The sequence below is a fragment of the Hesperophylax consimilis genome, chromosome 18 (assembly GCF_061612785.1).
Source record: "Hesperophylax consimilis isolate HC1 chromosome 18, BYU_Hcon_1.0, whole genome shotgun sequence".
Lineage (NCBI taxonomy): Eukaryota > Metazoa > Arthropoda > Insecta > Trichoptera > Limnephilidae > Hesperophylax > Hesperophylax consimilis.
The window spans coordinates 4,500,916-4,573,004 of NC_142853.1; the positions used below are offsets into that span (position 1 = coordinate 4,500,916).

A 72,089-nucleotide genomic window follows, 5' to 3' on the forward strand; every position below is an offset into this window, starting at 1 on the left:
ATTTTGTTATTAGTGTAAAATGCCAGTTGAATAGTACCAGGATTGTTTTTATATATAATTTTAGAAGTATCGTTATCCACAAACAGAATTCTACGCCATTGTTTATTTCTATCTTTAGAAAGACCGTTTGAAGAGAATATGTTTAATTTTTTTATTTAGTATTTGAACTATCAATTTATTAGAATAACCGTTGTTAAATGCTATTTGTCTTATGAATATATTGTTTTATGGTTATATGCTATTTGTTTTTTTCAGGTCGTAAAATACTTCACTATAAATAATTTTGAAATTTTAGAAATGAGGAAACATGTTAATATAAAAGCAGATATAATTAACAAGAATTTTTTTATAAACTCTCTTTTAAATATTTTCCCACTTAACTGGTCTTTCCCGTCTAACGATATTGTATTTCCTAATTATTATAAACCCAGCCTACTCTTACTCTCCCCCCTCCTTCCACTTCTTCTTTCCCAATTGCAATCTATATTTAATTTTTGACATCGGTGTATACACAATAAAATGTAAACATTATATTTATTTATTTATTGGACAATTTGCATAGCGCCGCTTTTGTGAGATATCACCTCAGGGGCGCTATATTGTAATAATATACCTTTATATATAGATTTTTACTCTCCTGATGAAGGTGTATATATAATCTAACTTTAAACTTTATTAGATACAGTAACAGTCTTAGGTAAAGAATTACCACCAGTTGGAGGAAAATTAACACCTTTTGATTAAACCGACTGCTAATCTCATCGCACAATTACTCTCATTTTATTCATAAATACGGGTAAAATTAATCAATATGTAATAATCTATTATTTAAATCAACTTTGTTATAACTATCTTTAATTGTGACAAACTAAACGATATTGATTTAACTTATAGACATTGATGGTTGTAACAAATATTTAAGCACTGCAAGTCTCCTATGAGCTAATTATATTATTAGGTACCTAAGATAACAGTTAATATCAGTTGTAGACATGTAGTCAATAATAGTGTTTCATTTGAAATAATCCATCACAAATACGTAAAATTTCATTTATTCAAACAACTGTCATTCTTATTATGCGTAAATTTAGCATGTTATTATTAATTAACTCCTTCCTGTTCCGTGTTTTAACAATGTATATACTCACCCTCTCTCTGTGAATGTCCTAATATCTATCTATTAAATGTAACTGTTGTTAATATCACTTAAAATGGGCGAAGCCCAACCAAGAGCCGCCCGCAGGGCCTAGCAGAAAAAAACCCGCGGAGCGGGTTTTTAACTGCTAGTTTACAATAATTATCGGATAAACTGTACATTTGATTGTATTTCACTGTACAGACAGACTCTTGAGAGATGTCACATTTCAAAAAATGCAAATCTATAGAAAAACATATGCGTAAACGTGTTTGAGGCAACAGGGGACAAACAAAGAAACATTAATTTTGTATATATTTAGATTTTTTTGTATGATTATGTTGTTAAAGTGGTCCGTGAAAGTTTATAAATAATCATTATTATGTATTATGTTCAATTTGAGAATATCGAATAATGAAGTTTCCCGTCTTACGCGCATGGGATAAAGGCGTCGCTGCTGCGGCGCACATAGGGTCGGCTAAAGGAAATCACTGTGCCAACAATAGGTAGAAGCATTGTATTCTAATCAATTTTAAATACCTTTGAGACATAAGTCAGTTAAAAATTAACCTCAAGAATTTATTTTGTAAACGTAAACCAATATTATGTTATTTTTCGCTAGGCCAATATTACTTAGCTGCGCTTGATTCATGATTGGGTAACTACGCTCATCATATTTTCCCTATTTAAAGAAATAAATATATAGATATAGTATTTTAATCTACAAATATTTTTAACATAATAGTTTTCACGTTATATGAATACAAAATATGTTTTATAAATTACTATTTTAGCAAAAAATATATATTTAAAGGCTTACTTTAATTAGAGTTTTAAAAAAAATCCTTCTAGTTCTACAACACTTTCCTACTAGTTCTAAAAAATATCTTAAAGTAAGTATCTAAGAAATATAGCATCGTTAAAATAATTTCCCTCTTTTCCCTCCTTTTCCCGCCTCCCCAGCCCTGTTCACCCCTTTCCCGTAACTATTCCCCCCTTTCCCTCCCTTCCTCCCACCCCTTCCACCCCATCATCACCCCCTGTTCCCCTCTTTCCCCCCTTTCCAATTCCCTCCCCCCCCCTTTCAGCACTTTTTCAGGTAGCCTTGGCGACCACGCTCTACAGGAAATGAAGATTAAGAAAAAGAAGTACATATTTATAACGTTAAAAAAAAGTTTTCCAAGTTATCGCCATTTAAAAATTTGAATACTACGAGCACCTGAAACTAAACGTAATCATATATTTTCTGAAATATTTTCTTAAGTACTCTCCTCATAAGCATTTCTGATGAGAATATCAAATAAAAATATTTTTGTCGTCGTAAAATGACAATTCGGCCTTCTGTGCGGCGAGCGGATAGTCACCGAATTGAGTTTCAGAAACTTAGAAACTTTTGTGTTTGTTCTTGAAAAGTTTCGAATAACCTTTCCGAACCAACTGTCCTTCATAATGTTGGTGGGTGTGAACTGTTTATATTTCAATATAATTGACAAAGGACATCGATTACCCTAGTTTAAAAGGATATCTATAACGTCTGTAACGAATTATAAAATCAAATTAGTGGTATAACTAATTAAAGACAGGATATTCGAAGGCTTTGAAAATGCTGGGATTTATACTTAGAGTATGTTCAGTTTTCAAAAATCCACAAACATTTAAGATTCTCTACATATCTTACGTCCGAAGCCACCTAGAGTATGCATCAACAGTGTGGAACCCTCATAATTCTACATATAAATCAAACATAGAAAGAGTTCAGAAAAAGTTTTTGAAATATGTCTCTTATCGCATGCGAAATGATGAAAACAATGTGTCCATGAACTTTAAAACTCTTGATCAACGCCGAGATATCAGAGACCTAGTAATGCTATATAAGATAATCCACTATTTTATTGATAGCCCATACCTTTTACAAAATATTCATTTCAGATGTCCATTAAGAGTAACTCGATCTCCGGACACATTTTATATTCCTAAGAGCAATACTAATTATGTTGAAAATGTATTTATAAGAAGAAGCTGTAGCACCTTTAATAGATTATGCACAAATATCGATGTGTTTAACACGAGCCTCGCAGGATTCATAGCATTCCTAAGAGAGTAGCGTTCGATCGTTGCGGGAAACTTAGTAGTGTTAGTGTGTGTATTGTTTTTGTATGGGTTGAATCTGTAGTCTTTTTATTTTTTTGGAGATTTTCCTTTTCTACTAGTTAGTATTTATATTGAATGTATTATTTATATTCATATGTTTTTCTACCAATGAATCTTCTGTGGAAACTTTACTGGTTTATGCAACTTGGTAAAAATGATTTGTATTAAAATATATTTGTATAACTGTTTGTTTCCCAAATAAAATAAAATAAAATAAAAAATAAAATAAAATAAAATAAAATAAGAATAAAATTCCTCGTTACGACTACACCTCACATACTAGATGTTAAAAACTAGCCAGAATAAATATTACAGACAAGATATAACAGTAAGTATAACATAACAATCTATCTATCTTCTATTTATACAGGGTGTCCGGGGTAAGGTGTCCGTGCTTTGGGAGATGATTCTCCATGACAGTAGAAGTGATACATAATTTTTCTCGAAATTCTTTTTCCCATGTAATTTTTTTTCCATAGTGATTTTAAAAGGTTATAATTACGAAAATTCATTTTCCTTTTTTACTTGTACTTGTACATGCAAAATCACGTCCCAAAGTTTGTTCACTTTACCCTCGGACACTTAGTAAAAAATCGGGTCTGTGCCCTGTGGCGGGCGGGCAAAGACTTCAATCGCCGTGGATTTGATTTCTTTTACAAATGTACAGTTTTATTACGAGACCGGTGCAATTTTGCACATTCGACCTTCAAAACACTATTCACGGTCTACTTGAAATTTCTCAAAACTCTTCGTAATGTCCGGGCGACGCCGGGGACTTCCGCCAGTAAATTATAATAAAAACAGTTAGTTTTTTTTTCCCACTTCTTCACTGTAAGTAAGCAAAATAATTTGAACTTATATTTAGCACAATATATTACCGGTAATTCCAGAGGGAAGACATCCAGTGGGATATAAGCGAAACCGATCTGAATTATAAAGTAACTGCTTATATATTGATTGATTTTGGTTTCAAAACAAATATTATCATTAACGCTTTTCGGCTTTTGCATAATATAACATATAGTATGCAAGGCAAGCGGCATGCACAAGCACATAGATAATTTTAAATGCCGATTTCCATTCTCTTCTAATGTTTTTATTTTGGTGTGAGAATTGGATTTTGATTTCTAATCTTTATTTTTGATGTAAATTTATCTTTATTTTAATGTTGTTTTTTGTTTAAATGTATAAATTCGCATATTTTAAAATGGGGGCCTCAGCACGGGTGAACAACCCAGTGAGGCCAACGTTGCTGAATTGAAATGTAAAGTACTGTAGAGTAATGTATCAATAAATAAAATAAATAAAGTATAAGACATAAATTACTCTATAAAATGAAATTAGAATCGCGTAAATAATAAATGGCGCTTATGGCGAAAGGAAGTTAAGGACATTATGTGTAGAAAAAGAAAGCAAAATGAGATCCTGTTTAATTAATACAATAATGAAATACCAAAAAAATAATATTGGCACCTAGGTGTAAAAAAAATATATGTAACTAACTTAAGATATGGATGAGGTACATGGTAAATGTTTATGGATAAATAAAGTATATTTAACGTCGGAAAGATGTCTAAATGTAAGTAATTAACAGCCCTGTCAGCGTGTACAACAGTATAAAACATATGTTACTTAAGAAAATGAGTAAATAACAGAGCAAACAACGAGATTCTGAAATTAATGCAATATTGCAAATGATAAAACAATAACATATTTAGATAATGTAATATGTAACTTACTTAACCCCTGAATTAAACACAAAAACTTGTAATCTTTCCTACATAGGCCCAATAAGAACTAAATGGTTGATTGGACTGGGTAGAAGAGAATCTGAAAAAATGTTAAAAAACGTCACATAATAAATAGACATAGACCAAAGATATTAGAAGAACGAGATATGCTATGTTGGCCGCCGGACCGTAGCCGGAGTACTACCTAATTAGGGTACTTTGAACGGTATCGGGACGTGTACGCACAGAAATCTGTTCTATGTATTAGTGCGGATACCTTAGCGCAAGCGAAAGTGTGCAGTAGTATTGGTGAACAAAACCGGCGACACTCGGCAAAACAATTCCACTCAGTACGAACTGCTCATAGCACATCTCGTTCTTCTAATATCTTTGACATAGACTAATCACACACTATATATATCCTCCATTATTCTAATTATTGCTTCTACACAATTGGAACATACACAACACCTCAAGTTCGACTCTATCATAAGATTGTAACGATTAAACATCACAAATTAAAACATTAATGAGATATATTATAGACATAGACAAATCACACACTTTCTTTCACATATTTTTGGTTCCTTGGAAAGGGCAATTTGCCTAGTTAGGAACAAATAATTTCGACCTGATAAGGTACAATAATCTATAATCACTAAAAATATTTTAATTATATCTTGTAACATATTGTACTGGGTGTAAATCTAAAGGAATAAAATAAATAAATAAATTTTACATATTAAGTAGTAGCTTACTCAATATGTATACATAGAATTGTAAACAATAACATCGACTGTACCCAACTCCTTTTCCTAATTAAATTTAACATTGAGAGGTACTTAATTATAAAATAAATGCAGCATCTAATTTGCCAATTAACCGAACTCTTCATAATCTAAATGATATTTTTCTAAACACAAACATTGACATTTTTCGGATTTCATGGATTCCACGCCTAAATTCAAACGTGGCATCATGTCAATAATATTAACTTTTCAATGTGCATACATACAGACACACACACACAAACACTCCCACATGCATTACACACACACACCTATAAACAACACACGTCACCCGGTAATTAAGGAATAAACATACCACTTGGCAGACATTACAAGCTAACATATCATAGGTACCCAACATGAAGTATCTAATTCCTATTGTTTCATCATTTTAAATCATGTACTGTTTGTTTCTATAATATAATATATAAAAAAATAAAGATGAGGTACACAGAAAGTGCTTAAGAGTAAGTATATAATAGGACACATATATTTCAAATGGAGAAGATGTCTACATTTAAAAGATAAAAACCTTATTTCCAAAGAAACAATTATGAAAATTTTTGATATTTGTTTTTGGGGTGTTATGCCGTGTTGCGCTAACTCCTTCTTTAGCCAACGTTTCGGACAGCATTGCAGTGTCCATCATCAGGGCAGATGTGTTATTTCAGGTTGTGGTGAAATGTGAGTTTAATAACAAAAATACTTTTGGCCGTGAAAATCTTACATCATATTTGAATTATGAAAATGTTTTATCGATTTTTTTTATTTTATGTTTTTTTTAAAGAAAGACAAACATTCCAGGGTTACGAATAACCTGACAATATTTGAAAATCTCCTACTACCACCACAGTAAGCTGAAAATGTTGCTTGTGTTGTGATGGAGGACTTAGCCAGCCGAGGAATTGGGCCTGGGTGGGACTCAAACGCGATGTCAAATCGGCTACTGACCGAAATTTACCAGACCAGATCAGACATTACTTTTATCGTACTAAGAAGTTTTCCTTTAAAAAAATAGATAAAATCAAACCATTTAATTTGTAAACGACATGCTTCGAAACAAATTTCCTAGCCATCTTTAATATTGACTTAAAAAGCCATGTCGCATACAAAAAGCACGCATCCTGCCACTGATGTGAATAAAAGGATACACAGCCTTCGACCTGCCGTATTCAAAAAGGACTTCCAAGACAGCCTTAATTATCCTCGCCTCTTCTCGACAAACTCCTTCTCTCGACAAACTGGCGTTTATCCTTTTGTAGTTTCCCAGCGGGCCCGGATCGCAGAAGCCGCGAGGAGAAAACGCCACAAAAACTACAACTTTTAAGTTGGTGGTGGCATAAGCCGAGTTTCACACAAATGGGAATATAATGGCCGATATTATTTGTCCATTACGAATATCCAACGCTCTGTATTCGTATTTTTCTGGATGCAGGGTTGCTGTAGAAACGGTGCAGTAATATTGATTTATTATTAATATAATTATTTTCAGCGGATTATCTCTACAAATTCTATAAAACTGTGTTATTGTTATTCGAATTCATATATATTTTTTTATTTTTTGGTTGGTAAAGAATTAAAGATAATCATTATCAATTGTAATAAGTTAAGTCAGTACGTCTTTGATGCGATTGACAATTGCTATTTTTTGTTTTTTACTGAGGCGATTGAAGCGATTGACAAAATTGAGACTTCTCATTAACGGGGGAATGATGCATATTTAGACTGAGCGCTTATACGCTATAAACTGGCGCCATTGACGCTGCGGAATGATTGTTTCGCTGTGCGATTGACAATAAATTGTTCATTCAATTGATTGTTAATGATTTTCAATTGCTTTATCTGTCGAGCATCTTGGAATTCAGTTTCATAGGGGAAGGAAAATTCTTTTTTAATTATTTTTTTATTAATAATTTGACGTAAATACCAGTATATTTTGTATCGTTATAGTTAGTTTTAATAGTTAATTAAAAATTATTTTATTGTATTTAATAGCTTCACCAGTTTCGGGCATTGAGATCTCTTGTACGGAATCAAACAATAAGATGATGAAAACATCAGACATGAGAATGACGAAATAAACATACATGAAGATGAGGTCGACAAACATGAAGAAGAAGAAATGAACATACACGAAGACGAGTTGACAGACATGAAGATGAAAAAATCATAAAGGAACATCAACACAATAACCTGCAGTCTGATATAGAAGGTCAGTAAATAGAAGGTTTTCACCTAAACAGTCAGTAAATAGAAAGTTTTCTCATAAATAGTATTTTTTTCTCTTTTAACGAATCGTTAATAAGAAAAAATCTAAGAAAAGGTTTATTTTTAAGACGAAACCATCACTATACGGGGTGTATCGGCACGTACCCGACAAATTTTAACCAGCGATTCCTGAGCATATATGGAGTAAAATATGTTAAAGCCACTTTGCTGTTCGGTAATGTTTATTTTTATTTAAAAAATAAACTATTCATATTTTCACCACATGTCACCACTGTTTTATCCTTTGTCAAAGTTTGAAAACCCATCTGGCAATATTTTATTCGAATTCCGTTGAATAATGCACGTATGTACCTACATTGCCGCGCTTTTACAATCACAAAGAAATGGCACGGCACCATTCGTCTCATTTTTAACTATTATTATTTAGTGTGTACGAAAGAGCGAAGACGCTTTTCGACATACTTGCTAATAACAGCTGTTGAACACGAAAAGCAATGCCAATGACAGTGATGTAGTGTGGAATTTTTTTTTTTGTTTATAATTGAAAAAAAATGTTACCGGACAGCAAAGTGCTCATAACATTTTTTACTTCAAATGTGCTAAGGAATAGCTGGTTAAAGTTTGTCGGGTTAGTGCCGATACACTCTGTATACAGAGCAACGAACCCATATTTGGTCGGTTAAGTGTAAGCTGGTCGAGTTGTGCAAAGCGTCGAATTCCCACCCAGGCGTCGCGGGTTCACTCCTCTTCCTAAGATTATGATGGTGGTAGAAGGCATTAAAATATTTTCTAGTTTTAGAACCCGGAAATGTTTGACGATCATTAAAAAATAAATAAAATGGTACTGCCACTGAAAACTCTATTGTAATGATAATATGGGAAATCATCAGCAACAATGGTTCCATGCTAACTCAACACAGTGACTATTCAACACACCTTTAAATAGTGATATTAAGTCATTAAAAATGATGAAAAAAAAATTTACCTAACCTAACCTACACTCAATTAAAAAGTTTTTGTTTCATCATTTTCCATGACTTTATACAACTTTTTAAAGATGTGATGAATTATCATTTTGATGATTTATCCGGTCACCATTTATAATACATGCATAATATATTTGGAGAAAGTACTCCAAATCATTCACAACCCCAAGCAACGCCGGGTTCACGTCAGCTAGTAAATAATAAAATGCAACGTGTTTAAAAGTGAAAAAAAGCTAGCATTAACTTAAAGAAACATTGAAAAAAATTTCATACCTATAAAAGGTTAAATAATGTGTAACCAGATGTGTTCTTTGTAAATTTTCAGAATATACTTTGGGATTATTTTCTTTTTAAGGAATTTCTTAACACTGAATAGAGATTATCTTAAAAAATAACACATATATTTGTTAAGAGTTAAAAAACGTAAAGCATTAAAGGAAAATATGTCATTTTTGTACTGTTTTGCATGTGAAACTTATAATTTTGATATCAAAATACCAATGTCAAATTGTTCCTATTAACTCCCACTCATGTATTGTAAGTTCCTCTCGTCCTACAATGAGTTTTGTAACTCATCGGGATTGCTCTAGCAAGAAATAAAAATAAATAAATAATACGCCAGTAGAGTCGAAATAGGCGGGGACTTAGGGTTGTATGGAACATTTTTTACTGTAATTTTTTTTAGAATAATATCTGTAAGAACGGCAACAAAACTGCAAGAAAATTCTTTACGATTTAAACATTTGAAAAATAGTGAAATATTAGATTCCAATTGACTTTTTCATTTTGAATCCTGAATTGAATAATATCTTTATCAGTGGACATGTTATTTAACAGCAGAATCATTTTTCCGAGTGGCATTACCAGTGATGGGTTAGTTTTGCATTTCCAAAAAAACAAAATCCTGTGCCTGCGCACTTTTGTGAAGTTGTCGGGAAGATTGTGTACTGTTATCAGCAAAACTGTTTTCCTTCCGTCGGCGAGGCTATTTATACCTACAATAAATAGGCTAAATGATAGAAAGGCTGATGAATATACCCAGCATACCGGACAGAAAGGCTGGTGGATATAACCAGAGATATACCCAACACACCGGACATTGGAGGGGACCCACCCTTTCCCGACGGCTGTGTGAGGAAACTGATTGTTTAACCTCCTTAGCCGCACACGTCAGGACTCTATTTTTTTTTTTGTAAAAAGAAGCTACATTTATTTTAAAACGAATCTAGACCCTCCAATGTCCCTGCATGCATGATTGTTAGTACGAAATAATGTATGCATACTTACATTAATAGTAACACAAAATAAGAACACATATGAAATGTGTTCGCCTGGTGGTTTGGCATCTAAAATTAAATAATAAATAAGGAGCACAAATTTTATAAGTGGAAGTATGATTGAAACATAAAAATATACAAGCCGCGTATCGAGGGCAGTTTACCCCACTATCAACACACCGGACAGAAAGACAGTTAGATATAACCAGACATATACCCAGCACACCGGGCAGAAAGAATGATGGATATAACCAACGCACCGGAAAGAAAGGCTGACGGATATACCCAGCACACTGGACAGAAAGGCTGATGTATATAACCAGGGATATACCCAGCACGCCGGACAGAAAGACTGATGGATATAACCAGAGATATAACCAGCGCACCGGACAGAAAGGCTGATGGATATACCTAGCACACTGGATAAAAAAGCTGATATATTTAACCAGGGATATACCCAACACACCGGACAGAAAGGCTGATGGATAAAATCAGGAATAAAACCCGAAGTCTCTAAAATATAAATATCTCAGAAACTTTTTTGTGCTTTCTCTACCAAATGAGTAAATAAAATCCACTAATTCCCATATTTTTGAGTCTTTTTCCAAAATATTGTAATCTTGTTGGAAGGTATTGAAAAAAGTCTTAAATTGACTTAAGTACTTGATAAGTTATACATAATTATTGAATTTAAAAAAATCAACTATGTTAGAGTTTTCTTTCACTTAAATCATGAAAAAAAACTTTTGGTTCCTGTATCTGTTCGTGTAAACAGGGCAATTTATTTTAACCACCCAGAACCTCCAGCCAACACCTAAATACATGCTATTTATCATTACGACCGTTTCACAGCCCTGAGCCCGCAGTTTATATCCCCTGCTTGCAGTTTACGCCTCCAAGATACACTTGTCCACGCCAGGCAGGGAACATTAACTTACCATATATTATTTTATATGGGTTACATTTTTTCATTCAGCACTATGTAAGTTTTGCCGTTACTGCCGCGGAGGCTCTATTGTATCTGAAGGTTTTACTGCCACAGTTAACCTTTTGCTTATATAAAAATAACATATAGCTCCTTGAAGGAATAAATGAGATTTTTTAAACGTATAGGTCTTTTGGAATGTTCATGGAAAGGCAAATGATTCGTCTGTGACATATGTGTGTATATTTTTGATTTACGAAATTAGAATTACAGTTAGGGTTTTGCAGTAAGGTTTCAATTTGGTACTCAAACCTATGAGTAGTAGGGCGATTTTTTTAGTGTTTCAAAATTCCTATAGGTTTAGTAAATAACTCTATACTACATAAAAACAAAAAAAATACTGACTATATGACATTTTCAGGTGGTGCAGTTAAACTTAAATTTACAAAATCGATGCACGGGAGTAATTTTGAGTCTCTTGCGATTCGCATCTAAGTAAATTTGCAACTGTTTGTTAGAAAGAGTTGGCAAGAGTGAAAAACAGTAGTTCAACGCATGCCACAAAAATGAATAATCATAATCTCGAATTGCGCTGTTTGAGGAGCTCTAGTTACATGTAAAAAATAGGTTTTTTTGTAGATTTAAGGTTAACCACGCCACCTGAAGATGTCGATTTTCTCATTTAAAATATGGTAATTCACTAAACATATAAGGATTTTGTAGATTTAAGGTAAACCACGCCACCTGAAGATGTCTATTTTCTCATTTAAAATAGGGTCATTCACTAAACATATAAGGATTTTGTAGATTTAAGGTTAATCACGCCACCTGAAGATGTCGATTTTCTCATTTAAAATAGGGTCATTCACTAAACATATAAGGATTTTGTCGATTTAAGGTTAATCACGCCACCTGAAGATGTCGATTTTCTCATTTAAAATAGGGTCATTCACTAAACATATAGGAATTTTGGAAATTATAAAAATAAAAAATCTCTCCGTCACCATTGGGCCTATTAATAGTGACTACTTATCCGATATGGTAATCTCAAGTGACCTACCAGGTAAGAATGGTACTTTTCTGCCGTATACCTAATAATTATAGGGTGTATAATAAATAATAAGACATTTTTACATTCTAGCATCACGTTCATCAATCAAACAAATTGTACATATAGCTTTGTATTGGTGAGCGACGAACCGGTGGATGCAATCTGTTAGCCATAAATTAACTTGTCTATAGTTAGTAATAAGACGGATAATTGTAGAAATCTATCATATATACAGCGCCCTCGAGGTGATTTTACACAAAAGTGGCGCTATGAAAATCTATTATTATTAATTATTATTATCAAGTTAGCTAATTTTTCCATCGCGAGTATTTTTTTATTAAATAATAGCTCTACCCCGTCACGCGTTGCTGTGGTTCAGTCTGTTTGTGTAGATTGCGCGTGTTGCTTTTACGTCCAACAGATGGCGCTCTAAAAAAAACACACGTATTCGAATGCAACGCTGTTCAAAGCAATCGTTGAAGAACTTTCGGAGATTTAAGATTTTGAACAAACGAACATTTACATTTTTATTTATATAGATGTTATCCTATGGATAAACTATTCAGAAGATGGCGAAATACACCCTAAATCTTTTAGATACTATAAAAGCTAATAACTACGTTTCTTAAAGTTGGTAAAATCTATTTACGCAGATGTTGCTCATACAGTTAACTATGGGGCATGTAGGTTACAAGAAGGTTATAAGTTGTTTGTACCGAACAACTACCGTCAGGGCCGACGCCACGACTTGCTCTGTATTCCACACGGAAGAACGGACGTTATGGCCCAGCATAGCATGACAAGAGGTATGGTGCTGCTAAATGATACCTTTAGGTCTCTTGACATTTTCAATATTGGCCTTGAAGATTTCAAAAGTCGTTTTAGGCAAGAAATCTAAAATATCGGTTATTGTAAAATATTTAATTTAAAGCTTTGTATATTTCATGTATATTGTAATAGGATTGAATCAATCTGTAATGCACAAGAAAAAAAAGGTCATATTTATTTACGATTGGTTAGTGATTAACAGTTACAATATAGACAATAGACGAGCAAATGGCACTGATAAAGCAAATATTTTTTACGAATTTTTTCTTTAAAATTCTTTAAATTTATTTTTCAATTTAATTATGAAGTGGGCATGCTTTTTATTTAATTATAAATAGTATCCAATTTTCCAAGGATGGTTGTGTATGTATTAGCTAATATAAACATAAATAAAACAAAGTCACGAACCACAGCATTTAATTTACCAGAACACAAAAATTAAAAAAAAAATACGCATCGTATTTCGTTAGGTACTTACTTGTTTTTAAAATTTTAACTATTTTCTTCTTATTTTTATTTAATTCGGTATTTCTTAAAAGATTTTCATCGCTCTATTTAACAGCAGATAAATAAATAAATCTAAATTAATTATTAATAAATTATGGGACTCATTTTCAGATATAAATAAATCAATTAAAACTATATAAAAACTTTTAATTTTTTTGTGGTTAGTTTTGTTTAGAATTCTACATTCATTTCATAATTTTATAGTTTTCCATAATGCTTTTGATTGTGACAGATGTGCAAATGAATCACAGTACCAATAGAAAAGCCGCACGGAGAAAAAAATTAATTGAATATCGCAAATTTCTTAAGAATCTCTCCAAATTTGTTAAGAATTATTCGTAATACATTGATAATTTATTAAGAACCTAAAAAGAAAAATCCGGTCAAAAACGGGACGGAAGCCCTTAACGAAAAAAAGTGACAAGTTTCCTTTTAAACTTTTATTAAAAAAGGAACACGTGTTAATAAAAAATCTAATATTTTCGCATTTCGTCATTATATATTATCAGAACAAACGTAGGTGCATGAACACGTGTTCTGATGTATTACGAAAGTAATAAAAGTTTAATAGGAAACGGAATTAAATAAATCCGCAATACTCATTTTTCTCTATGTATAATGACATATCGACGTGCAAGACTAGATGGTAGACCTATCAGACCATACATAAAGTCTATAACTACCAACAGCCCAGTCAAACATCGGCAGCAAACTTAATTATGTTGAGTGTCGCCAAGTGTCGCCCAGCGTCGCCAAGTGCATCGACCAACCGCAACCGCCTCCGAAGTTCGCCGCCCGAGCGTGGGCGGCGGTAATTACCGGTGGTAATTCGCCGGGCGGAGGCGGGCGACAGATGGTCTGGGGGGCAAAAAATAATGCCGCCACAAAAGTGGTAAAAACGGCAATTTGTCGCCTGGGCGGATATGTGCCGCACACTTTGTCTGATCCTTATGAAGCTGTGGATATGAAAGCAAAAACTGAGATTGCACAAATATGTTATCCGCCGACCACCCACCGTCTCACAATATATAGGTAAATATTAAAATTATATTCACTATACCTACGCCTGTTTCGTCTTTAGCTAAGGCTGACTAAAGTATTGACTTAGGCGCGCGACAAATAAAACCAAATTACATGTCGCTAAATTAACTCCACCGATTTTTTTTTTTTTTTTTTTTTTTATTGGTTTTCAAGTTACAATCCCGTTAAACTTCAATAAAGCAGTTTGTCAACAGGATGTTAATGATCAATTACATACATACACACATAATATTATTACTATAACCATACAATTAACACAACTAAATTAATATAAACTATCTCTATTTAGTAACCATTGTTTCAGCATATATCTCAATCTATTTGTGGAATCGCAATTTTTTATTAATGGGTAACATGTTAAGCATTTTTGGCACGTTAAATTCTAGGGTTCGCCGTCCGTATTTATTATTATATTTTGGAACAAGCATTCCGTCATTCTTTGTAAACCTTGTATTATATTCATGTTGCACTTTCCTTTTATAATCAGACTCAGATATATGTTGGATCAATATTTTGTACCATAATAAGGCCTGCACCGGTAATATTGTTAAATTTCGATACAACAATGAAATGTTTCGTCTCTGTGAAAAAATATGTTTTTGAGCTAATAACTTCACCATAGAATTTTGTACTGATTGCAGGTGGTTTAAATTAGTTTTACAAGAGTGACCCCAAGTAGTTAAACCATACCGTAAAGTTGATTCTGCGAGTGATAGGTAAATAATTTTTAAAATATTCACCGGAACGAAACATTTTAGTTTGTATATCCTACCCACTATCGCTCTCAGCCGCTTGCAAGTTTTGTTTATTTGTGAATCCCACTTGAAATGACAATCAACAGTCACCCCCAAATAAACGTATTCATTTACCAGTTCAATACTTTCACACATACATGGCTGTAGAATGTTTTGATGAATACATATAAAGTTATGTGAAATTATTTTAGGCATGATCTGAAATGAAGCATGTGGAGACCGTATGTGCATCAATTTAGTTTTCTTGGTATTAATGATTAGACCTGCGTCATGTGACCATTTTATCAGGGACGTAAAGTCATGTTGCATATATTTAATCGCAATGGATAATTGTTCATCAGATATGACAAGAGCAGTGTCGTCAGCATATACAAAGTGTCTTACATATTTAAATATTTTTTTCATTATTGATACAAATATAATATAAAGGGTTGGACCCAAAATCGACCCCTGCGGGACTCCAGCACAGATTTTTTTTCTCCCACTCATTTTTTCTAATATTTTTACACATATATGTCTATTAGATAAATAATTTTTAAACAAATTAAGTAGGTTACCTCTAATTCCAATTGCTTCTAAGATTTTTAATAATTTTTGTGGGTCAATTGTATCAAACGCTTTGGAGTTATCTATAAATAGTACTAAAACATGTCTTTTATGGTTTAATTCATTATTAATATAATTTGAAAAATCCTGTAATAAATGCTCTGTGCTTTTTTTCTTTTGAAAGCCATATTGTTTTTGGTCTATAATGTCAAATTTTTCTAGGTATTTATTTAATTTTAAGGAAATGTATTTTTCAAAAATTTTTTCAAGTGCAGGCATTATACTGATAGGTCGATAGTTTCCTATTTCTGAGTGCTTTCCTCCTTTGTATATAGGTCTAATAATAGCACATTTAAGATCATTTGGCAATTCAGCTTCTATAATAAGTCTATTAACTAAGTGCGTTATAATAGGTCCTAAAATATCTATATGTCTTTTTATGTCGTACATTCTTATGTTGTCCATTCCCAAGGATTTTGAATTTTTCATTTTCTTAACAATATTTTTTATCTCAGTGAGAGTTGCCTTTGGTAAATACATACTGTGAGGTAATTCTATTTGATTAACATTGGATGCCTTAAAATCACATCTGTGTAACATTTGGCTTATACTATCTGAGAAATAATTTACATATTGGTTTGTTACATTTTCCACCGTCTGTTCCTTTAACACATATCGTGAGATGACTTCATCACAATTACTTTTAGTTTTTCTTCCCAACAATTTATTTATTTCATCCCATGTTTGCTTAGTATTATTGAAACTACGTTTGAATTTATCTTTAAAATAACAATTTTTTCTTTTAGTAATTAATTTGTTGACATTATTTCGCATGTACCTGTATTCATTTTCATAAGTTTTATTACAAGGAGAATTTTTCCATCTTCGAAACAATAAATCCCTTTTTTTTATTAACTCTAAAATATCTGTAGTTATCCATTTTTTGATCGCATGTGGTCTTTTGGTTGGTTTTTCAAAAAATGACACAGTGCTTTTTTCATATAAATTAATGAAATTATTTTTAATTTGATGATACAAAAAGGTACTTTCTTGTTCATTGAGTAAAGAATTCCAATGTATTTCTCGGATGTGATTATCAATATGTTTTTGGGACAAAATTGTTATCTTTTTCATGTTTTTTAATGGTTCTTTTTGCACATCATATTTAATATTAACGGCTGTCATATAGTGATCTGCTATGGAAATCTCGCATACACACGCTGATAGCGAGTCCATTTGTTTAAGCCCGTTACTGTACCTAACGTATATATGATCTATGCATGATTGTGTTATGCGCCCGCTAACAATTGCTTCACGCGTCACACCGTCTATGCATTTGATCAAATAATTGCTTGCAAGAATATTTTCATATGAGTTTACTACAGGATCATTAAAATTCATCAAGTTTATATTAGTGTCCCCAAAGAACAAAACATTGTCTCGAAGGCCTATGAAATCCGTCAGAATAGATTCAATTTCCCTGATAAAAGATAGTTTGTTAAGATTCGGTGGTCGATATATCGCTAATATACTCAAACTTTGTTTATTTGGAAGAGTAATTACACCAAAAACATTTTCAAAATAATTTGATTCTAGTGGTGATTGTTTAAATACCATACTGTTTCTTATATATAGCGATATGCCCCCACCTGATTTATTATTACGACAATAGTTGTAATTTGAATAGCCCGGAATCTCATACATATTAATTTGGTCAGCTTGTATATTTGTTTCGCTAATCATTAAAATATCTATACGCTCCCAACAATTTCTTAAATAAACATGCAAAACATCCCAATTCTTACATAATGATCTGATATTTACATGAATACAAATTAATTCCCCTACATCACTTTTTTTAATATTTATCCACTGTTGTAGATCGTTAGTTCTTAAAAAATCTACTTCATTATCTTCTTCTAGATAATTACTTAAAGCAATGTTTTATAAAATAATTAGTTCAAATTCTGTGCTATTAATATGATAATTTATTACAACCTCTCTGGTTACTATACCTAAGTATTTATTTGAGTAATGATTGAAAGGTAGGTTTACATATGTCATTTTTATATTTATTTCAATTTGAATGCAGTTTGTAAGAAATATTGGGTAATCTAAAATATTAACAATAATGAATTTCTTCAGAATGAGTACTGCAACACCTCTATTATTATTTTTGTTTATTGTCGTCTGAATATATTTAAAATAAGAGTGCTGCCGCTGATAAGCAATCGGCAGTGACTCATGATTTGTAAATGGCTTGTTTAACACTATGCCGTCAGGCTGAATATTTAAATTATTGATTTTAATTAAAATAGTTAATTTATTCTGCATTGTAATCAATTTTTTGTTTGGCAACTTTTAACATATAATTTCTAAACTTACATGCTATACTATTTGGTAGGTGATCCGTAGGGAAATTTTTTTGTTTCTTTTGATTAGAATCCCAGCAGTTGGCACATTTGGGGGGGCAGTCCAGAGATTTGCATTCCCGGTATTGGTGAGCTCCGGCGCAGTGCATACATCTTGGATCCTTTATTTTATCTAGGCATTTATGTGCAGTATGGCCAAATCTTAGACAATGGTAGCATTGCGTTAAAGGGTAGCAGTCTTCAACATATATCCTCAAAAATCCTAAGTTGACACGTTTTTTTCTTATAAGGTAATCTCTCATGTTTCCATTTGTTTCGACAATTATATTGTGGGACTTATTTCTTTTGTTGTCGGTGATAGCTTTCACCTGAAATATATCAGGATTTTGATCTGTCATTATTTTAATGTCATCATTTTGGAGACTTAAGTCTGTTAAAAATTCTTCTTTTGTGTAATTTGTTTGTATTCCTTTGAATATTACACACGTTTTTTTTCTTTGTATTTCTTCTGCCGTAATGTCTTTTTTTGATATTTTGTTTATTTCATTTTTCAGTTTGGTTGCATCTTCTTTTTTAGGGCAAGTTATAATTAATCTGTTGTTAGTTATTTTTTTCATGCTGTTTACTCCGATGCCCAGAGCAGATATTTTAATTTTATTTTGTATTGTTTCCTTAAGTTGGTCTTGATTTTGGTTCGTATTTAATGATGTTATTATAATTGGAAAGTTTTTTTCTTCAATCTCTTCTTGGTGATAGTTGGTTTTTACTGCTGACGCGTACGTTACTCTTTCATTTTTCGTTTTTAGCATTTCCTTCAGCATTGTATTTTTTTCTTTCAGTTTTGCTAGGTCTATCGCCATATGCGAAATATTTTCCATAATAGAGCTAATTTTTTTCGAGATTTCTATTTTTGTTTCTTTTGTGATTCTTGATTCATCGAATAATGCGGTCATTTCAGCAATTTCTTTCTTAGCTTTGGATATGTAGTCATGCGGATCACCTTCTTCCTCCATCGCAACGTTTTATTTATCCTGTTTTGTATTCGGGTCTCAACGTGTTAGTGCGACTAACGTACAGTTACACGCGTCCGTTGCCTGCCAGGTTGCAGACTGTACATTGTGGGCGTGTTTCGTGATGCAATTACAGGCTTAAACGGAACCTGTGTTTCACCATGATTACGAAATTCAAATGAGATGGCGATATACGATTCCAGGCAAGTGTAAAAGAAACAGACAGCGTGCTAAATAGTCCAGAACCAAGAAGTACTAAAGTTAAAGTATAAATATTTATTTAATAATATTAAATTTTTATTTAATGTGCTGCAGTAAAATAACACTCAAATCAGCAAAAACAACGAGTATCAATAACAACCGCCGCCATTTTCAAACAGTTGTTGTGCGAAGCCACTGACTTAATCACATCTTCACTTGACACCTCAAAATCCGTCACGCGCCTTGACCTGTACTCGAGTCAGCCTTGATTTAGCCAAATGACGTCATTTTAAGAGTTTTAGTTCATCATCGTCATAGCGCGAAAGGTCATATTTAAAATGGCGTATATTTTCTACAAAATCGGTATTATGTGAATAAAGATCACACTTTTATTAACAAAACAAAAGTGGAGGGACAATTCGTTGAGAGGGAGAATATGGTTGAGATATGTAGAGAAATAGAGCGGATAGACTGAGAAAGCATTGAAAAGAAAGTACCTACTTACAAGACGTGCATAAAACTTAAATACTTACGTCAGATTAATAGATGGATAGGAATAATAATAAGAATAATCTTTTAAGTTATTTTTATTATTATCTCATGTATGATTCAAACTTGCACACTTATTTTTCTATAAAATAGTATTTTTTAGTTCTTTTATGTTATTTTTATTATTATTTCATGTATGATTCATAGTTGCATACTTATGTTTCTATAAAATAGTATTTTTTAGTTCTTTTATGTTATCTTTATTATTATTTCATGTATAACTACCACAACACGGGCATTAGTCTAGTATGGTAGTTAAAAAAATGTCAAAAAATGTAACATGTAAACATTAACAAAACAAAAAAATGTTTGAATCCGATCAAAGAAAGGAATTTATACTTAGACTGAGTTATGTTGCGTTCAATCCTCTCGATCTATTCCTGCGGAGAATTCTTTTAGTATTGGTTATTTTCCGTTTTTAACATAGTATCTTTATAAAATAAAAGCTGTTAAGAAAAATTGTAATCGCTTAGTAATAAAAAAAAACAAAAAAATTGGGCTCGTCCGGGATTTGAACCCGGGACCTCCCGCACCCTAAGCGGAAATCATACCCCTAGACCAACGAGCCAGATATCCGAAATGCCCAAAAAATCGAACTGCTTCAAAGCGCGTTGAAAAAAGTATGCCGAATGTGAAAGGCTATCACAGTTACGTAATAGGCGCATGGATTATCATAATCTCTGTTTGTATTGGTGAGCGAGCAAAACGTGTAGTACTGATAATTATGTGTGTGTGCATAGCAGTATTTATGTGTGTGTGTGAAATGAAGACACGGCGGCGTATAAAAAAATATTATCGGCTGTTAGATAATTTTCAATGATAAAGTGACATCTAGCGGTTTATTGCGGAAGTTATTTTAAAGATAAGAACATAAATTAGAAGTGTGATAATATTATCATTATGTTCTATTTACTACGATTTTAAGAAGATTTAGCGTTTTCTTATTTTATTTTTTATTGTAGTGATGACAATAATAAGTAATCGTAACATTCATTTCATTTCCTTGGTAGGTTTCATATATTTTTATGCCCAAGCTAAGGTTTATTCAGAATGTTGATTGTAGGTAGTAAAATTCAAATAGTCTTACTTCAAAAGATTCCCTGATATTCCTTTGTTGGTATACCTATACGAGGAAGTGGGCGTATATATCTTGGGTAAAAATCGTTACTAATAATAATATTCATGCAAGATTTTTTTAAACTTGCATCCGGACCTCAAAAACACGGTCATTTTCGCAGTTCGCGTTTTGTTGCTAAATTCAGGTTTATTCAGATGACATTTGAAATGTTATTGACAACAATTTTCAGCTCGAAAGGCAATTGCCGTATGTTTCATGTTATTCATTCAGTGGGAATTTTTTCTAAATAGTATTGAACCTCGGGTGAATCCAGGTCAAACCAGGTATTGACAACATAGAATAAAGAATAACACAATAAGTGCATTGTGGGCGTGTTTCGTGATGCAATTACAGGCTTAAACGGAACCTGTGTTTCACCATGATTACGAAATTCAAATGAGATGGCGATATACGATTCCAGGCAAGTGTAAGAGAAACAGACCGCGTGCTAAATGGTCTTGAACCAAGAAGTACTAAAGTTAAAGTGTAATATTTTGTAAAAAAGGAATACAATTTAATGTTAATGAAGCATGTGTTAAGCGAAACCAAATTAAATAAATTCTTGGTAATAAACAAAGTTATTATTATTTTATAAGCAATAATTATTAGCCTGAAACACTCATCCACATTGAAAAATCTCCTGATAAGTCCCGTTGGCGTCATGTATCTTTTATCAGGAGATTTTTCAATGTGGATGAGTGTTTCAGGCTAATAATTATTGCTTATAAAATAATTGTTACCCTTTGTGCTATGCATAAAAAATCTTGTCTTAAACATTAGTTTACCAAAACAATAATAAAAGTTATTATTGTTTAATTTTCATTAAATAAAATGCTTAGGAATATGGATGAGGAGGAATATGAATATACACGTCCCTTCTCACTAATGGTTCCTGCTCCAAGGCAGACTGTAGGTGTGTTGGTGTTACATAATATTTTTTTATGATTTTCCCATTTTCATGCTTTTAGATCTCATCTTCATGTTTGTAGACCTCATCTTCATGTTTATGGACCGAATTAAATGTTTGTTGATTTCTTCATTTTCATGTTTGTGTATCTCATTTTCATATTCATGGACCTAATTTCCATGTTTGTTGATTTCTTTACCTTCATGTTTATAGACCGTATTTTCATGTTTGTTGACCATTGGTTGTTGTGTTGGTTCTACTACGTATTTATATGGTCATCATCTTCATGTTTACTTAGCCATATGATGTTTTTGATAAACCTGTCTATCAAAAAATCATTTAATTTGAAGCCTAGAAATTATAGTTTTCTGACCAAAGAAGATATACAGAGTGTACGGAGATAAAGTTCCTTCACTTTGGGGGGTGATTTTACAAGTTTTAAAAGTAAAAAAGATTCAATTACTTTATTTGAAATTACAACCTTTTAGGGTAGTTTTTAGACAAAAAGTTGGTTTGAAATTTCGAAAATAGTTATCTATCTCTTTTACGTCTACCGTCATGAAGAATCATCTCCCGAAGTTAGAGCACTTTACCCCCGGACACCTTGTATTTAAATTTGGAACGTTAAGTAGATTTTAGATAGTTTAGGTGTATTCATCAGTAAAATACTAATTTTTAATTCATTCTTCCCCAAATGGGATTAATAAATTAGAAATCCTTTCGGTGCCATCTACCCAATATTGGTATGTGTGCCGAGTGCTTGTAAAATGGCAAAAACTTCATGAAAGTCACATTGAGTTCTTGGGCGATTCGCGGGAGGTTTATTCCCAGGGGGTGGGGGGTTGGGTGGTTTGGGAGGGGGAGGGTTTGTTGTCCGCATACAAAGTGGGATCCCGACACCCCCTAAACTAATATGTGCTCCTGTTACCGATCTGGACCGTTCGCAGACTCCTAAACAGTGAAGCCTCCGTAGAAAGTCCGCTGACTTATTTTGTATCTCTGACTGAATTTCTTAATACTATTAGGTAAAACATTAAGATTAAAAAATATATCGTACAAGCTATCCACTAATTACCATGAGTGATCCATTAGGTATATTTTAAAACAATTTAGTTTCTATTTCTATCTTAACGTATTTTATTTCTGGCCGACTAGTTTCATTACTAATTTGCATCATAACATATAATATACGCTCTCGGTATTGCCCTGGTGAAAGACACAATTTCAAATCAAAACGTTTCTTGAAACAGCTTTGAAAATATTTGGCGACCACATCTCAATACCCAGTACTTCCTTTCCTTCCACCCTCCCTACAGCATCACAACATACCTTGATTGGGGATGCCATAGTCCCACTGGCTCCGGTAAGTTGGGACTCTTTTGCGGTATTCACATAAAAGAACCTTAACATTCACCTAACTCGATCTGTTAAGATGTTGTTCATTCTACGTTTATACAATATATCGCGAAGATAAATTTATCATAAATTAAAACATGGACACATTATATATAGGTATGTAAATACTATACAAAATGCTTTTTATGTCAAGATTAACAGAGCTGCATTAAAGATTTTTTGTTAGATGTATCTTCGATTGCGCAATCCCTTTATGAAAACTCGGTCGCTATTGTGGAGGTCCTTTAAGTGTAAGTGTGTGAAATTCATTAAACAATTAAAAATATCTACAGGTTTCTACTTATTATTTTAAGAATCAAAGTCATTTATGTACAGTACCTACTGGCGTCATTACGAATTCTAACGAGCAACTTCTTGCATTTGCCCTCATCCGGGAAAAAGCAATAAACATTTCAGAAACAGATGCTTCAAGGAGAGAATGCTGAAGGAAAATTGCCCTGGCCCCCTTTCACCCACTTTACCTTCCCATTGTGTCTGCAACAACAAACTGTTACACTAAAATGTAATTTATCTCACCTAATATCGTTTGTCCGACTTCACCCCATCTTCTCTCGGACGTTCAATGGTACGGTGATATATTGTTGCACTTAATTTGGTATGGAATGATAAAAATAATATCATTATCTGCATCCATTATTCCAGAAATTGTACGCGGCGTCGTTATAGTTATTATTTAAATAACAGGCGGCTTTCTGCTGATGCGCTCATATTAAATTATTTCACAATAAATCGAATTTATTTTCAACCATTCAATTCTTCAAATCTTCACTTTGGATATTCATGTTTTAGACGTTTCAAGCAAACTTAAATATTAGATATAATTTTTTCTTACTCCATTAGATTCTTTTGTGCAATAATTAATTCATTTTAAGAGTGTACATGGCTTCATAAAACCGAAGTCCAAACGTAAAACAAATTACCGGATAAACTGAAAAGTGACCAAACAAACCGCCATAAAAGAATGGGATAAAAATAGGTTAGGTTAGAATAAACATCAGTTACATAGATTAGAATTGACAAAAGCATAAAACGCAACACGATGTCGCCTGAATTATTAGTCGATCGAGAAATCTTTAAAAGTCTTCATTCAATGCTCAGTCCTTTACGTTAAAATAGTGAATGATGAATTCAACACATGTATGATTATTAGAAACCTAGGAAAAATACTTTTTTTCAGCAAATACGAATTAATTATGACGATTTCTGATACAAAAGCATTTTCTTTGCGATCACTCACGGAATCGAAACAAAGACTAATGAAAAAAATGCAAGTTTCCTTCATCTCCAACAAGTAGTAATTAGACGAAGGTTTGAGATGTTGCTGAAAAATTTACTAATACAAAGTATTGAAAAAAGGGTACTGCAATTTTCTTGACCCAAGAAGAAATAATTATGTCCGATAATGTCACAACCTGATAATCTGGAGATGAAGGAATTAAATGATGATAAAAGGGAGATCTCAAAAAAACTATTTTGTGACATGGTGCTTGGTCAGTCTGTTTGCAATCCAAATAGCCAGGTATTTCCCAACCTTCATCTCCCTATACCATTACCTTCTGTATTCTCTACAGCATTACAACAGCAGTTTAGACTCCCATACGGTACTCACCTTTAAAAACAGATTATGGACCCATTTTCAATCTGAGACTCTTAAAAATCCAAAATAAACAAATAACATACAATATACAGCACTACAGTAAATATATTTCACATTTAATGTTGTGTGGGTTTTTACTGTATTATCTGTAGCTAAGATCCCATCTAATCTATTCCAAGATCTATTTTATAGAATCGTTTGAAAATGGAAAAGATTTGTAGCGCGTTCACACTCTATTGCTCTATTGTATTTAATTCAAACTTGCTCAATTCTAAGGTTGATTATATATATATATATATATATATATATATATATATATATATATATATATATATATTTATCCCCTCTCGTACTATGTTGATCTCGCGCGACGGTACGCCAGGTATTTGTTGATCCGTTTGCATTTGTTGATCCACCCCGGATATGTTGATCCATTACCCAAGCTGGCATACATATGTAAATCCCTACAGATCAACTTGTGTCATCGAGATTTTGCTGTAAGCCACGCCCATTTTTCGGTCGCATATACATTTTACACGATTTATTTTGTTGATCTATATATTTCTGACAAACTTGACCGCTTGCATGTGTTGTAACTTGTAACCGCCAATTTCGCGCGCGTTGTGGTACTTTTTAGATTCCGTTAGAACATCCATATTCTATGAAAATGACTCTGTACTTAAAGAGGATAGACTGCCTCACGCGTATTTATATTGAAATGGAACTTTCAAAAACGTCAAATCCATGCTTAAAAAATCTTTTGAACTTGATTAAACAAAAATGTAATTTTAATGCATCATTTACTACGTTTCGTGACTTAGCAGGGGTGCCCGGGTTCATGGGGTGAGATTTGTCCAAGTCATTTTATAAGAGAAATTTTGAACATTGATTGAATAAAATTTTATTTTAATGTATCTTTTACCATCTCTCCCGACGTAAGTTTCTTGTAATGATTAAGTTGAAACAAAGCGTAATATCCATAATATGTGCCTATTACAATTGCGGTGATTAGATTGGTGAGAATTTAATTTTTCAAATTTTAAATTGAAATTGCTGAAAAATTTATTCCAATTTGTTTTTTACTAAACATGGCTAAAGTCATTTCAAGCACCGATTCCAACCAACGATGTTTTAGTATATGTTCGTCAATCAACAGGAGCCATAATGTCTGTACATCAGAGCCCTCGAGAATTATTACAATTATGTGTACCGCCGCCCCGGGAGCCAATATATTAGATAACCAATACACCTACCATTAGTCACCGCCAACGTTTTAGCGAGATAGTTGTTTATTTTTTGTATTTTTTTACATCGTCTCCACACAGGAGGCCCTAAGGAAAATCGTAACCCTCAAGGCCTATGTCATCTTTGTGAATGCTGTGTTGGGGGTATTTTGAAAGAAAGGAAGGTCAGTGAGTTCTGGGAAGGAAATAGGTATGGATGGGTGGGTAGTATTCTGGGGGTCAGTGTGTTCGAGTGATAAACATAAGATTCCAACTCTCCTACTGCGTTGCAAGGCGATGCGTTGAAAGAGGATTAATCGATCCGGCCCACCACGCATTTGGTAGGCAAGCGCATCCGCCGCCAAGAACCGAACAAACCTCACCCCATAAACCCGGGCACTCCTGCTAAGTCACCAAACATATCAAACTACTTGAGGTGGCTCTCGACTAGCAATCCGTAGGTCGCGGGTCCAAATAAATTTTATTAAAATTAATTTGCACTATTTTACAATTAGTGTTTGGTTATATCTGAATAGCCAGGTACTCTCCCACCTTCCTCCTCGTCATCTCCTTTGAGGTCTCCTTTGAGGATGCCATAGTCTCACTGGCTCCAGACGGAAGTTTTTGTAAGTCTCCATATTCAAATTCGGCGGTATGATTTTTTTATGTGACACCTCTCACTAGAGCGCCCCTGTCTTTACACGTTAAAAACATAGAAACTATGTCGCCAACCGGTTGGGCAGCGTTATGAGGCGGGTTAAGGTAAGGGCTGTAGGAATGAATTTATTAATGCGGGTCTTAAAAGGCCCGGATTATATTGATAACTCGTTCCACATGCGAGCCGACTTACGATAAAACGAGTCGGAGAAACGACCCGTTCATATATGTATAGATAACATCAACTTAACTGTGAACGTGTATTCCGCTCGGTCCGTCGAGTATCAAGCACGTGCACGGTGCACCGGGGATCAATGCTGCTAGCTCCTTTTAACAGGCTCTAATAAAATATCTGTAGAATAGACACAGCATACGCACATTTCGTCATACATAATTTTATCGCATATATGCCTCAGGGATTTCATTTCTACAGTATTCTGTCTACTTTCAGCCTTCTTCTGCCAATTCCATGCCTCATTTCCATATATTAGGGTAGGTACCAGCACTCCATTGTGGACTGCTAGCTTCGCTTCTTTGGACAGTTTTTAGTTAGCTCCAACCGCGTCCAATCATCCATTAATTACCCATTATAACCAAGAACCCGGCCTCCCCTACTAAGTCACGAAGCGTAATCAGGAGAGATGGTAAAAGATACAAGTTCAAAATTTTTCTACATAACATTATTCCTTTTGCCGCCATTTTGGATTTTTATGGTCGAAAGGTATCCCTCAACCAGTTTCTTTCGATCCGGCCCGCCACGCAGTAGATGGGCAAACGCATCCGCCGCCAGGACTTAGACAAACCTCACCCTATGAACCCGTGTACCCCTGCTAAGTTATGATTTTTTTATGGATTTGTTTTTGCGAAATTTTCGTTTCAATCTAAATACGCATACATTTCTTATAAACAATTCAAGAAACACACGTCATTTTGATTTGAAACGGTACCATCTCACAGTCATTTCATGCGAAATTCGACTCTAGAGACTAATACTTTGAGTTCAATATCACAAAAGATTACGGAATCACATAAAACCTTGTGATGAACAGTCCACCGATTGCCCCCTTGATTGGTTCATTTAGTAAAACCATATATAGGGACACAGATCAACTTTGTCTAATAACTTCTTACCTGGATCAACATACTACGGGAATAGATCAATATATATGAGATCAACAAAATCTTTTGAACTTGATTAAACAAAAATGTAACTTTAATGCATCATTTACTACGTTTCGTGACTTAGCAGGGGTGCCCGGGTTCATGGGGTGAGATTTGTCTAAGTCATTTTATAAGAGAAATTTTGAACATTGATTGAATAAAATTTTATTTTAACGTATCTTTTACCATCTCTCCCGACGTAAGTTTCTTGTAATGATTAAGTTGAAACAAAGCGTAATATCCATAATATGTGCCTATTACAATTGCGGTGATTAGATTGGTGAGAATTTAATTTTTCAAATTTTAAATTGAAATTGCTGAAAAATTTATTCCAATTTGTTTTTTACTAAACATGGCTAAAGTCATTTCAAGCACCGATTCCAACCAACGATGTTTTAGTATATGTTCGTCAATCAACAGGAGCCATAATGTCTGTACATCAGAGCCCTCGAGAATTATTACAATTATGTGTACCGCCGCCCCGGGAGCCAATATATTAGATAACCAATACACCTACCATTAGTCACCGCCAACGTTTTAGCGAGATAGTTGTTTATTTTTTGTATTTTTTTACATCGTCTCCACACAGGAGGCCCTAAGGAAAATCGTAACCCTCAAGGCCTATGTCATCTTTGTGAATGCTGTGTTGGGGGTATTTTGAAAGAAAGGAAGGTCAGTGAGTTCTGGGAAGGAAATAGGTATGGATGGGTGGGTAGTATTCTGGGGGTCAGTGTGTTCGAGTGATAAACATAAGATTCCAACTCTCCTACTGCGTTGCAAGGCGATGCGTTGAAAGAGGATTAATCGATCCGGCCCACCACGCATTTGGTAGGCAAGTGCATCCGCCGCCAAGAACCGAACAAACCTCACCCCATAAACCCGGGCACTCCTGCTAAGTCACCAAACATATCAAACTACTTGAGGTGGCTCTCGACTAGCAATCCGTAGGTCGCGGGTTCAAATAAATTTTATTAAAATTAATTTGCACTATTTTACAATTAGTGTTTGGTTATATCTGAATAGCCAGGTACTCTCCCACCTTCCTTCTCGTCATCTCCTTTGAGGTCTCCTTTGAGGATGCCATAGTCTCACTGGCTCCAGACGGAAGTTTTTGTAAGTCTCCATATTCAAATTCGGCGGTATGATTTTTTTATGTGACACCTCTCACTAGAGCGCCCCTATCTTTACACGTTAAATACATAGAAACTATGTCGCCAACCGGTTGGGCAGCGTTATGGGGCGGGTTAAGGTAGGGACTGTAGGAATGAATTTATTAATGCGGGTCTTAAAGAGGCCCGGATTATATTGATAGCTCGTTCCACATGCGAGCCGACTTACGATAAAACGAGTCGGAGAAACGACCCGTTCATATATGTATAGATAACATCAACTTAACTGTGAACGTGTATTCCGCTCGGTCCGTCGAGTATCAAGCACGTGCACGGTGCACCGGGGATCAATGCTGCTAGCTCCTTTTAACAGGCTCTAATAAAATATCTGTAGAATAGACACAGCATACGCACATTTTGTCATACATGATTTTACCGTACATATGCCTCAGGGATCTCATTTCTACAGTATTCAGTCTACTTTCAGCCTTCTTCTGCCAGTTCCATGCCTCACTTCCGTATATTAGGGTAGGTACCAGCACTCCATTGTGGACTGCTAGCTTCGCTTCTTTGGACAGTTTTTTGTTAGCTCCAAACTCGTCCAATCATCCATTAATTACCCATTATAACCAAGAACCCGGCCACCCCTACTAAGTCACGAAGCGTAATCAGGAGAGATGGTAATAGATGCAAGTTCAAAATTTCCCATATAACATTATGCCTTTTGCTGCCATTTTGGATTTTGATGGTCAAAAGGTATCCCTCAACCAGTCTCTTTCGATCCGGCCCGCCACGCAGTAGGTATTTTTTATGGATTTGATTTTTGCGAAAGTTTCGTTTCAATCTAAATACGCATACATTTCTTATAAACAATTCAAGCAACATATATTAGGGTAGGTACCAGCACTCCATTGTGGACTGCTAGCTTCGCTTCCTTGGACAGTTTTTAGTTAGCTCCAACCGCGTCCAATCATCCATTAATTACCCATTATAACCAAGAACCCGGCCTCCCCTACTAAGTCACGAAGCGTAATCAGGAGAGATGGTAAAAGATACAGGTTCAAAATTTCCTACATAACATTATTCCTTTTGCCGCCATTTTGGATTTTTATGGTCGAAAGGTATCCCTCAACCAGTTTATTTCGATCCGGCCCGCCACGCAGTAGATGGGAAAACGCATCCGCCGCCAGGACCTAGACAAACCTCACCCTATGAACCCGTGTACCCCTGCTAAGTTATGATTTTTTTATGGATTTGTTTTTGCGAAATTTTCGTTTCGATCTAAATACGCATACATTTTTTATAAACAATTCAAGCAACACACGTCATTTTGATTTGAAACGGTACCATTTCACAGTCATTTCATGCGATATTCGACTCTAGAGACTAATACTTTGAGTTCAATATCACAAAAGATTACGGAATCACATAAAACCTTGTGATGAAGAGTCCACCGATTGCCCCTTGATTGGTTCATTTAGTAAAACCATATATAGGGACACAGATCAACTTTGTCTAATAACTTCTTACCTGGATCAACATACTACGGGAATAGATCAATATATATGAGATCAACATACATAAGTATGCCAATTTGGGTAGATCAACATACTACGGGAATAGATCAATATATATGAGATCAACATAAGTATGCCAATTTGGGTAGATCAACATAAATCATGCATCCGATTTCCATACAAATTTTGAAAATTTTACTAACAGTATATCAAATGGTTTTTCTGGCAAACTGGCAACATTGATAAGTATTGTACCACTGTTGTCAATTCATTCAGATGTATTCCATAATAGCCAAGTTATATGGTGTTTAAGGTGGATCAACTTAGTCTAACAACTTCTTACTGGATCAACATAATACGGGAAGAGGACAATATATATATATATATATATACATAGTATATAGAATAGAACTAATGTTTAAGTTGATTCATACTTCGATTTATATTTCTTTTTGTGCCTTCTATGGCATGAAGAGCCTGTTCTATACCACAGAAAGTAATATCTACGAAATAGATCACAGAATAGATGAGGTAGGGAAAGCGCAATTTCCTATTGCATACCTACTCGAAGATATTAAATGAGGTGGCAGTTTGCCCTACGCATGCGGAATTAACATCTTGAACATTACATTCAGCCGTCATTTGTTATACGATTTCCATCATTAGCCCAAAGGTGGCCAATAAACATTCACATTACACATTACGAGGGTCGCTGAAAAGAAACCTCAATAAATGTTAATACAGTTTGTTCTACCACATTAACTCCATCCCTTATTATCGCCGTTTTTTTCGGCCTCCATTAAATTTAACGATTATTTAACAAGAATGTTTAAGACTAAAGATGGCGAGGGTTTCAGGATATGGGGTTGCTTGTGGTTCCTAACTCTCGCATTTAGTATTCCGATAGCGTTTCGGGCGTACCATCCTCGGCCTAACTTTCATCCGCCGCCCCACCCCCCTTGGGTGCAGGAGAGAGTGTCTTGTATAACAACTTTTTGCCGTTTTCTTCAGGAACTTTACCGGAACAGAATTATAGGAGGAATCAATGGTAGGTAATAAAAGTATCCTCATATTCTGTATCTGTGAATACAAAATATACACAGTTCTTAAAATTATTGTGAAATAAAATGATACAATTTTGCGTTGTTAAACAAAAGTACAATGGATATCAAAACAACAAAAAAATAATGAAAGCTGACTTCATCCTGTAGAAATCAGATCTCTTTGGCGTGTGTGGTAAAACCATGTTTGATTGCTTTACAAATAATGTGGACTCAAGATCAAGCACAATGAAATCGATAACTTTACAATATCGGCGTAACTATCGAAGCTTAACTAACTGAAGATTTCCCGAGTACGGTTGCTCTATTGATACCCAGACCGATATTGATAATGCAAATTGACAAACGCTGGCAACATCTGCCATTCTGTCTATGAATTGAATTCCTAAACGTCAGACGGCTACGTCAATTTTAAAAATACCAAAAAATTGACAATGTCCTTTTGAAATAATAACATTAATATACATTGGCAGTCGGCATGTACTTTTCGACACTAAAAACCCAGTTAATTAGTTCATGAGATGTTTAGTTATGTCTAATCATTTTTATTTTTCCTTGTTGAAATGGAATCAATTGTTTGCGTCTTAGATGAATTAATTTAATCCATGGTTCGGGTACACAATTTATTTAGTACTTAGAACTTAGTTAGTTCTTCTCGATTCATTAATAAGCCAGTTATTTTGCATAACGAACGATATTATTCAAAAAGGTGTGCATATTGATAGCATATCAGACACTTTGAAGGCCGCGCTCAAAGCAGCGGCTTTTTTCTACCGACTGTCGGAATTATATTCTGACCGTGTTCGCAAATATCGATCGTCCATGCTAGATCTCCTGGAAAAAATGCAAGGGTTATTCCAAAAGTCTGTGAAGAATATGAATGAAGGAAGTAGTGTACACCAAGACAGTTGTGGAGCAGTCTATCGGAAAAATGGTGTTGTGCTTAGATCGTTAGTTAAAACAAGTAAAGTGTATCATTTTAAATAGAAGTCAAAGATGTACGAGCCGTCAATAATTTATTAGTACCAACGAATGAAGATAAAATTATTTCAAAGCTCGGGTATACATTTCATGATTATATTTCAGAATAATAGCACGATCCGAATAGACGTATCTCGGTCAAATTTTTCAAGGTCGCACAAACAATATAATTATTATCAAAATTTACGACATTTAAAGTTTGTACCTAATCATATTTCGGGGTCATTGTTAAACAAACACCCCGTGTAGTTAGAAATGCTGTGCGGAATAACAATCCATTATTTGGACAAAGAAAACGAGTATCATCCGAAGTAACTTTGAAACACAACCTTCCATGAAAATATTTCTTTCGTTTACTTTCACGACTGAAAAGATTTGAAACTTTTTCGTAATAAAAAAGCAATTTTGAAACCGTCTGATATAAATTATTGAAATTTTTAATGTGACAGGATACTATTAACGCTTACGATATAAAGTTTTTTCGCTTTTAAACATTATGAAGCGGAGCATAGATGTATTTTAATTAGATGCTATCTACACAAAAAGTCCGAGTCCAGTTATCATCGTACAATAATCGTCAGCTTTCGATGCATACCTATGTCGAAATTCCTTTGCTCTGTGTGTTTGAAAGATTAGCATTTTGTGAAATGCGTGTTTTAAAATAAATATATGTTTACAGTGTACAAAACAGACAGAAGGTGAACAAATAAATATACAAAAAAATAAGGCAGAATGAATATCTACCCACCATTCAACAACTTTCAACAACGGTTAACAACACTATGTAAGAATAAAAAATAACAGCCTCACTAATAAAAAAGCACGTATTTTAGTTGCAAATTGAATAAAGATTGTACAATTTCTATTTAAAGTTATTACTAATAAAAAACGAATTTGGCTGTACTGCGAAAAAACTGACAACATTGCATTTTGGCAGACTGGCGAATGCGCCATGCGCACGAGTTTCCCGACAAAATAACGCTGTTGATTGTGATTTTTAATGTGTGATTCAAATCATGTTTATTTACAGAATTTATATTCTAATGACGTATTCAATTTTGTATTAGTATAATTTAATGCATTAAAACTGTTAATTAAACGAAAGTTGAATATTATACAATTATGGAGTGTTATAAATTGTACTTCAATTTTATGTCATAAAGTGGGATATAAGTCAATCCCTTTTGGCTGGATAATCGGTATTATATTGTTCCATGAACTATTTTATGTCAATTTCTATCTAAGTAAGTTTTTACATACACGGTCGTTTAACAATTGAATAAACAAAATAAATGAAGTTTGGGTCAAGTGAACTTGCCACTGTAATGGGTATGATACAGTCGACACATTCGCACAAGAGGTCGGGAAAAGGTTGAGCTGGTTGTTTGGAAAGGAATATGGAAAGTTTTGGGATTTGTTAGCTATCGTGATCCATATTTAAAAGATTTTTAATTGAGAAATAATGTGTTTTTGTCTAAAATTTTAAGACCACAAACCGCAAATGTCTCGATTTCGATAATATTCGCCATGGTCCATAGGTGGCGGACTATATATACCTCCCACAAAATTGAACATGATTTTACATCTCTGTCCTTATGGGCTGACTCCTCTCTTTTATTAAGCGAAGGGGATTTTTTATGAATCTAATTTTCTCCCGCTTAAGGTGATACGTCAGGTTCCGATACTTTTCCGGCGCGGCCTATAGGGGTTGATTTATTTCTTTAAGGGCTCTAGGGTTTTTAACGTGTCCATCGACCCACTATCTGATGAAGATGTATGTATCCGTGAATTTACTTCCACACCGGGTCGGTACACCTTCGTAAATTGGTTTCGGCGCGTGAAAAGAATAATAGATTGCGATTTGAAACGAGATTACCTTCTATACAGCTCCACACCTCTACTATATACTTCCATGCATATAGACATTATACACCCTTCGCACTTCACGCCAAATAGAGATAAAACGTATTTTGAGCAGATCCCATTAACAATGAAAAAAAGACTTTCACAATGAAAGTCAAATGTAGAATGCAAAATTACTTCCACGCGGAGAAAAGTTATTGATATGAAATCTTATTATAAATCAAATTATTCGTTTTTCGGTTAAAAATGGGACTGGAGGTCTATATCGAATGATTTGACAACTTTCATAAACAAAATAAAGCACATGTTATGAATAATAGTAGTTTGGCATTTCGTCCATTATATTTATTCGGACAAGGGCATCTGCGTGAACACACGCTTAAATATATTCTGAGTGACTAATATTTGATCGGGAAATGATCACGCATTCACATTTTTCACAATATCTTGATAAAAAAGCCGTACTAATTTTTCTGTCAAAAAATAAATACCCTTTCAAATATAGAATTATTAATTGAACAAAATATATACCCTTTTCTAATATAGAATTATGAATTGAACAAAATAAATACCATTTTCAAATATATGATTATTAACTGAACAAAAATAAAATAATTTCGAGATTATAGGACCTACTTTATCGCTTGTCTGAATTCACACAATTATCAGTTTAATTTTGAAAATATCAAATTAAATTTGGGTTCATTACGCAGAAATATTACCACATCAAAGACAACCTAAACCAATATGTCTAATGATTTCATCACTCTACGGTGGAAAATATCTATCCCTGATAGCATAGTCAGAATGGACACTGGATACGATACTAGTGGACAATGGACACTATATTTGTGACTAATAGATAGTTTGTTTTGTGGAATGTTTTGTTGTTAACTACGGCAAAACTAGAGGATCTGGGTTTGAGTAACTTTTCATATTCTGTGTCTTTATTTCAATCATATTTTAAATTAGTGATGTTAATGTTATTATTATCTTCACTAATTAAATATTGCAATGAGGTTTACAATACGCCATTTAATTTTAATAAATTATACTTAGATAATGCACTGCCCGCCTACAAATTTTTTTGTTTAATAACTGTTGTTTTGTTTAGAATAATTTATTTTAAAATTTATATGTAGGTTTTTATTGTTTCATAAATTGTAAAGTTGTTCATCTCTATACAGATTTGCTCCAGCGAAATGAATGTCTTCTATTTTTGCTTTTGTTATAGAATTACTTGCATACATGTATTATATTTTATCCCCATTCCGATCCCTCTCGGGGATAAGGCTCTCGACTAACAAACTGAAGGTCGCGAGTTCTAGTCCCGGCGAGCGCTAGTAAATTTCATTTGATCAATTTGTGTTATTTCACAAATTATTCAGTAAAAATAATTTAAACACATTTACGGCACGTTCCAGAGTGGAAGATATTCTATATATATATATATATATATATAGTCCTCTTCCCGTATTATGTTGATCCAGTAAGAAGTTGTTAGACTAAGTTGATCCACCTTAAACACCATATAACTTGGCTATTATGGAATACATCTGAATGAATTGACAACAGTGGTACAATAATTATCAATGTTGCCAGTTTGCCAGAAAAACCATTTGATATACTGTTAGTAAAATTTTCAAATTTGTATGGAAATCGGATGCATAATTTATGTTGATCTACCCAAATTGGCATACTTATGTTGATCTCATATATATTGATCTATTCCCGTAGTATGTTGATACAGGTAAGAAGTTATTAGACAAAGTTGATCTGTGTCCCTATATATGGTTTTACTAAATGAACCAATCAAGGGGCAATCGGTGGACTGTTCATCACAAGGTTTTATGTGATTCCGTAATCTTTTGTGATATTGAACGCAAAGTATTAGTCTCTAGAGTCGAATATCGCATGAAATGACTGTGAAATGGTACCGTTTCAAATCAAAATGACGTGTGTTGCTTGAATTGTTTATAAGAAATGTATGCGTATTTAGATTGAAACGAAAATTTCGCAAAAACAAATCCATAAAAAAATCATAACTTAGCAGGGGTACACGGGTTCATAGGGTGAGGTTTGTCTAGGTCCTGGCGGCGGATGCGTTTTCCCATCTACTGCGTGGCGGGCCGGATCGAAATAAACTGGTTGAGGGATACCTTTCGACCATAAAAATCCAAAATGGCGGCAAAAGGAATAATGTTATGTAGGAAATTTTGAACCTGTATCTTTTACCATCTCTCCTGATTACGCTTCGTGACTTAGTAGGGGAGGCCGGGTTCTTGGTTATAATGGGTAATTAATGGATGATTGGACGCGGTTGGAGCTAACTAAAAACTGTCCAAAGAAGCGAAGCTAGCAGTCCACAATGGAGTGCTGGTACCTACCCTAATATATGTTGCTTGAATTGTTTATAAGAAATGTATGCGTATTTAGATTGAAACGAAACTTTCGCAAAAATCAAATCCATAAAAAATACCTACTGCGTGGCGGGCCGGATCGAAAGAGACTGGTTGAGGGATACCTTTTGACCATCAAAATCCAAAATGGCGGCAAAAGGCATAATGTTATATGGGAAATTTTGAACTTGCATCTATTACCATCTCTCCTGATTACGCTTCGTGACTTAGTAGGGGAGGCCGGGTTCTTGGTTATAATGGGTAATTAATGGATGATTGGACGAGGTTGGAGCTAACTAAAAACTGTCCAAAGAAGCGAAGCTAGCAGTCCACAATGGAGTGCTGGTACCTACCCTAATATATGGAAATGAGGCATGGAATTGGCAGAAGAAGGCTGAAAGTAGACAGAATACTGTAGAAATGAGATCCCTGAGGCATATGTACGGTAAAATCATGTATGACAAAATGTGCGTATGCTGTGTCTATTCTACAGATATTTTATTAGAGCCTGTTAAAAGGAGCTAGCAGCATTGATCCCCGGTGCACCGTGCACGTGCTTGATACTCGACGGACCGAACGGAATACACGTTCACAGTTAAGTTGATGTTATCTATACATATATGAACGGGTCGTTTCTCCGACTCGTTTTATCGTAAGTCGGCTCGCATGTGGAACGAGCTATCAATATAATCCGGGCCTCTTTAAGACCCGCATTAATAAATTCATTCCTACAGATCCTACCTTAACCCGCCTCATAACGCTGCCCAACCGGTTGGCGACATAGTTTCTATGTATTTAACGTGTAAAGACAGGGGCGCTCTAGTGAGAGGTGTCACATAAAAAAATCATACCGCCGAATTTGAATATGGAGACTTACAAAAACTTCCGTCTGGAGCCAGTGAGACTATGGCATCCTCAAAGGAGACCTCAAAGGAGATGACGAGGAGGAAGGTGGGAGAGTACCTGGCTATTCAGATATAACCAAACACTTATTGTAAAATAGTGCAAATTAATTTTAATAAAATTTATTTGGACCCGCGACCTACGGATTGCTAGTCGAGAGCCACCTCAAGTAGTTTGATATGTTTGGTGACTTAGCAGGAGTGCCCGGGTTTATGGGGTGAGGTTTGTTCGGTTCTTGGCGGCGGATGCGCTTGCCTACCAAATGCGTGGTGGGCCGGATCGATTAATCCTCTTTCAACGCATCGCCTTGCAACGCAGTAGGAGAGTTGGAATCTTATGTTTATCACTCGAACACACTGACCCCCAGAATACTACCCACCCATCCATACCTATTTCCTTCCCAGAACTCACTGACCTTCCTTTCTTTCAAAATACCCCCAACACAGCATTCACAAAGATGACATAGGCCTTGAGGGTTACGATTTTCCTTAGGGCCTCCTGTGTGGAGACGATGTAAAAAAATACAAAAAATAAACAACTATCTCGCTAAAACGTTGGCGGTGACTAATGGTAGGTGTATTGGTTATCTAATATATTGGCTCCCGGGGCGGCGGTACACATAATTGTAATAATTCTCGAGGGCTCTGATGTACAGACATTATGGCTCCTGTTGATTGACGAACATATACTAAAACATCGTTGGTTGGAATCGATGCTTGAAATGACTTTAGCCATGTTTAGTAAAAAACAAATTGGAATAAATTTTTCAGCAATTTCAATTTAAAATTTGAAAAATTAAATTCTCACCAATCTAATCACCGCAATTTTAATAGGCACATATTATGGATATTACGCTTTGTTTCAACTTAATCATTACAAGAAACTTACGTCGGGAGAGATGGTAAAAGATACATTAAAATAAAATTTTATTCAATCAATGTTCAAAATTTCTCTTATAAAATGACTTAGACAAATCTCACCCCATGAACCCGGGCACCCCTGCTAAGTCACGAAACGTAGTAAATGATGCATTAAAGTTACATTTTTGTTTAATCAAGTTCAAAAGATTTTGTTGATCTCATATATATTGATCTATTCCCGTAGTATGTTGATCCAGGTTAGAAGTTATTAGACAAAGTTGATCTGTGTCCCTATATATGGTTTTACTAAATGAACCAATCAAGGGGGCAATCGGTGGACTGTTCATCACAAGGTTTTATGTGATTCCGTAATCTTTTGTGATATTGAACTCAAAGTATTAGTCTCTAGAGTCGAATATCGCATGAAATGACTATGAGATGGTACCGTTTCAAATCAAAATGACGTGTGTTTCTTGAATTGTTTATAAGAAATGTATGCGTATTTAGATTGAAACGAAAATTTCGCAAAAACAAATCCATAAAAAAATCATAACTTAGCAGGGGTACACGGGTTCATAGGGTGAGGTTTGTCTAAGTCCTGGCGGCGGATGCGTTTGCCCATCTACTGCGTGGCGGGCCGGATCGAAAGAAACTGGTTGAGGGATACCTTTCGACCATAAAAATCCAAAATGGCGGCAAAAGGAATAATGTTATGTAGAAAATTTTGAACTTGTATCTTTTACCATCTCTCCTGATTACGCTTCGTGACTTAGTAGGGGAGGCCGGGTTCTTGGTTATAATGGGTAATTAATGGATGATTGGACGAGGTTGGAGCTAACTAAAAACTGTCCAAAGAAGCGAAGCTAGCAGTCCACAATGGAGTGCTGGTACCTACCCTAATATATGGAAATGAGGCATGGAATTGGCAGAAGAAGGCTGAAAGTAGACAGAATACTGTAGAAATGAGATCCCTGAGGCATATGTGCGATAAAATCATGTATGACGAAATGTGCGTATGCTGTGTCTATTCTACAGATATTTTATTAGAGCCTGTTAAAAGGAGCTAGCAGCATTGATCCCCGGTGCACCGTGCACGTGCTTGATACTCGACGGACCGAGCGGAATACACGTTCACAGTTAAGTTGATGTTATCTATACATATATGAACGGGTCGTTTCTCCGACTCGTTTTATCGTAAGTCGGCTCGCATGTGGAACGAGCTATCAATATAATCCGGGCCTCTTTAAGACCCGCATTAATAAATTCATTCCTACAGCCCCTACCTTAACCCGCCTCATAACGCTGCCCAACCGGTTGGCGACATAGTTTCTATGTATTTAACGTGTAAAGACAGGGGCGCTCTAGTGAGAGGTGTCACATAAAAAAATCATACCGCCGAATTTGAATATGGAGACTTACAAAAACTTCCGTCTGGAGCCAGTGAGACTATGGCATCCTCAAAGGAGACCTCAAAGGAGATGAGGAGGAGGAAGGTGGGAGAGTACCTGGCTATTCAGATATAACCAAACGCTTATTGTAAAATAGTGCAAATTAATTTTAATAAAATTTATTTGAACCCGCGACCTACGGATTGCTAGTCGAGAGCCACCTCAAGTAGTTTGATATGTTTGGTGACTTAGCAGGAGTGCCCGGGTTTATGGGGTGAGGTTTGTTCGGTTCTTGGCGGCGGATGCGCTTGCCTACCAAATGCGTGGTGGGCCGGATCGATTAATCCTCTTTCAACGCATCGCCTTGCAACGCAGTAGGAGAGTTGGAATCTTATGTTTATCACTCGAACACACTGACCCCCAGAATACCAGGTGACTAATGGTAGGTGTATTGGTTATCTAATAAATGGCTCCCGGGGCGGCGGTACACATAATTGTAATAATTCTCGAGGGCTCTGATGTACAGACATCATGGCTCCTGTTGATTGACGAACATATACTAAAACATCGTTGGTTGGAATCGGTGCTTGAAATGACTTTAGCCATGTTTAGTAAAAAACAAATTGGAATAAATTTTTCAGCAATTTCAATTTAAAATTTGAAAAATTAAATTCTCACCAATCTAATCACCGCAATTTTAATAGGCACATATTATGGATATAACGCTTTGTTTCAACTTAATCATTACAAGAAACTTACGTCGGGAGAGATGGTAAAAGATACATTAAAATAAAATTTTATTCAATCAATGTTCAAAATTTCTCTTATAAAATGACTTGGACAAATCTCACCCCATGAACCCGGGCACCCCTGCTAAGTCACGAAACGTCGTAAATGATGCATTAAAATTACATTTTTGTTTAATCAAGTTCAAAAGATTTTTTAAGCATGGATTTGACGTTTTTGAAAGTTCCATTTCAATATAAATACGCGTGAGGCAGTCTATCCTCTTTAAGTACAGAGTCATTTTCATAGAATATGGATGTTCTAACGGAATCTAAAAAGTACCACAACGCGCGCGAAATTGGCGGTTACAAGTTACAACACATGCAAGCGGTCAAGTTTGTCAGAAATATATAGATCAACAAAATAAATCGTGTAAAATGTATATGCGACCGAAAAATGGGCGTGGCTTACAGCAAAATCTCGATGACACAAGTTGATCTGTAGGGATTTACATATGTATGCCAGCTTGGGTAGTGGATCAACATATCCGGGGTGGATCAACAAATGCAAACGGATCAACATATACCTGGCGTACCGTCGCGCGAGATCAACATAGTACGAGAGGGGATAAATATATATATATATATATATATATATATATATATATATATATTCTATATATATCCAGATCTGAATAGCCTGGAATAGCACCTTCCTCCTCTTCATCTCCTTCTCCACCCCACTGTCTTCAGTCTCACAACATACCCCAATTAGAGATTCCATAGTCTCACTGGCTCCAGACGGTCGGGGGCAGTTCGTACTCTTGTGCGGTTACACATTAAAAACATAATAATAAAATTAAAATGTTTTCATATTAAGAGATTTCTTATATTTTGTTTCAAAAATGATGAGGTGGACGATATTTCTATGAGACCCAATCTAATACAAACACGTTTTAAAGACGATTGTTAATTTTTCATCTCTTTCGTTTTCTACCACTAATTTTTCCTACGCCGCACCGTGTTTATATTTTTTACCACGCGTGAAAGCGCTTAAAATTAAATTTGGTTACATTTTCCTTGTTCTCTTCTAATCTATTTCTGTTCTTCCCTGCTTATAAAAATAAATACGACTAGACCTTGTTATTTCATTCTTGCAGATGGGTCTGTAAAAATACAAAATAGATTGTGAAAAATTCAAAACTAATTAGGTCACGAAATTTGTGCCATTTAATTAAAATTTCATTTACGTATTTCACTAAATTGAATATGATTAAAACCGTATTAAATAATTGATCTGTGTTCCACTTTTTTTTTATTTGCCACCAGTTCTATCCTACTAGCTTTTTAACACAAAAAAATACAGGACTAATGTTTTCCAAATTTTAACTCTATAACCAAAAAAACAAATTCAATTTATCAGTGTTAGATTACAGTAGATTTCAATTACAAAACCTGGAACAATATTACAAAAAATTTAGTCTGTAAATTTGTTTGTTATGTGCAGGTTTTGGTTCAAGTTGTGGATCTTGGCCTTGACGGACACAAATTTTTTACCTCACCAGAGATCACATGATCGTTGTTCCTACCACGCTATCTAATTGGAATAATCAAAATTAGACTTGTTTCCCACTTGACTTTTATATTTTAAATTATAAATTTGAATTATAGACAGCCCTGATTTATTGAATCTAATCTCAGAACAAGCGCGTACCTTATTTTATTTTGTTTCTCACATCAACACATTAACAAAGAATTAAAAATGCTCTGCTTCCAAAGAGTATGGATACAGTTCCATGTCTGCTTCATTCTGCGCAATGCCCGACAAATATAAAAATATATCAACTTTAAAAATCTTGTATTCTTCTTTATTTTAAAGTCGAATATAATTCTTCTATCTAGTCACCCCATTTTTAAATTCACTCCGATTCCATTGAAAAAATACAGCAATAAATTTCTAAGATTTATTAACTTTAAATTCGGTATATCAATAGAAACTATAAATTACAACCACTTGATGAGAGAAGTAAAATTATTAAAACTCTCAGATGGAAGAATCGTTTCGACTTTACTTTTATTTTAAAATTATTAATAGAATTGTAGACAACCGTGATTTACTGAGTCTGATATCCTTTTACATACTAACTAGAACTGCTAGATCGTAAATTCTTTTTAAATGCAACAATAATATCAGGAATAAGTCATTTAGATAATTGCTTGTACCTAGATTGGATGCAGTTGTCAACACTTTCGTAAAAATTGTAGATGTATTGAACTGCACAGAACACAGTTACCAGAAGGCTATAATAACATATTTCAACAATAATAACAATAAAAATTATAGCTAGCACAATACTTTTCTTCTACATGGGTTCTAAATAATATTACAAGAAAAAAATTGATTACATTTTCCACTGAATTATTATGTAGGTTGTCACGTAACGAATCGGACACGTTCAAAACTCCCGCGAATTCAAATTAGTCAGCGGTGAGTTGTTACCATTGTTCGCTGTGCGCCCGCTTTGTGCACGGCCAAGTTGGTAAACTGCTCTACGCTCGACACACGCCGGCCATTCAAATCACCAACGGCCGCCCACACTCACAATCTAGCCTTGGCCCTGTCAACATGTCTGTTTTGCTATCAACCAGGACGCCATCGTTGCGCGCCTAAATTAACGGCCGCTTTGTACAAGTATTTTCGAAGCCTGTACCTAATTGCTGTGCCTACTCACAATGGAGAAATGTACGCGTAATAGCGCGTACAGTACGGAAGATAACCCTCCATTTGTGGTTCAACATGTACGCGAAACCTACTGCAAATTCATGTAAGCGGATTAACTATCTTTACCCTTTATGTGCCTTTTTGTGACTTGAATCATGCCTACACACAAGCTTGCCAGCCAGAACCTAAATTATCAAGAGAGATTGTTCCTAACGAACCGCTAGGAATATTTAGGATGTAAATGACCCATCTCATTTGTGTATCTGTTTGTAATTGTGCTTTGTGAATATACTTTCATACCCCATTTTTGCGTTTCCTTTGACGAATTCGGAGTGGTTTGTTTGGCAATTAGTTCCCCGTGTAAAAGCCGTAGCTGACATGACGCCTGATGATCATGAACTCAACCTCTACCACCTGAGCTAACGCCGATATGTACTAAGGCACCCTTTTTGCAATGGACCTCTCGCAGGCAAAATTGCGCTTTTTACACTGTCGCCTAACATGGGGCAAAATTTTTTTTTTTTGTCATCCCTTCATAAGCCAACAATAGACTACCTCGTGTTCGTCAATTGAAATTCTATTCATGTACATTACTCTTGTAACAACATGTGATTTCCTTCTTAGCAAATGTCCACAAACCGTTCCACAAACCGTTTTTTTTTGGCGCGCTCGCAAAAAACTGGGTTCACAAAATGGTGGCCACGCGTGCTCACACTTTGCCGCGTATTGTGAACACTCACGACAACTACAAACGAACACAACAGAGTTGTTTTTGTTTCTCAACAAGCAATAAACATCACGAATTCGTGTTTGTTTATCTTTTTTCAATGCCCATTTCAAAACCGTAATGTCTCCTTTCACATAGCGAACATTACCAACAAATCACCTTCCTTCAACGAGTGTAAATAAAAACACGGGTTTGTCTCAACACTAATTATACATTTATTCCTAATAAATTATAGGTACAACTGTTTTTTCCTCTAGTGTGCAAATCCAAGTGTTAACCTTCCAACAGTGCCTTCGACAAGTTTTAACCTTACAACAAGTGACGTGAAAAGTGAAATTAAATTCATTCCTTTTCTTCAACATCCTCAATTTCAAATCAGTAAATCTGTGGCCAATTTTTTCTCAACAAGTGAAAGTGACTAGTGAAACTAAAAAACACAGTTTTACAAAGCAAAGTCCTGGCCAATTTTTTTTCTTTTTCTCAACAAGTGAAAGTGACTAGTGAAACTAAAAAACACAGTTTTACAAAGCAAAGTCCTGGCCAAATTTTCAAAATTTCAAAACACTTCAAAAATTCCAGAACACAATCATCTTCTTTTTTCAAACATCAAGCAAACCTTCAAAATGGACTCACCCACTGTACCTACAGAAATTACATTTGGTGTAATCACCAACATTTTCCAATCAAAAAGAGAAATATTACTACAAGCTCTTCGTAAAAGGGACCTGTCGCCAACTGACAAATCAAGGAAGTCGCTTATAAATTACGCCTTGTACTTCAACAAGAAATACATCAGGAATTTACGTTTTAATTGCCCCGAACCAGTGGAAGCAAAAATAATTACACCAGTACCACCTGAGTCAAAAAACATACCAGCACCGGTCATTCCACAAAATAAAAGTTACGACCTATCATCCTGGAAAATTAAATTCAACGGTCGCACCGATGTGGAAAATTTTATTGACAGAATAGAAGAAACTGCCCAAGTCAGAGGAATTCCCATAGAGATCCTACATCGCAACTTTATCGATCTCATTGCACCCGAATTACTCTCGTGGCATAAATCACAGAAAAAAAGGGCAGATTCTTGGCTCAAACTAAAATCAGCTCTCATCAGCAGTTTTGGAAAAAAGGAAGCTCAGCACAAAATAAAACTATCGCTGTTTGCAACCAAGCAACTTTCAAATGAATCAGCTGCCAACTACATACAAAGAGCTGAATTCACAAACGCCAGGCTCTCTTCACCTGTTTCGGACGACGAACTTTTGCCGGTTATAATTGATGGTCTCCTCCATAAATATGAGAACATCATTACATCACAAAAAATCCTCAGCATAAACCAACTTAACGACGTTTGCCTTCTATTGGAAACATACCAAAACAGAAGAAAAGACTCTAACGATGCGAACGAAATCATCAAACCAAGCAGATCCTCTGGTATCAAACCAGAATATAATGAAAGAAAAACCTGCTCATTCTGCAAGAAAACCGGTCATTCTCAAACTACTTGTTTTAAGCAAGCTAATCTCCAAGAACCCCGGGACACCAGAGCACCTAAGAGGCATTCTTCCCAAAACCGCTCTCCACCTCGTGACAATCTACGAGAAATTATCAAAAATCAAGACACAATTACGAGAGATAACACGCTCCCAATAAAGTTGTCAAACCTCCACCGGACTTTTCGAAATCCCCTCCAAATTGGGTAAACAAGAAGCAAAAAAACTAATACCCAACCTCTCGGGAATCCATTTCACTCCAAGGCCTAAGGAATGGATAGAGTGGTCGAGACACGTAAAATACTTCAACCAGGCCTTACATCTTTCAACTGTTAGTTGCAAAAAAGCTCAAGACGGAAGACCCTATGCTCAATTCTCCGTCAATAATGTCACCTTTTCGGGACTTATGGATAGTGGCGCATCTATTAGTTGCCTCGGCAATAATGCACACATACCTTTCGTCAATTGCGGATTTAGAATCAAAATGCATTCTACACACGTCACAACCGCAGACAACACAGCACAAACTGTCACAGGTTCTCTAGCACTACCTGTCAGTTGCGGAAACAAAACATTCACGATCAACTTCTTAGTGGTTCCTTCGATAACCCAGAACTTCATCCTCGGTGTAGACTTCTGGAAGGCCTTTAATGTCGCCCCCCAGGTATTTAACACTTGCAACAACACCTCTCACTCCACACAAGTCAGTGAAATTCGTACAGTAATACCTTACGAAAACCTAAGTTCTGCTCAGTCACAACAATTAAAAAGGATAATCAACAAATTCGAATCAATATCCTTCGAAAAATGCGGTTTAGGACTAACTAACCTAGTCGAACACCAGATCAAAACCAATGGACCACCCATCAAACAAAGGTATTATAACCTAGCTCCCCAGAAACTTAAACAATTGGAAAAAGAGTTAGACAAAATGTTGAGTTTAGGCGTTGTAGTTCCTAGTAGAAGCGCCTGGACCAACCCAACTCTACTTGTATCAAAAGAGGACGGCTCTGCACGATTCTGCATCGAAAGTAGAAGGCTTAATGCTTGCACTGAGGCTGACGCCTATCCACTTCCATTTGTTCACGCCATCCTCGACAAACTACGAAACGCCAAGTTTATATCCTCAATTGATCTAAGCAAAGCTTTTTGGCAAATACCATTAGATGCTGCATCTTGTGAAAAAACTGCGTTTGTCATACCAGGTAGAGGTATGTTCCACTTCAAAAGGTTACCATTCGGCCTCAAAAACAGCCCTGCCGAACTACAAAGGTTAATGGACAAGTTATTCGGCCCAGAATCGGATAATAACTTATTCTGTTACCTAGACGATCTCATCATCATAACTGACACTTTCGAAAAACACATTGAAATGCTGGAAAAAGTCTTCCAACAACTCAAGCTCGCCGGTCTTACCATCAACTTGAAGAAATCAGAATTCTGCAAGTCCCGCTTGCGTTATTTAGGCTTTATTATCGACGAAAAAGGTCTGAGAACGGACCCAGCTAAAGTCGAAGCCATGGCAAATTTCCCCAGACCCAAAAACGCAAAAGAAGTCAAAGGTTTTCTAGGACTGGCCGGTTATTATAGAAGGTTCATCAAAGACTTCTCCAACATTGCAGCACCCCTCAACAAAATCACTGGTACACGCAAAGGCATCAGTAATTTCTCTTGGTCTCCTGAAACCGAAAAAGCCTTTATCACTTTGAAATCTGCTCTACAAACAGCACCTGTGCTGAACTGCCCTGATTTCACACTTCTTTTCACGCTCCATACTGACGCTTCTAATGTTGGAATCGGCGGAGTACTAACTCAGGAATTTCCCGATGGAGAACACCCTGTAGCTTACTTTTCCCCAAGCTTAAACAAACACGAAAAGAACTACGGAATAACGGAAAAAGAGTTACTGGCAGTAATGGATTCTATTCACCACTTTCGAGGATACATAGACGGTAGCAAATTCACTGTAATTACTGACCACAGCAGCCTAAAATGGCTAATCTCCTTGAACAATCCATCCGGTAGACTCGCTCGTTGGTCATCACGTTTGTCTCAATACACTTTCGATGTCATACACCGCAAAGGCGCCGACAACATTGTACCTGATGCACTCTCAAGAATCGAGCTTGCTCTCCTAAACACCGAACCAACTGCTCCCATCTCTTCCACTAAGGACACCTGGTATCTAAAGATATTCAACGGTTGCATTAACTCTCCTCAACAGTTTCCCAATTTTATCATAAAAGAAGGACAATTGTACCGTAATTGCAAACCTCCTTTGTCTATTTTCGAAGACCATGCCTGGAAACTGGTTGTTCCTCCTGAAGAAAGAGAACAAATAATATTCAACAACCACAGTGCCCTGGAATCCATACACCCCGGAACCTTCAAGACATATAAGAAAATATCCTTGAAATATTATTGGCCCGGTCTTTTCAAACAAGTGCGCAATTATATTTCTAAATGCGACATTTGCAAAGCTTATAAACACAGCACTGCACCCCCTGCTGGTCGAATGGGTAAACCCAAACGCGCCGATAGACCACTGCAATCACTGTCAATGGATCTTATTGGACCTTTCCCCAGAAGTTATGCTGGACACATGCATATACTCAGTGTAGTGGACATTTTCACCAAATATTGTTGGATTTTTCCTTTAAAAAGAGCAACCGCATCTGCAGTCGTAAGCCTTTTGGAAAAACACATATTTATACCTTACGGAACCCCCCGTACAATCATCGTGGATAACGGAAAACAGTTCATCGCAACTGAATTTAAGGAGTTCCTGTCCAAATACGGCATAAAGGACATTTTTTATAATACTCTCTACACACCACAGAACAACACTGTAGAGCGTTATAACCAAAACATCAATACTGCCCTGGCTATCCTAGTCGATAAAGACCAACGCACTTGGTGTAAAAACTTGGAAAAAATTCAAGCAGCCATGAACAACACGGTAAATCTTACAACCGGTTACACCCCATTCTTCCTCAAACACGGCATGGAACAAATTGTTCACGGCTCTCTACATCGGAATATTGATTTTCCATCATCGGTCCCCTCATCTGAAGACCCTGTAGAAACATATGCCCACCGTTTAGAAGAACTCTCTGCTATCTACAGCGAAGTAACAGACGCTTTATTACTGGCCCACCAAAAAAGTGCTGACAGATACAACTTACGCAGGAAACATGTCACTTTTAATAAAGAGGATATTGTCTGGAGAAGAAATAACACATTGTCACAAGGTGCCATGTACTTCTCTGCCAAATTGGCACCCCGCTTTATCAAGGCTAAAGTACTGAGAAAAATCTCAGATTTGGTGTACACCCTGTCCGACATTTCTGGTAAACACATAGGCAACTACCAGATAAAGGACATTGTCAAGGCTGGAAATATGGAAACAATAGAAACCATCACTCCTGTCCCTACGTTTGTACCTCATTGGCAGAAACAACCACTGCCATACACTACAAACTTTGCATAAACAACTATCTATGACTTCTACTATTGATCTCACAAGCCGTCTACCATAGCGTTATTCGTTTTTTGTTGAAATCATTAGCCTTTTTAACCATAATGTTCTTGATTTTCATAAGTTAATCATCCATTATGGTTTGTTGTAAGTAAATCTTACACGACAAGGTACAATAAGTGTCAATTGTAACCTTGACCTCAGTACACTATTTCTTTGTATATAAACTTTTGTTACTATTCCTTTTCTCACGTTTCACTTTTTCTCATGTACACACCTTTTTTGAAACTGATCATTTCAGAAAAGAGACACCTCCCCAATGTCGGTTTGTATTTTTTGGTACGCGCAATACTCGAAAATGTTCTCCATTCCCTGTTCCCAACACACCAAGTTTTCTTGTCTTGTCATATCATTTATTATTGTTTTTTGCTCTTGTTCTTCCAATTGTCCTTCATATTTGTTCTAATGGGTTCCATCGTACATAAAACAATGACCCTTTTGCAACATACACCCAATTGAGGTGAATGTTCTACCCCTGTAATTTGTAATCAAAATGCGTGTGTAATTCCAGTTCGGTATCGTCATTTGATTCAAGTTGCACAGGTGTAACAAATATAAGTTACAATTACCATGTTAAAGTTTTTTCAGTTTTCCAAAAAATTGAATGGCGCTCAACTATCCCATTTGCTCTAGTCTTTTTTTCAGAATTTGATATTGACACGTCATTTCTGAAAATAGTTGTTGTAAAGAAGAATAAATTCCGATTTTTCTTCCTTATCAATAACAATGTACCATGTATAACACCTTTCGGTCATATTGAGTATGTAAAATCATAGGATCTCAACTTCCTGACCCAAATCTGTTATATTGTTGCACTTTATTTTGTCTTGAATGACATTTATTTGCCTTGTTAAATACACCAAGCCAGGTCACTCATATTAAGTTATCCTGTGTCTCAAGGTGCCCTCCTTTTTGTATATAAAAATGTATTACATGTAAAGTTCACAACATTCGTGTTTGTGGCAATTGGTAACACCAAGCGTGTTTCCTTGCTCATTTTGTTTGGTCATTTTAAGTAGGTAAAACCCAATCAGGTCTTAAATAAACCACTACAAACCTTTATATTATAAGCAAAGAATATGTAAAGCCAAATAGGCCTCTTTTGCTATACTCATTTTTTTGTCTTGTATAAAAAATCCTTGTTGGCATATGTCTTGTATTATTGCCAACCTTCCGTGTAAACTCAGCATATGTTTATGTCATCACCTACCGTGTAAACTCAACTTTTGGTTGTGTCATCACAGTATATTGTAAGCAAAGAGTAAGTAAAACCAATAGGTCTCTTTCGCTATATTTGTGCGCTGTGTAAGTAATTACTACCATCACATCACATGTCTTGTACAATTGTATCTGCTTGTCATGTTACTTTTGTATTATGCTGGTACCAATAACTATCAACATCACCGTATATGTTTATTGTGTATTTTGTGCATATGCCGTCTGTATTGAAATGGAAACTTCTTTATCAACTTGAACGTAAATTTGTCTTCCACCATGATACGAGAGATCGTTATAAAATCCACCATGATACGTGCGAACGTTATAAAATCCAACGCTATACGAGAAGTTCGTCATAATCACTTAATTTTTTCGCCAATGCAGCGAGTAGGTAATTTGTCTCAATGTTTTGATACAAATACCTACTGTCTTACACCCTTTCAATACTAGGCTCGTCCTTTTTTCAAATCGTTCAAATTTTTACATGATACGTGAAGACGTCATAATACTTACCGTGATTCGTGTGAACGATATAATATCAATTGGCTTTTCTTAATTAAGATTGCCACATGTTTATACTTGAACTACCTGACGTAGATCATTTTACCCGGATATGTCTTGTCATTTTTAAAATATTTGACACTTTTGTTAAACTTGCCAAACAGCAGGAAATTTCCCTCTTGGAAGAAAATTTAAAAAAAAAAAAAAATAACATTGAAGCTGTGCATTCAGCAAATTTTGGATGAACTGATGCCTGTGGACTTCTTGTAACTAAACCCAAGAACTATCTACTATCCATTGACCATGGACTAATCATCGGCTTCACTTTTGATTATGAGGTATCGTGTCGTAGGAGGTCAATCGGGACATGACACAAAAACACCTAACTCGTCGGCTGGGAAACGAATAAGAAAACTCCCAGGTTTGTGAAATTTGAACAAGGGTCTGTCATTTTCTCACAAATGTGTAGAAGCTTAAATCAACCCCTAGTCTTTCATCCAATACACATGAAAGACTAGAATTGTATTATGTTATATGTTATGTTTCATCACACTTTCTTGTAAATGTAATGAGTCGGGAAACCTGCTGTCAAATATATTTCGCTCTCTCCTGAAGATCGAATCCGGACTCTAGCCAGTTTTCAGCAGATTTCTGTACTCAAACATCTTCTTTCGTCATCACTTTCACCATGTTCATATTGTTGAAAATTATTCGCGGATTTGGAAATAGTACGATAAGCATTGGCTTATCGTCTGTCAAATAGGACAAACCTCATCCACGAATCTTTTTTTCTCACCCCTTCTTCCATCATCCCTTCACCCTTCAATGAAATATATTCACTATGTTTTCTTCCTTGAAAGCCTTACGTTGTTACCGCTTTAGCGATGACATTGACCATGAAAGGTCAATTGCTTTCAAAGAAGTTATTTTTTTTTGTCTCACTGCACAAACATGTTCTTGTATCAGTGGATTTGTATTCAGTACTATTGCACTGAATGGACTATACAGAGTCACCTCTTAATACGAAAACATTTTTATATTTGTAAAATATCAACTAGTTAGGAACATCTCTATCTTTCTCTTTCTCTGGTTTCTGGCAAGCAAATCTCTTTCTTCTACCCAAGGCACATTTGTTTCTCTCCAACCATTTTTGCATCATTGGTCTACCAGGCAGGTAAACTTCAAGAATTTTGTTCTAATAATAATTCACCCCTGGACTAAAAAGAAGCCCAGCAGCCTCTCTCATCACCAGCTGAGCCCTCTTCTTTGCCGCCTTCACTACCGTCACGGAGGTCCCCTCTCTTTAGCCTCGTTATATAAAAAGCACCCGACCACACTCAACTCAATTAAGTGTGAGTCGTTTGTGCAGTTGCGAACAAGTTGTCTCACAATATAATGACACTTTCCAAACAACAACCTCCGAGCATGTCAGCTCCAGGTTAGTTGTCCGTTCCTGCCAAATCAACAGCTGTCTTTTGCTCCATTACGCACTGACACAAGCACTGTCTTGCAAATACTAAAACACGCAGACCAACCAGTCGCCGTTCATGCAGACTCACCAAATGCCGTTTGTGCATACTCACCACCAACCTCCATTTGGCACCAACCCATGTTACTCGCAGCCCTGCACGCTTTAATAACCAGTACAACCTTGCTTACTACCAGCATGGATCCACTCTGGCATCTCTACAAACCTGAAGCACCTATTTTGACCTCTGTGATAGTAGAACCCCTCCGCAACAACAAAGTTCCACACCGTGTTCTTTTCCAAGACCCTAGTGTTCATTTGAGTGTAATCTCAAAGGGTCATGTGTTAGTGAAAATAACAAGTGCTACGCAAACTCCGACCCCTACGCAAACAAACTACGCTTCGCAAATCTTAGCTTCCCGGACCAATGATAAACTTAGAGTCTTTTTCTTCAAAATGTCATACGTTACTATGTTCTGTCTTGTCTTGTCATGTCATACGTTACTATGTTCTGTCTTGTCTTGTCATGTCATACGTTACTATGTTCTGTCTTGTCTTGTCATGTCATATGTCACTGTGTTCTGTCTTGTCTTGTCATGTCATACGTTACTATGTTCTTCTTGTCTTGTCATGTCATATGTCACTGTATTTTGTCTTGTCTTGTCATGTCACTATGTGTTTTATGTTTGTCATCAATTAGCTAGCACACCCAACAATCTCTCCCTCTCTCTCGCAAGCCATCTCTCTGAGAAGCCAGTGGCATGTTTTAAGTAAAAGATTCTTTAAGCCTGTTGCTTCATTGCCACGTCCCTTTTTCTCGGGCGGGCGGGGATGTGTCACGTAACGAATCGGACACGTTCAAAACTCCCGCGAATTCAAATTAGTCAGCGGTGAGTTGTTACCATTGTTCGCTGTGCGCCCGCTTTGTGCACGGCCAAGTTGGTAAACTGCTCTACGCTCGACACACGCCGGCCATTCAAATCACCAACGGCCGCCCACACTCACAATCTAGCCTTGGCCCTGTCAACATGTCTGTTTTGCTATCAACCAGGACGCCATCGTTGCGCGCCTAAATTAACGGCCGCTTTGTACAAGTATTTTCGAAGCCTGTACCTAATTGCTGTGCCTACTCACAATGGAGAAATGTACGCGTAATAGCGCGTACAGTACGGAAGATAACCCTCCATTTGTGGTTCAACATGTACGCGAAACCTACTACAAATTCATGTAAGCGGATTAACTATCTTTACCCTTTATGTGCCTTTTTGTGACTTGAATCATGCCTACACACAAGCTTGCCAGCCAGAACCTAAATTATCAAGAGAGATTGTTCCTAACGAACCGCTAGGAATATTTAGGATGTAAATGACCCATCTCATTTGTGTATCTGTTTGTAATTGTGCTTTGTGAATATACTTTCATACCCCATTTTTGCGTTTCCTTTGACGAATTCGGAGTGGTTTGTTTGGCAATTAGTTCCCCGTGTAAAAGCCGTAGCTGACCTGACGCCTGATGATCATGAACTCAACCTCTACCACCTGAGCTAACGCCGATATGTACTAAGGCACCCTTTTTGCAATGGACCTCTCGCAGGGAAAATTGCGCTTTTTACAAGGTACATGTTTGTAAAAGCCAACATGGGCGTGTAATATTTACACATATTATGATATCCACTAGGGATGTAACGATACCGATACCTATATATCGGTCGATATAATCGGCAAGCCGATATCAAGCGCGCAAAAAATCCTTGCGCAAAAATACTTGTCCTGTCTAATGAGCACAGTGGCTTCAGAACGTCTTTTTTCAAGTTCAGGCCTCAAAAAAAATTATTTGCGTTACAGATTATCTGCTGATAATTTGAATAAACTATGTTTTCTTAGCAAAAATCTACCAAAAGTAAATTTTAATTACTAACTTTATGTATCTTTATTTTTTATAACTATGTGATTTATTTCATTCCAAACAAATAAATGATTTTTTTTAAAATTTAATTTCTGTATTTTTATTCATTATTTTTCTTTTAGACTCCGGAGGGCAATTAACATTGGCATCACTATCGGTATCGCAGATTATTTTTGTTAAGAATCGGTATAGGTATCGTATCGGCAAAATCATGTATCGTTACATCCCTAGTATCAACCGGCGTGAATATAGTTTAAAAAAATAATTGTCATTGAGATGGTGATATTTCTGTGGAAAAATTGTAAAATTCCTTATTTCAAATATTAAAAAAAAGTTTAATATTTATTGTTTATAAATAAATACCTACTTTCTGATATTGTGATTTCAGAGGATATTTTGGGTTTGATTTATTAAGTAAGAGAAAATTAGAAACATACATTTTGGGTCGTGAAGTCAGTAGGACATGAAATATAAGTATTCACAAGACTCTTTGAAGGCATTGTAGATCAAAAACCTATATGTCCCAAAGTCACAGCTTTTTCGGTAAGGTATATCAGTCCATATTACGAGGTACAATATTATTATTTGGAGGGAACGATCTCCAATCAGTCTCGCATTCATGTCACGTAGTGGACGTGACAATGAAAAATTCCCCTCAAGATATCGACATAAGATAGCTTTTACTCCTCGATTGTATAAAACTGAAAGAAACAGCATCCCAATGATTCATTTGCTTCCATAAAAAACAACAAAAAAATACTTTAAACAATATATATCTTCTTCACGTTCTTTTAATTTTGTGTATTATGTATATTTCAAACCCAAAAATAATTACTTATTTAATCACTTTTATTTTTTTAAGAAATGCCTAATATTTTTTTAATGCTTTCTTTTTGAGATTTACAATGCTGTTTACATCAGAAGGAAGCGTTCGTTTGCAGTAGGATATTGATTATTTCAGTATTATTTTCGTGTTTGTTGGGAAGTAAGAGCTTCATAGATGCACTCATAGAGGGCAGTGCATAGAGCTTGTGTGGAAGTCCGCAAGATGGCAGCTAGTGGCCAGTAGTCGCCAGGGCCAGTGAGAATGCTCCCAGACAAACTTACTGTTTCAGATCTCAATTAGCCAGCTTCTAGTTAGGTCGACTATAGAGTCACCATTGTAATACGTGAAGTATTAATAAATCCCTGATTTATCACAAAGAACCATTTATATATAATCTCCTTCCACGACGAGTTGGAGAACTCTAGGAATACAACAGTGTTTAAAACATTTCCAACGTGAGATGTTCCTGATAATTGTTCTTCCATCTTTTCGTTTACCTACGTCAAAGGTTTGGATGTTATAACGTATGAGTTGTTTATCACCTTTGTCTTTCTCACACCATTCGTGTTGATATATGACTTCCTACGTAGGATATAGGGACAGAAACAGTAGCTGCATTCAAATGTAAACGTGTCATGCTTTGTTATTCTGGAATGTACTGATAGAATTTAATACTGGAAACAAAGCATATGGATCCGTAATGAAGAGATGATATTATTGGTTTTTGATAGATGTATATGTAGATGTACGTTTTTCATGACTAATTTCATTAGTGTATCTAAGAATTATATATATTTCAATACAACATCAGAGATTCCTGCTACCAATAGAAATGTGTGAGAGGAAGATAGGGAAGTTCTTAAATATTAAGATCCGGTCACCAAACTCGGATAAAGCCATTTCAAACAACGTTTCAATTGATTTCAATTTTGACGGCCTAGGACGGGGTAAGACTCTCGACTTCCAAGTTTGAGGTCGCGGGTTCAAATCAGGGTATTTGATTAATTTGTGATATTTCACAATCTATTAATTGAAAATAATATATAAATTACTAGTGGGCCCGGGTTAACCGCCTTCTATGTAGGGACGTTTGATTGTATTTGTTTAAAAAATTGTGTGTGTATGTATTTTTGGATGAGAAATATGAAAAAAAAATTGTCATTGAAAAATTTTTCGGCTCCGAAACTATCCTATTTTTTAAGCTGGAACCAACCATATACATTCACAAAATTTCATTGAAATCGGTTGGGCGGTTTCGGAGATTAGCGTGTAATAATATGTGACAAGTGATTTGTATATATAAAGAAGATTACAGCATGTTCTAGAGTAGAAGTTGCTCGCCTTGGCGTAATATTACAACGAATGTGTACTCTCTATTCAGGGATAATCTTTAACCTAAAATTTAATTAGTAAATTAATTATTAAACTTTATAGGAGAACGTAGTAATTATCCTGATAATTTAGAAAAATCCTCAATAAAATAAATATTTACTAAATTTATCCCAGTCTATCCCAGCTGAAATTATGAAAATAAAGACATTTGCGTTCAAATAAAAGAATACGTTATCGCCAATGATAATTCATATACTGCGACTTGCACCCGAATGCCCCCAGTACAATTTTTTTAATTTTTCATATATGAGATTTGTTCTGTTTTATGTTTTAAGTAGGTACTTCCAAGTTAATTGTGGAACTCTATTATTAGACTGCATAATAATTTATTTGCTAGTTGAGGGCGGCTCCAATGCACTGTGAAGCTATCAGATCCATAACCTCCTAACTTAAAACAAAATCACTGATCAACCCTGACAATCTTTGACCACTACAGTGCGGTGGTTATGACTAACCAGGGTATCGATTCTCCAATCCCGGCCGCTCGCAATCGCCGTCGAAAGTACATACATTGGTCGACGATCTTATGTTTGAGTCTCATCCAAGGTACAAACTTATATACGCCAATCGTCAAAAGTCAGAACGAGGCCCAGGTGGCTTCACTAGCAAGCGCTTCAGTGTTCTTGTGTATACCATATGAGCGATGAGCGACAGTATTTTTTTAAAAATTCTACTTGCAATAATTCAACTGCAACTACAAAGATACAAGGAAATCAAGAAAATTGAATTATTTAGATACTAAGAAGCGCCAATATTCAATCCGCTTCAAACGGAAATTGCCTCTGGGTCGGATAACATTGTGAGTTAGAATGGATTACACGATGGGAGAGAAGTGCCCGACTATTCGGATTAAGGTTATAAACATAGCCTAAGCCATTTCAACATCATTATGATTCAGAATGGGGATCTCTTGCCATTTATTATAATACGGCTTCTCATATATAAAGACTATCTGTTAATAAAACAACCCGCGTTTGAGATACATTACTTAATCTCCAGAAGTAGTTATTTATGTTTCCATCCAAAAATATTTTTTACATCACCTTAAAATATATGTAAATAAAAACAATACAGTTTTACAAGCGTTCAGTACAGTCTGGTGATTATTCCACATGCCAATGTCCTATTCAAACTATCATTTCCTTGTGTTCCTTTCCGTTTCTAAAAGTCTTGCCTTGGAATAAACAAGAACTGAAGAAAGAAAACAAGACGCCAGCGTTATTCATTTGTTATTACACACATATGTCATTTTTTAAATTTAGAATTCTCATCGTCGTTGCATGTAATTTCGCTGCTTGGATTTTTAATCTCATTAAAAGGCTATTAAATAGTACAAATTGTTCAATATTCTCGTGTGTTGAATTAAACCGAGTCATGAGGTGAACATATAAAATTTGGTGATTGTATAAGGTGTACATCTGTAAACTGTAGTTATAAGGAATGTTCAAGAAACCAATAAATACTCCAAAAGAAACCAACATCAACATCACAAGTTAAAGGCTTCCTTTCATCTCTCCTTGTATTAATTAATTTACATAAGTCTATTTTAAATGCCAATCGAGCAAATCTATTTCTTTGAACTGAAAGTAATTACCTACGCATATTAATTTGTAACGGAAATCACATTGGGCCAAATATAAATAACTGTAAATGTTGTTAGTAAAATTAAAATGTAAACAAATAAAACCTAATGTTGCGTTTGGTAAAACGTGGTGAAATATTATGGTAAAATTAATCAAATCACAGTTTTTTAAACTTCATTGGGAAAAGTACATATAAATTATGGTAATAAAGTAACTAATTACCTAATTAAGAACAAATTTTGTAAAAAACATTAAATAATATTGAGTGAGTTCGGAAAAAAGACTTTATCGAAGGAAAATTAAAAAAAAAAACAATAAACCGTTATTAAAACAATATAGTTTGGTTGTAGTCACACGCGGGAAAGGCAACACGGAGCGTTATCTTCGATTATGTACGAAAGATAGTCTTCCTCTAGTCACTCTTCAATCTCACTAAAAGATCATTTTTCAAGTAATAAGCCTAGAACTACTTTAAGACATCGCTAGAAGGGACGATACATCTCGCTATCAGTTAGCAGGTAACGTGCCTAGTAATTCTTTAAGACCTCGCTGGAAGGGACGACACATCTCGCTACCAGTATGACGTCTTGAGCTTACGATCGGCTCAGGATCTCTTACTCGTTCAAGGCCGTGCGTCCGCTTATATATAGGCCGTTCGTGGTACATAATTCGGTAGGTATAGTGAAGCCGGCCACTGATTACTTGGTTTATAATTTGCGTAACCAGTACGAGATCTACGATGTCTGGCGTTTGTAGATAGGGATGCCCTAATACGTGTGAGAGAGAAAGTAATCAGGGTCACACCGTTATTAAACATTAAACATACCAACTAAAAATGTTCACATTTGAACTAGGCTTAGGCATTAGGAAATGGTCTGGTGAGAGAGACAAAGAAATTTATTTTTTTAGCGAGAATTAGAACATTTAACTCGACCATTTGGCATTTCATCTGTGTGTAATTTTTTTTTGTATTTTCCGTTTCCAGTTTTAAAATTCTGTTCTATTCACTTTATTTTTCGAGCAAGATGACTTCTCTGACTAGATGACTGAGTTGAACAGAGCTTTTCAGTATTATTAGTACTAATTACTTACTTCTAATTGTAGCTCTATGGGTACATACATGCTTAAAATGCTACTTTTCTTTAGACAAAGTTTATAATTCCTTATTTGACATTATTTTTTTTTGCATACAATATTTGGTTTTTAGTTAAGTTTACACCTTAGTATTTAAATACATGTTTTGAGCTTTTTTCGGCCAAAAGCGATATCTATCGTGATCGACAGTGCAATTACGTATCTGCCCTGATGATGGAAACTGTATCGTCGTGTGTAACTATAAACGTTCACAAAAGAAGGAAAAAGCGCAACACGGCATAGTACCCCAAAAAAGTATCGCGCTATTTAAGTAACTACTACGATTGAAATTTTTTCAATTATTAAATAATATAAATTTAGAAACATTCTTTTTGGACGCTAGGTCTAGTTTTATACACAAAGCTAATAATAAGTCATAGTAACAAGTTAAAACTTACCCGTTAAAGTAACTCTATAATATGAATAAAAAATAATCGTATATAAGTCTTGTCTCTATACCTTCCAACGTTTAACTCACATACTCCTTAGTTTATTTGTTATTTTTTTTTGATGCATATTAATTACTGTATCTATACATATACTGTCATGCTTGATATGTATATTATACTTTCATTTACTTTACCATTTCAAGTTCTATTATTTAAATTTAATATTAATTACGGCGTTGGTATTTTGACATTACTTATTAGTTTTTTTCTCTATAGATACAACAGACATTATTTTTCTTCTTTTTTTTAAACATTTGGTTTATAATACATATCAGTATATTACATAAATTTATTTTCTAATTACCTGATGAGTAAATTATATTTAGCTATGTTATCCATGCATTATGTTACACTTAAATACATATACTGTCAATTTACTATGTAAAAGTCCGATAGGGCGTTAATGAATAATAAATAAAAATATCATATCAATAATCAGTCACAGCGCCCTTGAGGTGATTTTGCACAAAAATGGCGCTTTACAAATCAGCCAAATACTATTATTTATTATTATAAACCTACGAGTTTAAAATGCAAGACATCAAAACGCATGCACTTGCATTCTCCGCTACTCGTGTTGAATGTAAGATCAACTTTACTGTTCCGTGTCACCATTACTTTAACTTAAGCTTAGCGCTCGGTGACACTTTTATGCCTTATTTAAAATCGTTTCCTTTCAGCCTTACGTTCCGCTAAGCCTCCGTATTGCATTATAAGTGGCATCTTATCTTCCTTATGCATTCTCAGTGCGTGAACATTGCAATTCGTTGTGATTTATTCATTGTTTGGCACTTGCTGCAATTATGTTTTATTTGTCAGGGATTATGCGAATCACAACAAACCATGAATATAAATTTACACTAAGAAAAATACTCGTACAAATTGTTTTTGATCACAACACACGTACGATCTATAAAAACGAGGCTTTAATTAAGGAAAAATTATCTTTTTTGCTTTCCCTGATTTTTTTATGTGACACCTCACTGTCTGTACATTGTAAAGGCAAGTGAACTATGTCACCACCTGATTGGGCAGCGCTGTGCGGCGGGTTAAAGGAGGAGCTATATGAAGGAGTTTACTAACGCGGATCTTTAAGGGCCCCGGATTATATGAAGGAAGAAATACAGGTGCCGGTAGCTCGTTGTACATACGCAAAAATTAGCCGAAGAAGCGGCCAAGTGTACGTCAAGCTTCACGCACCGGTGCACCGGGAATCAGTGCTGCTAGTTCTTTAGAGCAGGTTCCATTAAAATACATGTCGAACAGACTCATTGCAATCGGTCTGTTAACAATGAATTGTCAATCAGACGGACCGCCCTCCTTTGCTTAGAATCATTGTTGTGGGGCTCCAGCCCAGAGGTGGCTCCCAAATTCAATCTACGAGCGTACTCGAGATTTGAATAGGTTTAGCAGCAGGTCACTCTTGAAGAATCTGCAAGCCCTACACAAGACGCCCAGTTTTTTGAAAGTCAGATTTGCTCGATTTTCTATGGTCCCGATACTTGAGCCGCACAGTGGTCCCAAATCCCGATCTAGCTAGACAAAAATATTTTTTCATGGCATATGATGCAAAAGGATCACAAAGTAATAAAAAAAATACTTAAAAAAATATACATTTATTTTAGCCATTGTTACAGAATTTTTAAAACAAAATTAATTACTAATAAAATGCGTATGGTACGATGGTTCGATTAAGTCATAACAAAGTACTTATTTTAAGTTATTAGTAAAAAATATTTTTTTAACATAATACAAGAACAACATTGGATGACATTTTTTGTTTAAGAACTACTGGCTGAGTCGCTATCGTCACTATTATTAAATCCAACAATGGCTTTGTTAACAGACTTCTGTATTTTCTTCGCTGAAACTTCTGGAATTGATAATAATTTTAAGACACCACTAGGTAAGACATCGGAATGTTTTGTTGATATTGTGGTTATTCCGGATATTATAGGGTCCGAACTTATAAGTAGTGTACGAAACAAATCTTCATTTGTGCAGATACGCGATATTTTTCGAGTATGAAATTCTCTGATTTTTTTATAGTCTTTGTTTCGAGATTCTTGAGCTTCTTCTGACATTTGTCCTATCGGAAGAATGCAAGAACTAATAACATCTCCTCCATGAGCCAAAATTTTATGGACACTTGCTGGCATGTAGTACCACCCATATTTTTTTACATAGACTTCCGCTGTTTCTCCGGTAAATTTAATAAATTTTTCTTTATCAATATCATATCCACAGGACAGTGTGTGTAGAATGACTGAAAAACGCCGAATTATATCAACATCTATGCCAGTGATGTTAGACGATAATTCAGGGTTTCTAAAAAAACGTCGAGCGGTATTACCGTCATTTGTAGAACCAGTTCCTTGCTTGGGCTGATCTACTATCAATCCCATTTCACTGCGAAATCTTCTCAAAATAGTTTTTTTCCTCGCAGCGAGTTTAGTTTTATCCTCTTTTCCTCTCACTTGCCACTTTTTAATGTCAAGCCTGTAAGCTATGTGAATTAAACATTCAAAAAATCTGATCCAAGCGTGCAGTGTGGATAAACCAAATCTGTATGTTGATGGATCAGGTAAACTTTTTTTTAATTTGGGTATATTATTCATGTCTTTGGGAGAAGCACCACATATATAGCATAGTTGTGATGAGGTGTTTGTTAATGCATTACATATTTTGCCATCCACCATAGTCATAACTAAGTTATGTTTTACACGATAATCGACGTTATTTAACTTTACACTAAACGGAACAAGGTTCATGATTTGATGCTCAATGTTTCCTACTTCCTCCAAAATTACGGCAGTCGTTTCTTTGACAAATTTAAATTTGATAGGTCTACAAAACCTGGTAGATGAAGTTCTCGGGTTTTGCCAAAGTACTATTTTTTTTCCTTCACTGAAACCATACAGTTGTAAGGGGACTAATGTTATCATAAACAGTTGACTATCATCGTATTCCTGATAATCTGAAGAAAATCTTTGTTTATATGTACTTTGTCCTGAACTTCCGTCACACCCCCATTTATAGATCATTTCCAAAGTATCAATACCATCAATATAATTATCTAAAACTTCTTTTTGATGTGTTAGCAGTCGACTTACTGTTAAATCGCAAATAGTCTGTAACTTAATTTCGGCAGACACTTCTGTTATCACGAGTGAATCTCTTGGAGGATAACACTCATCCTTGATTTTTAAAATTTTTTTGTATGAGGGATAAATATTTGCTCCCCGTTCTTTTGCCCCATTTCGTATATTAAGATATTGCTGCTTGGTAAATTTATTGTTAATAACGAAAGCTAGAGCTTCCCGGGGTGAATATGGGATTGGTTTTAAATTGTGATTCTTCATAATATTTTTCATCTTTGTAGCTCGTTTGGGTGAAAATTCAGTTGCCTCGTTAATAATTTTGGCAGCATCCCGCTTTCCATGTGACCTCAAGCTGATTTGAGTGGCATGAGAGAGTTCTTGTGGACTTCGAGAATTGAGAAGACATTTAATTTTTCTTGTTTTGCTTTTTGACGAGCATAAATCAAATTCTTTTTCTGGTCTACCACGTAGAACCTCATCACGCGTGACTATAGGAAGAATAAAAACTGTGTTAAGCCATTTTGCGTGTTTAAACTTCAATTTTAAAGTACTTCTTCCGACTTTAATCCATTTTCTATGAAATATTAATAGAAAAGAAGCGATGTTTTTCTTAAGTAAACTATCCTCAAGACTTGTGAAACTGTTTTTCTTCAATAAATGTTGTATATGTCCATAAACACACTGCCGTGTTGCAGCACAATTCAACTTTGACGTGCCCTTCAATTCTAGAATCTCCAAAATATCCAAACGATAGATTGTAGGTACAGGCTCTGTAAAAGACAAAAGAGCAAGTTTGAGCAAACAAATTTCAATAGATATTATACATAAAGAATGGTTTTATATGAAACTAGTTTCGTTTGGTGGTACAAATCGGTACACGATTTTGAAAGTTTAATCAAACTTTGGAAAATAATTGTAAATATTGATACTTTTTTCACGATTTTTAATTAATAATGATAGTTATTTTGAATAGGCAAATTATAAAATAATTAAATTAATTTGAAAGAACATACCATACACTTTAATTTCCATCTTAACGTAATTTCACTCCGATTTCAAATAACAACACTAACGACCGAACAACGTGCACACCCGAAAGCGACTGACCGCTGGGCGAACGATTTGCACATCCAAAGTGTCGTGTTTACAACGTTGCCATGTATCGCGCGTATTGTTTTAAATTTTTTATCGATGTGAACATAATACTATGGACATTTTTCAATGTTGTTTGAATATTTTTGTACATAAATAAAAACATCGTTGAAATCTTTTTGTCTAGCTAGTTTCCTCAAAGGGGACCATAGTGAGCCGGTCTGAAATACTTACTCGAAGCTTTTAATTGACATCTTATTGAGGAGGGCGCTTTTATCAAATTGCACCAGGTATTCATTGCCGGAAATTGTTGAAGGGGTTTTCAAAGCATCTAATTTTTTTTTAAAAATAAATATACAAATTATTTTTACACGTTACTCAATGCTAATGCATTAAAAAAAACTATAAAAGGTTTTCCTCATCATAAAAAGACAAGGCTCTTGTTTTTAGTGAGGAAATTTTAGCTCAAATAACAAAATCCGAATGTAAGTAATTACATATTATAAATAATAATAAGAACACAATAAATATGAAAAAACACAAGATTTATTGACAAAAAAGAATTTTTTTCATTAATAACAAGGTGGATAGTATTTTAAAGTAATTTAAAAATTTAAAATGAAATTCAGTCTTCAATGAATGCTAGTCAAAGTTTTAACCACGGAAGCTGTCGTCAGTACTAATGTAGAACCCTTTAGGGACATTTAAATTTAGTGGAAAACTCATATTTTTCAATTCACGATTTCAGGACAGTAATAGCAAGCATTAATAAATTTAACCTCAAAATATTATTTACCATTAATTTTCAAATAAAAACTACGCTATAATTGCTATATTCTTACTTCAATTTGAAATGAAATATACAATAAAAAAATTATACGTTAGGAAACTTGGTTTAGTTCGGGGGAGTTTATAATTCTATCAAAAGTTTGGGATTTTTTTTATTTCACTCAATAAACGTATCTTCTAAGTATCGTGCGTAAAATAAATAAAAAAAATATATATCTCCGCCCCACCAAAAGATCTTTAGAGGGGAGTTTGTCAAACTAAAACTCAATTTCGCGACTCTGTTATCGCAGAAATTTTATTGGGGCCAAATGTAAGCGGGGGTACCTAGTACGTAGATATAGGTACTATACGAACATTTCCAAGGCCTATTTCTATGGTCCAAACTTGGAAGAAAACAATCGTTTTTTTCTCTCTCATCAGAAATATATTTGACATTATAAAGAAGCTTCCGAAAACGTTTTTTTTGTATTTTTAAACACCCTTAAAAGAGCGTTTACTAATTATAAATCTTACCCGCGTAGTAACATTTTTTCAATTTTCTAGTATATATTTTTTAATGTTTAAAAGCGCGGCGTATCATCTGTAAACATTACTCATCATCATAAATTTCTTGTGGAAATAAACTTTATACAATTTTTCAGTCGGCAAGCTGCTTTTCCATGAATAATCATTTCTAGCTTAAACACGATACCCTAAAATAAATTCGGAATCGAAACGACTTACGTGAAGAAGTCGTATGAAAAATATGCGAAGAGCAGTCCCAAACAATATTTAAGAAATTATACTCGTAAATAGTGCAGGAAATGACTGTTTAAAACACATTTATAAATAAAGATATTGTTGAATTTGATCCACACAGTATGTAGGTACAAAATATAAAAATAAAAAATCCAAAATAATATTTTTTCTTTCAGCCGACAAAATACTGTTAACGTGTAAAGTATTTTAATACTGTCAATTTAAACAGCTTTATCAAAATATTGCCCTACTTGATGAAAATTATTAAATCATTTGTCGGGTTGGAAATAAGCCGACATAGCTCAGTGGTTTCAGAGCACCTGACCGGACATCAGAAGGCACGGGTTCAATTCCCGTTGGCGGAATTTATTTTCACTCGGGAGATATTTTCAATTTGTATTGATATTTCAGGCGACTAATTATTGTTTTTATTAATCTAAAATATAAGTAACATTCATTCGTTAAAAAATCGTCAGAACCCGCGACCCCCGATGTGCTATTAGATACTGTAGAGAGCCTTACCGCTCGACAACGGAGGTCGTCTATTTATTTCCATCTATCACCCCTTTTTTGATTAGAATCTGTTTTCTAGCAGAATCCCCCTTTCGACGATATCATCTGGTGTCACGTGCTCTCGACATATCGGCCCTACATTATTGATGGCTTTCCAATACTGACATATTATATAAGTCGCTTTTTAGTTTGACCCGATAAGGCGCATGGTATATGGCAAACACTGTTGTCAAAACGATTATTTCGATAATGGTTGTTCGAGAAAAATGCATTCTACGAGATAATGAATTTGGTAGATAATTCAAAACTATAGGATGATAGAACAAAAATTCTTGCCGTCGGGGGGCTATTGATGCATATTTATTGCACTATTTATGCTCTGAATATTATGTAAGTTTAAAATTAGTTTTATTCGTAATCTACCCACAGTTGTTAGTTTCAGGTCAAATCTTGTTTCAGTCAAATCTTAGATCTCGAACATCACTAATAGTTCTGTGAAGAACAAACCTCGTGTAGGAAAAATAATTTTTCTAATTTTCTCTTATTTAATAAATCATGACAAAATGTTCTTTGAAATAATAATACTTGTAAAGAGATACAAACTTAATAAATAAGCATATGTAATGTTAATGTGCATATATATATATTTTTAATTTTAACCAAAGAAGTATACAATTTGTCCAATGAATCATCTCTGTCGCAATGACAATGCTTTTATCAAACGTTCTTTTCCTGGTCGGTGCCATAATATTGATTAAATTCTAGTAAGAAAGTCCAAATAACACGACGATTTCAGATTATAAAATAAATCTTTACTGAACTTTTGGAACAACCACCATCTTTAAACGGATACGGAACTGACAAACAAATTTACAGACAGATGAAAGAGGTGATATCACTTGAGGTGATATTCTTACGAAAATGGCGCTATACAAATAATCCAATCATTTTTATTAAATACTATTTGAATATTTCCTTCTGCTCGGTTTTTTGAACAGTAACAGTATTGAAATGAAATATCATCGTCTTATACTATGGTATGGTATCTTTGATTTAAGATTTCATGCCGTACAACAGCAGTAGGTTTTATAAATTAGTGGGTGAGTGGTCCAAAGCCTGGGGTTCCTACTCAGGCATCGCGGGTTCGGTCCTTTTCCTGCTAAGTCCTATTTTTTATATTTACCCGATCTTTACCCTGAAGAGAATTTGTGGGCCATACGTGAGGATAGGATAGGTAATTTTGATTGCACCTCCTTAAAAATCTCTTCAAAAATTATTAGTAATCCGGTTAAAAATGAAACTGAAAACCGCTTCCTGATAAAATGTTAGTAAATTCATAAAAAATATTGGAACACGTGTTCATCCACTTGCGTTTGTCTTAATAATATTGTAGCGGTAGGAACCGTCCGCTCACATAGTTGACTTCTAGACACGCGTTGGCATTGAATTACAGCTGTCACTGGGAGAATTCAAACAAGCTGCGCGTTGAATTCCAGAGAAGTCGTCAGTTGGTTTTCGAGGCTGGTGGGGAACACTCCTGAGGGCGAGCTCCTTGTTTGTCAGGAGATTATTCACGCACGTGAGACATTTTATTAATCCTCATGAAATAGACACATAATTTGTTAGATATCACCATGTTTATAAATTTTTTTAGACTAGTTTCTAGACTGGCGCTCATTGGTGATGCCTTATTTTAATTATGTTTAGTTAACATAATTTTACGAGTAAATGTCGTGGCCAGGTTCAAATTACGTTTGTGTTTTCATATAGCCAACCACCCCTGTTTTCTAAATATGAGTCCTTGCTCTTGTATTTAATGTCTTAAATTAAATATACAACATATTATTATATCTCAATTGATATTCCGAGTGTTCATTTCATTACCCATGATTGCTGCAAGCTATGGTCTCTTCACCGGAATATGATAAGATTAAAATATGCGGTGACAATCCGCGTTACAATATATAACGAAGAAATGTTATAATTTTTTGCTACGTATGAATACGTGTTCGGACATCGTGATAAAAAATTAGTATTTTACTTAAGTTTATCAGGATACCTATCAATTCATTCGTTATTCACTACTATTTAATCATAATGGATCTACATGTTTCAACTCCATTGGTTTCTTCGTCAGCATAAACGTATAATGAAAATTAATTAATTAGAAAGCGTTAATGGTCAATTCAATATTATTAAAAACAAATCTCTTAAATTTATTTTCAAATTTCGATAGTAACTTATTTTTTTATTTAGAAAATTAGTAACACCTTGATTCTTTTTTTTAATGTTTTTTGCAATCTATGATGTTTTAAATGCAATCTATGATATCCTATTTATTATCATTTTACTAATTTTTGACAGTTGTTTTTTTTGATAATATTTACTAATTAATCACCGCCCATTGTCATATTTTTTTCTGCAAGTACTTATTTATTTGTCCACACTTGTTATCACTTTCCGAATTTTCGTTACACGTCTCGACGAAGAAAACTGTTGGTTATGAAACATGTCAAAACACATCATTAAATAGTGGTATTACAGTTTTTTAATTTTTTATTTGAAAAAATAAAATATAATAATATATTGTTTTTTTTTATGGTGGAATAACTTATTGATTAAAACGTTTAATTTAATAATTGAATACAAATTATAAAAAAATTCGGTCAGATCTTGGAATTGAACACAGGACATCAGTCTTGCCAGGGTTTGCTGTGACTACTAAGCCAATTCAACCAAATTTCTTCTACGAAGAACAGCTAACAGTAATCATTTTGTTTGATAGTTTTTAATATTTTTTTCAATACTGAACGAATAAAAATGCATTGTAACTTTCTCATAATCGACTCTCATAACAGAAATAAAAGAATCTCTCAACGAAAGAACCATAAAAATAAAACGTACAGTGCATAAAATTTCTAAAATATTGTATTATTATAACGTTTCTCACAGTTAACTGTGAAAACTACGTGGCATTACAGTACACCGACCTCGTCCGAATACTATTGTAAATTACTTCCAAGTCAGTGCACTCTGTGGATGTGAACTGTGATTGCCTGTGTGGTTCTTTCAAGAAACTGCGAGATTGTAACTGCTATTATTTCAAAGACCAAACCAAACACAATGTTTCCGCCCGCAATGCTAATTCTGTATGCTCACCTTAATTTAAACTTGGATGCATGCATATTGGAGTCGGGCTGGGCTAAATATTTACCTGAAGTTAACTCGTTCTGTTTGACTGGCAAGACTCATTTTCTAGGATTATAAAAATTAATGCAATATTCTGATGACAAAAAGAAGAAAAATAGTAGAAAAATCGATGTATGAGTTACATCGGAACTTAGTTCTATGGCTTGCGAGAAAAAAACTATGTGACGACTTAATAATATTTTTTTAAAATATGTTTAGTCAATTATTTTAAAGCAAACGACACAATATGAAATTTTCAGTATTTAAAACATGGCTATGTCAAAATTATAGTTACAAATTTGGTTAGATTAAGTTTCACCAAGGGTTGATTTTTAGTGAAGTATTGCACAAACCCCAAATGCTTCCAACCGTCTGGAGTCAGTGAGAGGTTGGCATCCCCAATTGTGATGCTGAAGGTTGTGAGATGAGAAGGAGATAAGGAGGAGGAAGGTGGGGAACTCCCTGGCTATTCAGATCTGGTCACCAAACACAGCCAAAGCCATTTCAAGCAACGTTTCAATTTTGAATGGTGGTCTTACACCAGGGCGATACTGAAAGTATCTTCCACTCTGGAACGTGCCACAAATATACTATATATTATTTTTATGAGCGATTTGTGAAATAACACAAATTATTCTAATAAAATTGTTATTTTTCGTAAATTTTACATAAATTTTTACTTATAATCATAATATTAAAGATTTCAAAGGATGGGGCTGTTAATACCCGTAAGCCAGGAGACCTTTAGTTTTTCACTCCGCCGCTGTCTACAACATCGACACTTCACTCCTTAATGTCCTTTGAAATTATTTAAGCCCGAAAGGTACAAGTTTTTTTTCCGAATAAGGTACGTAATTCACGAAATTAATACCTAACAGAAAAGATTTCATTTAATATTTTGCACGGAAAAATGGAAAGCTACCATCACCAACACCGGTTAAGCCCCAGAAAATCTCGGCCGGGAAAATCACTGGGCCTAAACAGCCCATCAGCTATAATACAATTTTTTTATCGCATCCATTCCTGTTTCCAGTAATAACCTAAACCCTAAATTAGGTAACACCATTGATATTTGGTATTGAAGATTGGAGTGTGTTGTACAGAATTTAACTAGTTTCTAAATTATGCTCTCATTAAAATATCCACATTTCATGTTGGGTTGAGTCATTAATCGGATCATCAACATTTCAAGTCATCGCAAGTGGTTTGCTACGTTTTTTGACTAAGCAGGAGTGCCTGGGTACATGTTGACATGCTTTGTTAAGGTCTTGACAGCGGATGCGTCATCCCATTAGCTACGTGATAGGCCGGATCGCAAGAGGCCCGACCGGTGAAGGTAGATCCTTTGACCTCACCAACAGCACTATCTCCACTCATCGCCTTGTACTGTAGTGGGAGGGATGGATGCATACATTCATCACTCCTGCACACGTTGTCCCTCAGATTTCTTTATTTTGCCTTTTTTCTTCCTAGAAGCTAATAGTAACGTAGTCATCAGGGATTACCTCTGGAAAATGAAGAGTATTCAATCAGAAATTTACAATTTTTTTCAAGAAATTCAAACATTTCCAGGATTCCTGATATTTTTAGAATTAATTTTACTAAAATCAATATAAGCGGAAATATGGCTTGTAGAATGCTGAAGGATTTGATTATTCTGATAGTTACACGATTTTCCCCACTTTTGTGAACTTGGTTGACATTTTTCACATGAGAATAAGTTCTTTAGTCAACAACTTGGCCGTGGAATGATTTGCCGGCCTCTGTGTTTCCTCCTTCCTACAACATGTTCACTTCCTCTCTTCAACAAAAAAAACCCCTAGACAGCGACCCCAAAGATGAGAGAGACTCTGATGAATATTAGTTTTGGAGCTAATTTAAAATCCTCTCCATGAGATACTAACACTTGAAATAGTTTAATGAAAGCTTTATCAAATATACGCGTCGTTATTTATAGAGTGTTATGAATAAGTATCAGGCATCAGGTATTGGATACAACTACTAGGGATTGTTATTGAATTATATAATACGAAACGCTTTGCATTGTAATAGTTACGTGAATATTTAAAATATTTAGAAAAAAATGTTTATTTATTGAAAAATAGTGAGCTGACCTAAAAAAAGCAATGTAAATTTCAACCTCAAAGCAAGGTAATATTTTGGCATATAAATTGATTACATATTACAAAATGTAAACAATTTATATTAAAAAAATTGGAATAACGTAATGAGTAAAACATCAAATTGAAATATTTAATTATTGAAGACAATATTATCAATTTCTAAACGAATATTTGAAACAGAAAATCAGAAAAAGATACGACGAATAAGAACCACCGACATTATCTTCATTTTTCTCATCGCACATTTTGAAGTATGCTATAGTTAAATATGACCGAAGAAGATAGGGTCCCATTAGCTCAGTTGGTAGAGCGATGCCCCGGCAAAGTAAGGGTCCTGGGTTCGAGTCCTAGATGTGACCGTATTTTTTTCTGATTTTTCTGTTTCAAATATTCGTTTAGGAATTGCTAATATTGTCTTCAATAATTAAATTTATTTAATATTAGGTAGAATTATATTGTAATGTTAATGGTTACGCACCCTCCGATCTGGTTGGCGTAAATATAAAAAAAAAACTTATTTTATGAAGCCCTAATGTAAAGTGTAATTTTTCATATTTGTTTGACATGATTTGACGTCTCTACAAATTTTATATATGAAGAAATCATCTCTTATTTCTGTA

The 72,089-nt window shown here is 34.9% G+C and overlaps 1 non-coding gene across 1 annotated transcript; it reads right to left on the minus strand.

The window, feature by feature from the left end:
• Window positions 1-20,577: 20,577 nt before the first annotated feature.
• On the minus strand, window positions 20,578-20,649 carry TRNAP-AGG (transfer RNA proline (anticodon AGG)). Its single transcript has one exon. It is a non-coding gene; the product is annotated as a tRNA-Pro (tRNA).
• Between the last annotated feature and the right edge of the window lie 51,440 nt (window positions 20,650-72,089).